This window comes from Cnephaeus nilssonii, assembly GCF_951640355.1.
Source record: "Cnephaeus nilssonii genome assembly, chromosome: 12".
Lineage (NCBI taxonomy): Eukaryota > Metazoa > Chordata > Mammalia > Chiroptera > Vespertilionidae > Cnephaeus > Cnephaeus nilssonii.
In genome coordinates, this window is record NC_137083.1 from 14,552,507 (window position 1) to 14,624,595 (window position 72,089).

The 72,089-nt window shown below is 40.7% G+C and overlaps 1 pseudogene across 1 annotated transcript; it reads left to right on the forward strand.

Annotated features, from left to right (window-relative positions):
- Nucleotides 1–35,478: 35,478 nt before the first annotated feature.
- Nucleotides 35,479–36,115, forward strand: LOC307108223 (glutathione S-transferase Mu 1-like; annotated as a pseudogene). Its single transcript has one exon. The product of its transcript is annotated as a glutathione S-transferase Mu 1-like (transcript).
- Nucleotides 36,116–72,089: the final 35,974 nt, after the last annotated feature.

Here is a 72,089-nt window from a genome sequence, read left to right on the forward strand (position 1 = left end):
ATCAGAGAAAGAAGCACCCCAGACATTCTCAGACATGCTTAGGTTAGCATTGATATAACTGCCTCCCATACCAACCCCATCAAACAAACAAAAACAAACAAACAAACAAACAAACAAACACATGAAATGCCCTTCCTTTCTTAGCTTTCTTGACTCTGTCTTAGATTCTGGGCCAATAGGTCCTTCAGGACATCCTTACAATCAATGCCAGACACTTGAAACCCTATGGACCCATTGATCCTGGTCCCTTCCATAGTCGTGGCATTAGCATATGCAGAAGGCTTGGTGTTCAGGGTTAATATTTGTTCCCTGGGCAGTCCTTCTTACAGCCCAGACCTCATGTTGGCTGGCTTCGAGTACTGGAAATCATATGATGCTTACTTGATAAATGACAGAGAATGATTTTTCTCTTCCAGCCTTCTCTCTCTTTTTTTTAAAGATCATCTTTGAGAAACTTTTATTATTTTTTTTTCTTTATTGATTAAGGGGGATGGGATAAAGGAGAAGCACCATGTTGGTACCTACTAGGTGTTATCAGAGGTAAACAGAAGGGATGGCCAGTCTCATTGGTTCCAGACTCTTCTGTCAGAGGTAACAGGCTTCACTCCCACCACATTTCACTGATCACAGCACATCATAGGCTGCAGCCAACAATAGGGTTCAGCAGCAGAACCTGACATAGTTGATGGGCCCCAGTAGGTCGACCACATGGAGCCTTCTATTTCTGAGCACAGTTCAACCCTGACCTTTTAGAGAAAACTTTACTGCTTGCCTCCTGGTCAGTTTCTCCATTGACTCAACTCCTCATCTCTGACCGGCCATTGTCTGATACTCAAACTGGCAATACATTTGTACTGAGCTCCATTTCTCTGCATTGGTCATAGTTTTTCATTCATAGTCTGACTGTAAATTCTCCCAGTAGCATTGAGCAATGTCTCTGTGACTCTGTTTCTCCAAACCAATTCTGACCTGCCTTTTACCCCACTGTGAGGATAGATCAAATATTTCTGAACAAGCTGCCTGAAAATTACTACTTTTTTAAAAAAACTGTACTTCATTCTCTAAAAATTAAAACATCTAAATATATATATAAATCTAGCAACAACTATAAGTTTGTTTGTATTGTCATATCCCAACACCTGCTTTAAAATAGGAAAGCTCCAGGATAGGATGTAGTTACCAAGAAGATGAGAAAAGTTGGTCTGCCTCGATTTTCCCATTTGTAAATGGGGGTTGTAGTACTGTCTACCTTGTAGGGCTTTACACAGATTGAGGAATTATATTTTATATATCTGATATAGGTCCTTAATATATAGTAATTAAAAATGAATTCAGGATGTTAAACCCAAACAAAGGTGGCTGTGGAAATTAGCTTAGAATGAACACATGAACGAATAGACTTAGCATATTGCACTCTCCTAGCTCTAGTTCCAGTTCCACTTTTGGCTTGTGGTGAGTGTTGCAAATGGTTGTTCACACTGGACTAGACTTGCAGAAAGGTGCGTCCTTTTTCCCCAGGAGACATCCTCCTCTGGCCTGTGGTTTGGCTCAGGAGGCCTCCTAAGTTTGTGCCAACATTTTCAACATATGTCAGTGAGGAGGATGCCATTTTCTACTTGTAAAAATGAGTTTAGATATGTAACTGTCCAAGTCACTTAGGTTTATTTGATTGTTCCTGTAACTGCGAAGAACAATGAATTATTATTATTTGAAGGAATAAAAGCAGGTATTGTATGAAGAGCTTCTTGGTGCTGCTACAGTAAGGCGAGCACAGGGTCTCACAATGCTGAATCCAGCGTCTGCAGTGTGTTGACTGTAAATCAAGACCGAGATGTATATTCCTTCTGCTGAACTCTAATGCCGTCTGTCTTAGGTAAATCCAAGCTATCATGTTCATCGGCTATCTTAAGCATCTATCCTATCTAATAAAGAGGGAATATGCTAATTGACCATCACACCCTCACAAAGATGATGGTGCCCACAGCCAATAAGGAGGGAATATGCTAATTGACTGTCACACCCTCAAAGATGGCGGTGCCCATAGCCACAAGATGGCGGCACCCAGTCACCTCAGCCCCGCCAGGGTGGCAGGCACGTGGCACGGCTGGGCCAGCCCCCAGGCGGGTCTGGCCACCCCACGTGCCTGCCTCTGGAGTCCCCCAGTCCCCTCAGCCCCCCAGCCTCCCAGGGCTGCCTGAGGCTCAGGTAACCAGGGCTGGCCAAGGTTTGCGCTGCTGGCCGTGGCAGCAGCAGAGGTGTGATGAGGGCATCGCCTTCCCCTGATCGCCGGGTCACCTCCCACCCCTGAGGGCTTCCGGACTGTGAGAGGGGGCAGGCCGGGCTGAGGGACCCCTGCTCCAGTGCATGAATTTTCATGCACCGAGACTCTAGTATCTATAGATTAAGCATCTATATGAGATATATAAAATATAATTCATCAGTCTGTGTAAAGTCCTACAAGATAGATAGTACTATAGCCCCCAATTTACAAATTAGGAAATCAGGGCACCAGGAGGTTGAGTCTATTGCCCATGGTCATATAACTGACAGGAACTGAGTTAGAATTTGAACCCAGGCAATCTGGCTTCAGAATTTCTATTCACCTCCATACAATGATGCCTCAACAAGAAAAAAGAAACCGTTATAAATGGCTTATGTTATAATACATTTCAGCATGACTCAGAATTCAGGATAAGGGGAGACTTCGTTGAACGCCATCCAGGGAATTAGGAGTTCCGAGGGGCGGCTCCCCGAAGGTCTGTCTCACAGGCCTGGGACTATCAATGTCCGTGTGGTATGGACATTGAAGTGGTGAAAACAAGGACTGGACTGTGATTTCTGACAGGCTATGAGTCTCAGCAAAGCTCAGGATTAAGTGCATGGGGTCTTGATCAGAATCTCTTGGACTTAAATTCTGACTGAAGATCATGATGCTACAAAATGAACACTTTGGTCAGCAGTGGTGGCTACAGCATTGAAAAGTCTACTAGCCACTGCCACCCCGAATCACCTCTACTCTTCAGCAAACAGAATGCTTGCCTGCAAATGCAGCTTGTAGGTGACTCTCCTGGCTTCCACTAATCCCCAACATCCCTCCCAACCAAATCATCTCACCAAGGCCTTCCCTGTCAATACTCTGCAACCCCATTCATCACTGATGGGGGCAGGTTGTCTGGTCCATCTCACCCTCAGTTTCTACATTTGAAAAGTGGGAATTTTGGCAAGGATGAAATAATGTCATTATGGAAATCACTTGTTATAGTGGTTAACTCACAGTAAGCACTCTGGAAACATTACTGCAACCTGGTTTTCTCTAAGTGTCTTCTCCAGGTTTGCAAACATTCATCAATATTTCAAAAAAGTCACTGGAAATTATAGATTTATTCTTAGGAAGGTTGTATAGATTGAAACATTAACTTTCTTTGCTTTTGATGGTATTATAATATAGTGACATTTGTTACATGTCCCTAATTAAAAATTGAAAAAACAATTAATTTAAAATGCAGTTTGGTATGTAAAAATTATCTAAGCATTCTAATGTATGCAGTCTTAAGTGTTAAATATTATTAATAGTAATACAATTATAGTTCTATAAATTTTTAATTGATTAACCTTTCATTATTAGCCTTGAAGAGCATTTATTAGATATTAAGACTTTAACAAGCCTGGGAACCATATAGAAAAATTTATTAATGTGGCCTGTGGAATATAAAACCTTCTTTTAATTATGTAGTTTTTTTCATCCTCATCAGACTTCAGAATCACCGGATTTAAAAGCCTAGTTCACTAGCTCCTTAAGGCTTAAAGTCATATCTTCTACAGGGGAAGACTAATTTATTGAGATATTGATTTGTGTTTGTTCTGACTCTATTTTTTACGCTCCTCCCCTTAAAGCAGGTTTTGCATACCTTTTTTTGGAGGATGGAAAAAGGACCTGTTTTGGGGAAGGTTATGTCATGGGTAGAGAAAATTGACTGCTACTTGGAGTCAGTCAACAGCACCTCTGTTCTTCCATACAAGCCTAAATGCATGAATGACAATTCTGTAAAAGGAGAGAAAAGGAGAAGAGATGTCCTCCAAGCTGGGAAGAGTGGGGAGGTCCACAGATTATTGTAGGAATAGTATGGACCCTGCGCGAGTTGAAGTAAGCACCCCGGGGGAGGTGGCAGTTCTCTAGGAAATGGCTGTGTGTACCCTTCAGGAAATCAACTCGGGCATTAAAAGGTGGCTTCCATCTTCTGTGAAAATTCCTGTGTCTCACAAAAATATGGCAATAAAGATCCACCAGAATTCAAGGACTGCTTTGATTTTGATATGGGTGGTGGCCTAATGGCTCAAAGGTTCCTGATACTCTAAACGCCATGTAAGTCTTCTGGATTTTTGAGTGATCTAAAGAGAGATGGAGATAAAGCCCCAATGCTTCTATTTTTCCTTTAAAAAATATTTTTCAATTATAGTTGACATAGCATATTACTAATGCTGCATTTTAAAATGGGGAGTTGAGTCGGAATTAAGTTTATTTAGATAACCAAAAGAAAGAGACTTGTCTTGCTTACTCTATAGTTTATAGACTAACAGACCTACTGACATACATGCCTCAGCACAGTACCTGGCACAGGCTAGATGTTTCATGAATTTTTTTGAATTGGTGAAAAATTTCATGTAGAAATTTATAGTAGCAATGTTAATTGAGGTTTATATACTAAAGTAGACACTTGCCCCAATAGAGGTTAGGAATTATCTAGAAAGCCATTGCTTCAGTGATTAACAGTGATGTTGCCACAAGGCAAGTGTGTGCTATAGAATCTGCATAAAAAGGTAAACAAAATTGTGCCAGTTCAGTGTAGCAATCTTTGTGTCACCTGCTAGCTGAAAGGATGAGTTATGCCCTTGTTTAATTTGTCAGCCTTTCAATTAGAACATCACTGGTGACCCTTCCTCCTGACACAGGCTATTTTGTTCTTTCGACAAACTTGGCCATTGGCCACATTTCCCGTTATTGATGATGCAAATTTATGTATTGCAGATATAAATGATTTAATTGTATATATAAATGATTTAATTGCAGATTAGATAAATATGATGTAGACATTCCCAATCACATAATTATTCAAAAGATGATAATAATTTTGTCCCATTTGTCAAATAATGTTACTGCATTTTAATTTACATTTTCAGAAGATTTAATTAACTAAGTTCTAAGGATTTAGACAGGAACAAGCCGTCTTAAATCCTTTCTGGGACAAGGCAGGATATAAATAAATAAATAGACAAGAGCAGATTGTTCCTTTTACTGTCTGATTTCTTTCCTGTAGATTTCTTTTTCTTTTCTTTTCTACCAAAGAAGAATGTGTTATACTTGAGGTTGATAACATTTTAATTAGCTAGTTATTAATAATAGCAAAGGAGCAAAGGCAAAGCCACGCATTATAGGCATGTCATTTGGGCAGTTTCACCAGGAAGCTGCAACTTTGCACTCCCCAGGACATCACTGGCCCATTCCCTGCAAACCACTGGGGAAACGTGTCCATCACAGGAGGGATAGATGCATGCCCAGTGAAGTTGGGGTGACACAGGGAAGGTCAAACCCTGTCAGTCAAACCTGGGGACAGAGATGGTTGTCCAGAATGGGCAGGGCCACTTCAAGCCCACAAAAAATGGGGGATATATAATCCCCCCAAAAGGAACGGTCTCTCTTGTGGCTCTTGGCTGTTGGCCCACTGAGCTCTCTTGTTCCTGCTTCCTTGCATTTGCCTGTGTTTTCCCCACAGCCACACATGCAATGGACTGATGGACTGCAGTGGGGAATACAAGCTAAGCTAGCCTTTTGCTGGACTGAACACTGTTCCAACATGGAACAGAAACTCTGGACACTGACTCCGAGTCTAGCCCTATTGCAACCGAAGCCACACTTCTATGGTGGGACTGAGGGAGAGGGGACCTTGGAAACTCAGGCATAGAATTCCATGGAAATGAAATTCACTCGCTCTCCCATGCAAGTCTCAGAAAAATATTTTTCTTGGGATATCGCAAGAATTCCACTCCCACAAGCAACAGGTGGGAATGAGTTCCGCCACTCCACCGGTAATAAGGTGGTCCATCAAAATTAAAATTAATAATTAGAAAAACACACAGCAAATGTATTCTGATTTAAGATAAGAGTTTAAGATCTACTTCTTTTGAAGTTGTTCTTAGGTCAGTAATACTTAACTAAAATTAGGGTCCTAGGAGTCTTTAAATGTGAGTGGGAAAAGAATTACATCTTTATTTTCCCTGTAACAAAATTAAGCCTATCATTCAATTATAAGTGTAGACAACAGATCACAATAGTATTTGTGATATCACTGATCAAAATCTCCTTAGATCTTGTTAGAAAATGTGTTAGTAAAGAGGCATGTATCTTCTGTATTGCAATTATGTATTTTTAATATTGATTTGCAGTCCTATGTATTTGACTTTATGCACTTAAAAACATTCTGAGAAGGGCCCATAGGCGGCACCAAGTTGTGAAAAGGGTACATAGCAGAGAAAAACTTAAGAACCTTGGCTATATACAAGGTTTCAGGAAGGAAACCTGGTTCAAGGCCTCATCAGTGAGTGGCAGAGACCATCTTTTATGCCTCTGCATTTCCACATTTATAGTAAGTGCTTAGTAATACTTGCTACACACACACACACACACACACACACACACACATATATATATATATATATATATATATATATATATACACTGAGTGGCCAGATTATTATGATCTCTGAATGCATAATAATCTGGCCACTCAGTATACACACACACACACACACACACACACACACACACACACACAAATAAACTTGGGTCAGGATCATCCTTTCTGGGTCTCAAGAGAAAAAATCAGACAGATTAATTAAAATGCACATAATTACAGTGCAGAATTTTTTGTAACTGTCTCCAGTGCAGGGCCCTTTAAAAACTAAAAAACTGAAAAGGACCTGCCCAGCAATATGTTTAAATAGAACACACTTTGTATTAACTGACTTGTATTGTCTGTGCCTTTGATCACCAGTTAAGAGAACATGGCTTCAGGCCAGCTGTAAGAACACCTAAAGACAAACCTTTAAAGACTCAATTGATGTTTTGTCAAGAAAATCAAACACCTAGCCAAAGGGCATCATAAATAAATTTGATCTCTCTCTTCAGGGGGTGCCCCTGAACAGGCCATTAGAAAGCCCCTCTTTAATTCAACCCATTCTGAGAGGAAACTAATTAGAACAGCTCCCAGATAAAGTTGATTGGGCTGGAAGAAGAGCTTGGAGCTCCGAGACAAGGACTGAAACACCGTGCTCTACCAGCCGTCCAGTGGGGAGAAACCTGTGGGAAAGTTCTCATGCTTGGACAGAAAATGATTCAATAAGCTACATCAGAAGATAAGAGGGTGTGGGCTAATAGTGGGGCCACTCCTTTCCTGCACTGCATCCAGTTTATTTGGAGAGCTAAAAATGTAGGGACCGCTTGGTGCAGTGCAATGCCCCTCAAATGAGCTGTAGAGCAGGTGAGCTTCAGTCTGAGCTTTTGTTTTCCAATCTGTCACTTTTGTAAAATACAACCTAAGTGTATAGTATTACTAAAATATGAAACAACAAAGCAGATGTACAATTTATAAGCCTCAATTTATTATTATATTCAACAGATATAAAATTACTCTGTCAAGTGAACTCTAAAAATGTCTAACTCTAAAGATGTCTAAATGCTGACTCCCAATTATATCTTTGGACCACACTGGGTTTTGTAACTAGTGCAGTGGATAGACTTTTGTTTCAGGGAGACTAGTGTTTGGATCCCGTTGTCACTTATTATCTGTGTAACTTGAGAAAGTTGTTAAAGGATGGGGGAGGATAAAATGCAGAATCAGCACACATTTCCTAATCTTACCAGTATCATGTTCAAGGTCCATTGGTAACTGCAAATTCCTTTATTTGTTGCTGCCACCTGAAACTGTTAGCAGAAGACAGACCCTCTCTAGTTTCCCCAATTTCTGTTCAGATATCATTTTAGTTTGTCACAGATGCTAATGAGGCAAGGCTTGCTAACAATGCATCCCAGGAAAGGTCAAAAGGTAGCACTAATGGTTTCTGGTTGGGAGATTGGAAAAAAACAGTCTAACCACCACAGCAACAGGAGCTAAAATGAGCAACTCAAATTCCCAGATGATGTCTCAGGTAAGAATGAGTAGTGGAGAACTCAACAAAGATTTGTAGAATGAATGTTGGGAAGAGTAACCTTCTGAGTTGACCACAGATTTGTCCACTGGGTGGAAACTTAGGTGATATGTTATTTCTTGTGAAATCCCTTTATTATTTTACTATCTCAAGCATGCTATCATCACGTGTACACACTGGCCTACTCACAGCAGTTTCCCAAATATTTTTAGTCATGAAACCTGTCTTCAAATGCAACCTTCAGTGAAAGCCCACTGTATCAAGCAGATAAAATCACTGTTGTGCTGGTTGAAGCAGGAGGTGGAAGAATTAGAGCTTTGTTTATTTTGTCTTCTCAACTCAAAATGTCTAGAACACAAAGAGCACAAAATGAAAATGAAAACCTCTGCACTAAAATTCCACTGAATTCCACAGGAAGTCCAAATGAATAATCAAATTGCTGAGAACAGCCAGGTGTCCTTCTCATCTATAACTGGCAGGTAGGTGTTCCCTTAGCTTTCAGTTCTCCAATGAGACGTCTCCAAGACGATGCCATTCACGATCCTGCCTCGCTGCAGTCCACTACCATTTTGCTCTGCATAAGACCATCTTCTCTAAGTCTCTTTTGTCTCTTCCCCCGTCTCTGTCAATTCTACCCCCAATGTCTACTTTGTCATAAACTAGCACACTTTCTTATTTAAAAACCCATAACAAACTCTACCCAAGAGCTCTGTTGCATTATTGGAGTCTGAAGGATATAGTGGACAAAGAAAGGTTAGACAAGCGGTACAGCCTCTGTCTCTTTCCTGTCTTAGTCTTCACTCTTGTCTGATTAGAGCATCCTGTGTGCCATTCCTCTTACCAACTAGTGCACTTGTGCGTGTCAAGGGAAAAAAACTAACATTAACACATTCTTTTGGGGATAAACTCACCATGAAGTTCTATTTCTGTAAGGTCCACAGAGTATACATTACCACTTTGGATTTAGTTATGAGTAAAGGCAAGGTTTATAGGAACCTCACACATTTAGGAATTTGGCTGTATTTTCCTTTTTCTTTCTGAATTTATGGCTTTTAGTATATTATCATAATCTTATAACACAATTACCTCACTGATTCAATGTTAGTGAAGTCAAAACACAATAGGTGCATGAATATTCCAGAGATATACAGTGACAGCTTCATTGTATGTCTTTAGGATGAATCATATCTTCAAATGAGCACACCATCAATGTCGTCTTTCTAGGAGTCACTCCAACCATGTTCTACAACTTTACAAGAAAGCAGGATCTGAGTCAACCTCATACTCATGTTTCTAATCCAAAATGTTTAACTGTGCCCATTTACAATAGCGTGTTTTAGGAGTACATCTCAAACAAGACTCATTTCCTTTCTTATACATTATCCTTAATAACTTCTGAACTTGCTGACACATAAACAGTATTACTCAGACTCAAAAATACTAATTTTCTTATAGAGAATTTATTTAAATCAAGCTGCATCTACAGAAATCAAATGCCTAATAAAATATTAGGCAAAAAACACACACCAAAAAACAAAAACCCACAACTTAACAGATGCCTTGAAAATCTATTTCTTTCCCTCTATTCAAAATTTGTGAAGACAATAAGTTTTTTTTATCTAATATTACTATACATCGAAACCCTTAATGTTTTCCATGGAATACTAATATGCTATATCAATTCTATAAATTCTATCTTGATAATTAACTAATTATTTTTTAAAAATGTTTGATTACAAACAAATTTAAAACATAAACAAATACCAAACTGTGAAAGACTGGGATTTCTAGAACTGTTCTTCGAATAAGCCTGCTAATAAATATGCATTCCTTATAGGAGATAAGAGAAACAATGTGACACTAAACCACAAAAGGACACCCTTATTGTTGAGCAAGGCCAAAGACTGCTGTGCAGCCTGTAGGTGCTGAATGGAAGAAGCTAATGAGAAAAAGAGTGATTGTGACAAGCAATTATGTCACCTATGCGAACAGCTTAATTTTCTAAATTAGCCACTTTGATAATTATGATATCTCATTTGTCTTTTAATTCCTTGAGCCCTGAAGTTTACCTTTGATTTTTTTCCCTACCAGATAAGAGGCTTTGATAAGCCAAGGGTCTATTATGTGTGTGAAAATTTCAGATTTCAGGCTGATTGACCTTACTGTTTGCTCAAGCTGGAGCGAATGGCTCTCTCCACAAGAGCTCTCCAAGCCTTGCTTCCCGCGTTTGTTTGCAGTAGTGATGGGGAAATCATCGTGTGTGCTGAGGATGCAGGGGGCGGGGGAGTGGATTGCAAAACAAATTAATAGTGTCAATAGGACAGAAGAGAAAACTATTCAGCCTACTTCAGAGGAAAGGCAAACTGTCTTCTGAGTACATTAAAAATCACTTTCAGCAGCATCCGCTGTGCATGCATACCATCAAATTACCCAGCTAATTACAAACTATTCTGATATACTCATTGAAGCATTTTCAAGGTCTTCAGAAGACTACATATTCTTGTTTTGATTGTATTGGCTTTGCAGGTCTACAAAAACATTGGGGCCTGTATAACTAAGTGCATTAGAAAGACAGATGACTTGAAAAGGAATCCCGATGACCACTGCCAGTTGGATTTCTGAAGCTGAGTTATATATGAAATGGAGTCTTGCTTTAATCAATTTGCAGGAACTTCAGTAATAAACTGGACATTGTGGCTTCTCTCACTTGAATGTGTATGTATTTGGCCAAAGGATGCCAAGAAGTACCAACGCAGATGAAAAAGTAATTGTTTTACTCCAGGACAGGGATACATCTCCCTTCCTACGTGAGGGCCTGAGATGAGTGTTCCAATCAGACTGTGATGCCTGCAACACTCAGAGAACTCAGGACATTGCTCTAACCCTTCACATTAAGACAGGGCCATGGACAGTTCATGTTAACAGGTAGGGCAGTGGCTTCAGGAGATGCCTTGACTGTTGATGCACAAACACATACACCCACACACACGCACACACATATATCACTACACATGTGATGGCCTGACCAGACACCATCAATGAGTGGAAGACACCTCTCTGACTTTCCACACTGTAGAGGGCCCCCTGGGAAGGCATATGGGCATTCTTTAAATTATTGTCAGCTGAAACCAAGGCAACAGGCAAAGCCGCGCCCTGGGAACACGCTTTGCCAAAAAGGCAAGAGTGTTATCAGCTTGGCCTTCATTTCAGCCCAGGTGTCGGATAGTGACTTTGATATGTAAATCCAGTCAAGCACCAGGAATGCTCAGGCCTACTCAAGAATGCAAATAAGCTCCTTTGATCCTAAGTTTTTGGTGAAACCCCCTGGTATTTGGAATATAAATAAACACGTTGTGTCAGCTCTGAGTCCCTGTCCCTCCATCAGAGAGGACGGTGGTCCCACCTGGCTCCCAGCTTTTTCCTTCTATCTTCCTGTCTTGTCTCTTTCTTTCTTTTATTTCTCAATCCCCAGCTGCCTCTACTCAGAACCGGTTCATCTCTCTTTCCGTGCTGGATGCGGAAAAGACAGACCCCGCCATACCACACATTCCGAAGGCTTTATGCTATCTGTCTCATTCTTTCCTATCCAGGGGTGCGCTTCTACTTTATTTTAACCTGATCTCACCCAGAAAAAGAAAGTTGTTGTGCATATCCCCAGGGATCCCATATTCTATAAGTATTAAATTAATTGATAAGAACTAGTGGTTCCCAAAACTGAGTAATCAAATTCACTGTCCACCTTCCCTCTTCCTCTCCTGAAAGACACCATGCATAATCAGCCTTAAATGGGGACTCTTGGGCATCCTGGCAGTCTGAATCAGGGTCTTTAATCTATTTTCTCCCCTTTTAATATATTGAAAGTATCTATAAAGCCTCTTTATAAATATGTTTTCAAACTTATCAGCTTATTTATCATGTCATTTTGTTAATGGAGTGGGTTCTTACTAGTTTTTATTAAGATATACTCTACATATAGTAAAATTCCTTTTTTTTTTTTTTTGGTGCCTAGTTCTGCAAGATTTGACAAATGCATACAATTATATAATACCACTACAATCTAGATAGAAACCAGTTCCGTCACCACCAAGCGTTTTCCATGGCCCTTAGTAGTCAACTGCTCCCTCACCCACAGCCACCGGCAGCCACTGATCTGTTTCCTGCCTTTGCAGTTTTGCTTTTTACAGAATGCTGGATAAATGGAATCCTACAGATTATAGCCTTTTGACTTGGCAAACGCATTTGGAATTCACTCATACTGTTGTACGTATCAGTCCATTTCTTTCCATTGATGGTTATTCTTCTGTTGTATCGCTGAACCACATGGACCAAAGGACCTTTATGCACCAAAGGACATTTGGGTTGTTTGCAGTTTTGGGATATTACAAATAAAGCCACTATAAGCATTCACATATTTGAATCAGGATTCATCAGAGAGATTCAGTTTCCAGATTCCAGGATTAGCGCTAAGCAATCTCACGGTGCTCTTCCCACAGAATGAATCATTCCCGCCCCCTGACCTCGACCTTCCTTGGACTCGGGATCCTCCAGGTCTCCAGGAGAGACTTCCTTTATTTCTCGCAAAAAAAGCATTTAAAAATTCACAATGGAGAAAGTCTTGATAGCTTTTGTTTTCTCAGCACTTAGGTCTCTACACAACTCATTAAGAAGGAAATCCAAGCAAGTCTGTAATATTTACTCATTGCCTTACCTACATTTTAATTTATTTTTTAATATGTGTTTTTATTGATTTTTAGAGAGAGGGGACAGGAGAGGGAGAGAGACAGAAACATTAATGAGAGAGAAACATCGATCGGCTGCCCCTCCTAGGGATGGAGCCCTCAACACAGGGAATCAAACTGGGACCTCCTGGTTCATAGGTCCATGCTCAACCACTGAGCTATGCCAGCTGGGCTTAGCTACATTTTTAAAAGAAACCTCTTCCTTAGTTGTGGAGGATCCCTACAGCTTGAGCATGTATGCCTTTCCTCCTTTTGACATTTGGTATAGCGTGAAATTTGCTCTTCACCTTTAAGAGAGAGAGAGAGAGAGAGAGAGAGAGAGAGAGAGAGAGAGAGAGAGAGAGAGAGATTAGTTCTCTCTTTGGATTAGGATACTTTCCATTTCCAGGTAGGATGAAAATTTTCCTGCTTCTGAAAATCACATAACTGACAGCTACGTGAGAGAAAATGTCTACAGAGTGCTCATGGGGAAATTGAGAGATTTTGAAGTCACAGAATATAACAAGCCTTTGTAGAGGTGATCCCAGCATTAAGGGAAGGCAGGATGAAGAAATTCCAATGAATCAACCATGCGTATCAGGTTCTGGGGAGTCCCTGCCATAATCATTTCTTTCAGAACGCATTCACCACGGGTTTCCATTCGGAAAGCAAACTCCCCAGTTCCTCCAGTGAATTTAAAATGTCCCTCTTTCGACAGCATATATATTGCATCAAACAAGATAAGGCATGGTTTTATTTTTGATGCTGGTCTTATTTTATTGCAGGTTACCTCCGTGAATTCAGGTAGGGGGCTCGTAGGGGGCAGGGGAAAACAGTGAGGCCTGTTAATTTTTCCATGAGATCATTTTTCCCTTGACATGCAATTTGATGCTTAACAATTTTTCTGAAAGTCAAAAGGAGTACTACGTTCCCTAATTTCACAGTGCTATAAATAGCCCCTCACAAAGCATAATTGTATAAGAGAGATGACACTTCTTTATGAAAGAATTTCCACTGGAAAGATAAAAGGAGGTCAGAACTCTTATGCGAGACATGTATTTTCAAGTATTCATAAAAATAGAAATCATCAGCAGTGGGAAAATTCTTCACGATAGACAGTCACACAGAAGATATTGGAGCCAAAGCCATTTTCACAGGCGCCAACTGTAGTTTGAATGGAACCCAGCCAAGAAGTGGCTGCTGGGCATTTAGCTCAAGTGCCAATAAAAGGGGAGAGTACACACACACACACACACACACACACACACACACACACACACACTCCAGCTTGTAGAGGTATTTGCCAGAAACATATCCGGGCTGCTGCCATCTGGGTCCTGCAGCCATCAATCAGGGCCTGTGCCGCGTCCAGCTGCTGAGTCCTGCTCTTAGAGGTGGAATAATGTGGGAAAAAATGAGAGAGAGAAAAATTAGGAGAGCTCCGACAACAGCTGGAAGGAGCTGCTGGACCACATTTCGATAATATCAAGACCCCAATTCATCCGTAATGACTTAGATGCTATGTAAACTTCAAGATGTCCGCTTGGCTTGAGAGTCACACCCGCATTTTCATAGTTTTTATTATTTATAAATCACCGGAGATGTGTAGGACAACTTACAGAACATTAAAAAAGACTGGGGTCCCGTCCCACTGGATTCTTAGGCTTGCAAAAAATAAAATGTGGACACCAGATGATAAACTACTCCAAAAATCATCCACGGTCAATGTATCGAGTCCTTGCCACGTGCCAGGCACCAAGTGAGGTCTTTCTTTATATAAATTCCCTATTTTCAACCTTACAACACCCTGTCAGGAAGGTGCTCTCAGACGCCTCATTTTACAAATGAGTGAAAGGTTAAGTGACTTACTCAATATCCCACACTTATCCAGGAGAGAGGTGGGATTTGCATCCAGGGTGTGTCCTGTTTTATAACCTACGCTCCTCGCCTCTGCTGCACTGCCTTCCACGTGATGGTGTTGAGTCAGTCCTCCCCAGCCTACATGTCCCTGGAACCTGCCAATATTCGGAATTGACAACAAGGGGCTGCCCTGACCGGTTTGGCTCAGTGGATAGAGCGTCGGCCTGCGGACTGAAAGGTCCCAGGTTCAATTCCGGTCAAGGGCATGTACTTTGGTTGCGGGCACATCCCCAGTAAGGGGTGTGCAGGAGGCAGCTGATCGATGTTTCTCTCTCATCGATGTTTCTAACTCTCTATCCCTCTCCCTTTCTCTCTGTTGAAAAAAAAAGGGGGGGGGCTGATAGAACAGCGGAGCATAGACAGTCATTCCTCTGGCGTTTCCCATGCAAACGAGCCTCTCCCACCAAGTCCACACATGCTAGTTCTATCATACAGCCTTCCCTACGATGCACCCAAGTCAGGTGCCTCCTCTGGATAATGATGATTACATAGCCCCCGGGCCCCACACCCGCAGGGCCAGGCTTCAGGCCCCTGGGCAGCTCAGTTCACACGGGGAGAGTGGAGCATGGCTGGCCACCTCTCCATTCATCCTTAGGAGGATGCGTGTTAGGGCTGGAATGAAAGCTGAACAGGAAGATTGCTTCCTGGCAGCAAATGTTGTTCTCTCTTGGCTCCACGTACCTGCGCCCTCTCCCTTGATGACTTCCTGCCGCACTCGTGGTTATGACACATAACAAAACGGGGGGTGGGGAGGGAGAAAAAACTAGGTAGGGTCAGAGTCTCGTTCACCTCATCACTTGGTTCATTTCTTCCATGCGCAGAACTCCCTTTGTCATCAGGCAGAAAGGGAACCTGGGGGAAGCGGGGGAAGAGAACTGGGCCTGAAGTAATTTATAACCACAGGCAACCAGATCATTTTATACCAAAATGGTACTTTCTCAAAAGCTCATCATTCATACCAGAAGTGTTTCTTATGGAGTGATATTCCTGTGCTTATGAAAACATTGTGTACAGTTGAACTTGCTTAATCTGTGATCATTTTGTCTCGCTGAAGATTTGAGGCAAGGGTATTATGCCATTACAGTGTTAAAACGCATCAGTGCCTTGATCATCTGAAATGCTTTAATAGGAATGAATTCTGTTAGCTGATTCTGATTATCCAGCGTCAGATTTTATAGGCTTTTAAGACATGTTCCAGTTGTCAGATATTTTTCTGTGAGATGTTTAAATATTTAGATTCCATTCTTTCTGAGTATTCCAAATATAGGAAACAGATATCTTAATAGCAGAAATATTAATAGGATTACTCAGTGGACTGTCTTCCCTAATGGCCTTTGAAAATCAAATCATGTTCCATGATTATGTATCAAACCTTTTTGCTTGAAGTGAGGTAGTGGGTAGAGACCCGAATTCAGTTCTGTGAAGGTGAGGTGTTTCTTAAAGAAATACATTATTACGGCCAATTAGAGAGGGCAGAATGCAGCTCCCCGGGTTCACTCAAGGACTTCTCCAACAGTAGCAACTACTAATAAAGGACACCCTGTGACACTGAAGCCTGCATTTCAATATGTGTTTATCATGCATTCCTTGATGTGTTCAGCAAAGCTTCTCATTTGCATACATGCACATGCATGCCATACATATATACACCCACAGTGATTTTCATGGTAAAGTATTAGGAATCCTGAAAGTGGAAACATTTTTTTTTTAATATATTAAGCAACTTTTGCTTTCCATTATAAGTATTTCCTTTTTAGCCCGGATTTTCCTCCCATTTTACCTCAACAATAAAGAATCCATTTCCTTGGAGCAGGGAGTGCCTTACCACAGTGAAGTGCTTCAAAAAGAAGACTCAGGAGGCCTCTCCCCCAAAGGCAAATGCGTCCATGCACAGAGGGAGTACAGAGAAGAAAAATGAGGGTTTGGGGCAGGATCGGTACAGACAGTACCCCCTGTCTCCCTACCTCGTACTCCCCTCAGGCCAGGGAGGCTGCACGGGCTTGGGACAGGGGCAGTCCCCAGGACTCTGTGCTGAGGCAGGCCCTACACTTGGGGTTTAACACTCTGCTGTTGCTCTCTTAGAATTCTTCTTATCTTTGATGTTGTTTTTTGCCAGTGAAGGCTGGTGGGACCATGGAGCATGTGCTGGTAACTTGGAGCCTTGATGAAGGAGTGATCCCACTTCCTGCTGCCTCCCACCCTCTCTGGGATGTCTGTTCAGACACCTACTCCTTTAGTCCCTGGGGCCCTGGCCTCCCCAACCTCTGCCTTCCAGTTTCCCAGCAACTGCTACTGCCATCTACCAGCAGTGGGGGCCTGGGTGTGGGTGTGGGTGTGGGCAGGGTCAGGGCCAGGTGGTGGATGCCCCATGGAGCCTCTAGGTGGGGCATGGTGGTGACTGTCCCGGCCCCAGCCTGTGGGCATTTGGAAGGTGCTTTGACCAGGTGAGCCTCTTACCCACACCCCATCCAGTGCTGAGCCCATCTGGGCATGGAGGCTGCAGTCCCTGGGTGTGCTGTCCACCATGGGCTGGAGCAGCAGGCCCTTTGGAAGGGGAGATCGAACTCCCCTCTCTGGATGAACAGTCTGTCAGTCTGGCTGGTGGTGAGGGTTACTGGGGGGGGTGGGGGGGGGACCAGCAGCAGAAGGGTTGCATGTGCACGTGTGCACCAAGTCTGGGCAAGGGCCCGGGCGCCTTGGGGCCCAAGCTCTCCTAGGAGTACCCTGAGCCCGAGGAAACATGCCATTGAATAGCAAAGGAAAAGCTCCATGACAGGTTTAGAGAGAGATCATGGAAGAAAGGAAAAAGTTAATGGTACTCTCTTCCTACTTTTGAACACAGGCAGCACTTTCGTTTCCCAATGGGCCCCACACATTGCGTACCCAGCCTTGTCTCTCAGTGCCCCTGACATCTGGGTGCATTAAAGTGAACCCCCAGTGCAAGTGACATTTGTCAGTTCCCTGAGATCCTGTTTGCTCCTCATGGCCTGCCACCCACCAAGACAGCCCAGCAGGGCCCCACATTTTAGATCGAGGTGGGGGGTGATGATGTGGAAAGAAAAAAGCTCTCCTTATACTTATATCCCATCCCATTCTTTGGAGTGATGGAAACTAACAAATCACCATATAGCATGACCCATTCACAGCCAGACATCCCTCCAAGCCGAAACACTGGCAGATGGCTCTCTCATCACACCTGCATCTCAGTATAGCTCTTGATGTTTAATTCCAGAGCAGTAAGTATTGCTGAAAAGTGTTTTATTGTCTGGTAACTTTTTTTCCTTGAAGGATAAGACAAGATATGACTTGTCCCCTACTTACCTAAAACAAATGTGGAGGAAATTAGTGAAATCTCAAAGGCCCAAATCCAATACCTGAAGGACAAAGTTTGAAGGTGATGGATGGATCAATCAAACTATGTTTAATTATTGAGCCTCTATGATGTACTCAGCATCTCTGGAGTGACTAGATGGGGAAGGGTAAGGACATATACACTATACTGGTTTCCTATTGCTGCATAACGAATTATCACAAGTCCACACCTTAACACAACACACATCCATCAGCTCCCAGTTTTTGTGGGCACAGTTTCCTTGGGTTCTCTGCTCAGGGTCTCCCAAGGCCACAGTCAAGGTGATGGCTAAGCTGTGTTCTCATCTGGAGGTCTGACTAGGGGAAGGTCCGTTTCCAAGACCCCTCCAGCGGTGGGCAGAATTCATCCTCTTGTGATTGTAAGGCTGAGGCCCCTGTTTTTGCTGGCTGGCAGTCGCTGGGGCCTGCTCTCAGCAACTGAAGGCAGCTGCGGTTCTCTGCTGATGGTCCCCGGCCTACCTGGTGCGCCACATGGCTGTGAGCTTGCTCAAGGCCCGAAGAAGAATCCCATCCCCTTTGCCACACTGCATTGGTTAGAAGCAAGTCACAGGTCCCACTCAAGTAGAGGGGGTTAGGGTTATACTGGCATGACCGAGGGAGCAGGCCTCCTTAGAACTGTGCTACCACATCTGGAATACAGCTCCTTCCTTCGGGGAGCTTGCATTTTAGGTGGGGAGATAAGACTGATGCCTCTGAACCATGGAGACATAAAACTAAATGATTCTACGGCTTCCAGAAAGAATTCCACCCCCTTCCACACATACTCCACACCCTACCTCTCTTAACAAGTCTGATAAGGATAAACCAAGGAGTGATTGTAAAGCCCTGGGCCAATTTGGAGGTCAAGTGTAAGTAATTTGTGCTATCAGATGATTTTTGACAAATTACCTCCTCTGCTGCAATAAATTATTCTACTTTTATCATTTCTTCTTTCTTATGCCCAGGCCAATGGAACACTCCAAAGGAAGCTGGGTAATGCTCGTCTTCTCTGGTCGGCAGCTGCTCCTCTCCATAGCCACTGTGTGGAGTGCAGGTAGAAAGAGTCCACCTGCTCCCTGCTCCCCAGTAGGTACGGGGAGCCAGCTGTCACTAGAGAGGTTTCATGCAGCACTTGGTAGAGGAGGGTTTGGGACAGGATCACAGTTCCCTGCCAGCTCAGGGGAGATGACAGCATTTCAGAGATGTCAAGCCGAGTGCCTACAACATTTCTGAGTGGTAAAGATGGGCATGACTTGCAAAGTGGACGAGAGGGAGAGGGGACATGCAAGGAAAGAGAAGTTCACAATCAAGTCCTCAGACTTCCCATCACAGTCTAAGCCAGAGCCCTATGAGACTAGACTGATTCCTACAGTGTTGATGTGCTTCTCACATGGAGTAGCTCAACTTCCCTGAACTACAGCTCCCTGTACAGAGAGGACTTTTATGATAGTAAATCCCATGGTATAGAAGCTACTCAACCCAATGATTGCACTGTAATAAAAAATGCATTATCAGTTAGGGAATATATACTAATTAATTCAACTGATGGTTTTGAAAGTCCTTCAAGTCAGAAACTTACGGTTTAAGCAAAAATTGGAGCATCGCTTAGTTTTCCAGAGCACCTTCTATTCTATTGATTAGTCAGGTGACTTGTCCAAGATTCACTTCATGGTTGGTAGCTTGTACACAGAGTATTGGAAAATTTACAGGGAATTTATTTAGCAATACACAATGCAGCTATAATTCATTTCCTGCTGCAGGGGCAAGTGCTAGGCAGACTCTGAAATAATACCCAATGGAAAAGAATGCTATGCATTAGGTAGGTTATGTTATAGCATAAAATGTGTTTAAGCAGATTTCTCCATCTTTTTTTTTTTTACCCATAGGACAGTGAAATGGCACTCACTTATACCAGCAGCCTCTGGAATTCTTAACCTCGCTCTCTGCATCTTTTAGGTGAAATCTTCATTGAGTAGCCCCCTAATAAACTTTTCTTCTAGTACAGATGAGAACTTGTTCTTTATTTTTACTCAATAATTATTGAGTGTTATGTAATGGAAAAAGTAATAAATGATAAATATGAACACAACCAACCCCTTGCAACTTATATTCTAGATAAGAGCAGCTTTCTGCTTGGTAGTCATCTTTGTCTCAAGCCTGATATGATGGAATATTTCAGCCATAAATACACACCTTTTCATTCAGGAATCTGTGTTAATGATTTTTCTGTAGGTCACTTACTAAATCTAAAAACTCACTGATCTTGTTTTATGCCACTGTGGTTTTCCTTATCAGCCCCATCCACTATCTTTCACAGGGCTGAATCAAGCATGATATTGTTTTAATTTGTATTTTTGTTTCATTGTTATCCTCTTAATATAAACCTCTTTGATTGCTATAACTGTAAAAACTGTTCCTGGCTAAATACAATAGATATATCTCTGAAGCATTGCAAATCGAATTTTTGTAAATTGAATCACATTTACACTTAGAGTATAATTTCAGAACTGTGGTACAAAAGAATGTACATTGGTTCAAAAAATGTTCAAACAATTTCTGATGCCTCCTTGGAATTATTAAATGAATAAGCCTGCATCTTTTTACTTTGTATAGAACATATAAGGTAGGATCAATAAATGGGACATAGAACAAATCCACTGTCTAACATTTCACCTGAATATTGAACACATTCCTCCCTGCCCCCTGGAAATCGTACCTGAATTTTAAATTTAGGATGCTGAATTCAACTGGGTACTTCGTCTGAATGTGGTTGATCCCATTATTTAACTCACAGGGATCAGGCTTGGAGCCCAGTTCCCTGCAATTTACCATTTTGTCATTAGGTTATTTTGACAGTTTGGGATTACCATCTGAATGTTTAATCCACTGCTGACCTTGTCTGACACCTTGGAAGTGTTTCCATTTCCTCTTTTCAGTATGAGTCAATATAGTTCAAGATGTAGATCCCACTGAAAAATTCAAAGGGGAGAGGGACAGAGGTGCAGAATGGAACTGACTTTTGATGTGTGCCTTCTGTGTCAAGTCCAAAGCCAGGTACTCTAGATATGCTATTTCTCATTTCACCCTATACCAGTGATAGGAGAATATTAATGTATCCATTTGACAATTGAGGAGACTGGTTTTGAGATCTTAAGTAACTTGCCTGAAGACACACAATATTAAGGGCAGCATGGTATAAGGGAAGAATGGAGATTTGAAAATCAATCAATTGTGCAGGATTTGAATATCTACATGACACTGGGAAAGATGTTTAACTGCTCTAAGCCTCAGCTTCTCCTTCCAGACTCATTGTGAAGGTAAAAATAATATTTGCACAATATCTAGCATATGAAAGGCGCTCAATATATTACAGCGATGGTTATACACTGAACTCAAGCCCAAGTCCAAATTCACAGCCAGTGCTCTTTCCAGGGCCCCACCCATTGAAGATGGTGGCCTAGCCAAGGAAACCTAGAAAATCATATGAATCTCCCACAAAATGGTATTTTTAGAAAAAGTCCATGAAAAACTAGGGAATCTGTCTTCTTTTTTTCTCTCCTAGATTGCCCTAACAACAATCAGCAAAAAAGCCAGCAAAGTAAGAGCCCTGAACAAGCTGAATTCTAATCCCAACTCTAAACGTGAGCTACATGACCTTGGATGAGTCATTTAATCCTCTGAGCATCAGTTCCCTTACAGTAAAATGGCGAAGCTGGATGAGACCACCTCCCAGATGCCTTCTAGCTCTAAGGGTCCGTGATTCTCATTGCACCAGGACCTGGGAGACAAATCCCAAGTCTGCTTTGTGTGACTCTTTTCTTTAATAAGCCTGTCAGGCAGAAATGAAATGTAGAGAAGTGAATGATCAGGTGATCATTTAAAAGCCCATTTCCTCATTCTGTGTTCCCGTTTATCAGGAATCTTGTCATTGAACCACACATGTAAGCTAGAGCCAGGAAAGGTACCTACAATAGAGCTGCTTTCAGCCAAGATGGGTTGAAACCAACCAAAGAGGTTGATGATGAGAGATAACTGCTGGTCTGCATGTATCGTTGACCATGTAACCCTCCATGTCAAATTAAAAATTGAAAAGGCTCTTTGAGTAACAAGAGCAGCTTTTCTGTAGCTTCAGTATCTGCCATCAGCAAACAAAATTAACCATCTGAGGGCCATTCAATAGAGGACTCACCCACTGTTGCATTTTGTCAGGTCCACAAACCTGTGCTGTAATGGATGTAAGGATGCATTAGCCTCAGCCACCATGTAAAGCACGTGGCCCAGTGCTGTCTTCCAAAAAGCCTTTACCGTGGTTATTTACTAAACCAAAGAGCTAAAAGGTATCATTGATTAAAATGATCTGGACTCCAGATTAATCCTCCTGGTTTATATAATTTCAGCCTATATCTTTAAGAAAGCATGATTCAATAACACAAGTCAGTAAATATTAATCAAGTATTTTCCTATTTGCCAGGGTCTGTGGCAGGCATTGTGGAGACAGCAAAGACAAAGCATTTTTAAATGAACTGAACATGATATCTGCCTTAAAAAGCTCATAGTTTAATAATTTCCCTAACTATAGTTTTGAGCCCTAAAACTGAAACAGGGGAACATAGCTAAAATTTTATTTATTTATTTAAAGGTTTGGAATACATTTTCCCTACAACTGCTGGAAGCCTGGCCCATTGGAAGTGATGTTGAGGAGGGATGGACAGCCCCTCAGTCTCTGTCCCCCCTTCCAGTTTGATGATTCTTCCCACATTTCTTTGGGTTTTGTCAGGATATGGAGCACAGCATGGAACAGGTGGGATGGACAAAATTGGCATTTAGTAATGTTGTCTTGTGAAATGCCTTTTCCCTCATTCTAATTTATGTGCATGAAGATAAATAAAAGATCAAGAGTCTCATTCAGCCACCATGTAACTAACAATATAGCTTTTGGCATAATCCGGAGATGGGAGAAGCAAGGACGGTGGGAAATAATTTCTCTCTCCTTAGTTTCTCTCTGTCATGAGAAGAGAATTAGGCTATGACGTTTTATGGTCTGATTTGGGGATGAAAATTTAATTTCAAGGCTGATATCTGTACATTGAGATTTGGGATATGGAAGATTCTACTCCAAGTATGTTGTCTTAGTTTATAATCAGAAAACCTGATTAAGTTTTGGGTATAATTTCTTTATATATTATTATTGATATACACAAATCAGACGCAGGATGTATATTTACTTCATTCTATATGCAATGCACAGAATGGATGCTGGTTTATACTGAATCTAACTCATAAGCTTTTAATACTACTCTTCAAAAGGTTTTTTTTCTTTAATCACAACCTTATCACGTTCTGCATTTTAAACTTGCTAAAGACAGTACTGTAATTTTTTCCCCTATGAAGTGCAATAAAGAAATATGAAACTTTCAATGAGGAAAAACACTTGATTGTCAGCATCTGCTACTCCCCCTCCCCTGTCTTGTTCTCCCCACCACTATCCTGACTTAGGATCCTCTGGCCTCTGCAGTCTTCCTGTGTTCCCCCTTCAATGCCTCCCTCCCACACCTGCCAGACCTATAGTCATAAAATTCCAGATTCCTCATACTTTTCACCTGTGCAGTCTTCAGTGTCTCCTCAGGGTTTGCAAGACACAACGTAAACATTTGAATTACACACTCGAAGCTCAACTGGCTACAGCATACCCGTTCCCTTTGGTCCAGTGAAGCTGGGGATTCACCACGGAACCTTTATCAACACTCTTCTCTGCCTAGAACACCCTTTCTCTCCTTTGTCATTCTTTATACCCTTCCCATTCTTTAAGGTCTTTTCACGACTCCCTCCTTGATCACTCCAGCCAACAGGGGTCTCAAGGTACACATGCCTCACTCATGTAAAAAGCCATCCTCTTCTGCCTCCTTACATCCCTTGGTGTCTATTTCACTTTCTCCATCTGGTTTATGTCTTGCTTCTGATGGAATCAGACCATAAATTATACTCCTTTCTAAGCTTCATGAATCAAGAAAATAGGAGCTTTGTTGAGTCTGTGTTTTTAAAATTATTTACCTTGATAATTTTTGAAAGGAACTAGTTGATCCATTGTTAGGAAAAGACTATAAGGATGTTTAGTCAAGTAGAAGAGGAATAGTAACAATCCTCAGAGGGTCAAAGTTGGCTGTTTTTAGTAGTGCTGGTCATTGGTGTGGATAATCTTGGTCAATTATTTAACTCATAGAGTAGGCATTGGCAAGATTTACATATTATTGCCCTTATTAGAGACACCGCAGAAGTGGAGCTAGCTTCCTATGTTACCACTTTTTCTGAGGCTATCAAAGGAGAATTGACCTGTTGGAGGGAAGTGAGAAAAATTCTGTGAGGTCATCCATGTGGGTGAAGTATAAACAGGACCTAAAGAGTCCCTTAACAATGTAACACTAAGAATTCCAGGGTTGGCAGTGAAGGGGGAAATGGCAAGTAGGGAGGGGCAAATAAACTCTGTGGTCCTAAAACTCAGAGATCTCTCATTCCTTTGGGAAATGTCTTTAATGATTATTGCTTCCACCAATGAATGGCCTCAGGGGTATTGCTCCTCCTTCAAAGCTCCAGCTCAAACAAAGATAAACAACACTTTCCTCCATCAATCAAACCCGTCTTCTGTAAAGCTGAAGGGTGAATCTCCAAGTGGGCAGAAACCACTAACTCACGCCTGTGAATTCTTGCCTCAGAGGTTCTTCTTCTCTTTGATGGTCATTTCTGGTCCCACCACATGTAAAGAAATGCACCAACTTCCTTATAGTCGCTGTCCAGGAATGCTGAGAAGTGTCCAGAGACAGAAACATCTTGAAGGACAGAAGGCGTGGCTCCTGGCATTAAGGGAAATTGGCTCTTCACTTCTGAGATCAGAGTTGTCTTCAATATAATGAATCAGGATAATCATCACAACTCATAATTTTAAAGGGAGAAGGGAGTAGACTTTTCCTCATTCTTCTCATGTGAAGCTATTGATATTCATTTTAAGCTTTAGAATATCTTTTCCCTAATAAGGTAGACTATCAAGTTTGGACTGGAAGGAGACAACAATATGATTTTTCTAAAAAGAAGTCCTGGCTTCTATACCTTTTAGAGATAAGCCACATTTGAGTAAGTTATAATAAGATTGGAAAAGGAAAAGAGTCTTTCAAAACAAAGATTTCAAAAATAGAGGTATGTATAAATCTGGTCACAACACATACATGAATATTTTCCTTATACTGAGGAGCTATAAAAGTGCTATCGAGCATGGTGCCTATGACCATACCTGGCGATGCAGTAGGTGCTCAATAATTATTTATTGACTACATGAGAATGTTGGACAATAGTGATGTTGAGTCTAGATCATCATAATGGCTACCATTTTTGGACTTAGCCCATTCGTTGACTCTATATTATCTGCAATCCTTACAAGATCAGAGATGATTTGATTATAGTTACTATTTTTGCAGGTGAGGAAACAGAGGTTTAGAGAGGCTAAGCAACTTGCTTGAGGTCACACAGCTAATGACTGGAGGAGTTGGTGTTTGATTTTAGTGTTCAGGCATTTCATTGGCAAAACTCTGATTGAAGGGGTTGTTGGTCAGATATTCACAAAGAAAAAAATAACTTTTGTGTAAATTACTGCACATTCAGGTGGATAATGCTATTCACTTTGAACAGTCCAGATAACTTGCACAAAATGATCGCTTTGTTGCTGTTGTTCTATGTAAATCTTGGACAGCATCCCACTTAACATCTCCATGCATTCTACTTAGCAGACAGCTCAACATGATGGACTATAGGGTCGACTTGGGAGGCAGGTGACCTGAGCTGAGCCCTCCACCCTGACATTTAACAGCTAAATAGTCTTGGGTCAGTCATTTAACTTTCTGTGACTCAACTTCCTCCTCTACATGTAAAATGGCAGTGATAAGAAGAGCATTGCTAAGGTCACTCTGAGAATTAAATGAGTTAATAAATATAAAGTGCTTAGATCAGTGACTGGCCCATAAATGCTGTATGTATGATAGATAAAATCAGCACCCCAGTGTTTACAAAGCAATGGTCTACCCTGCCTTTACTCATCCACTGTGAGGTTATCACACATTTTCCTCCATGCCCCTGGCCCTTGAGGGCTTATTCCGTTTAGTGTTCAGGGAGGCTCTCTCCAGGCCTCGATTTTACCCTTTACTCCTGCTTACACCACCTGGTCCAAAATCTGCTAGCATCTGACTTCATAGGTCAGCTTCTCTTATTGCAGAGAAAACCAAATGGAGGATTGGAATTTGCCAGCTGTCTGGTGTTTAATGGGGAGTTTTCCCCCCTCCCTCCCCATGATTTTTTTTTATAGTTCACCTATCATATTCGTGTGCAATTGAATGCCTCTCCTGTATACTACACTTGCCAACTCTATCTCTAGTAATTATTCTGTTTTAGTCCACTGCAATGTACCTGCCAACAATCTGAAATGTGCAGGTGGTGGCTGCTCAGCGCTGCCTGCCTCCCCGCTCTCCCATTTGCATGCACCCTGTGGTGGCAACCTAATGTGATGGCTCTGACACGGCTTACAATGGAGACAATGACAGGAGGCCAGGGCGGCACAAGTGCCTTTTCTATTTACCATCCATGATTATATTTTTTTTCATTCCCGTTTCCTTCTTTTCCTCAAAGAGAGACAAGGTAAGAGCCCGCACACATTATGCTTTAGGCTGGTGTGAAACACTTGTAAAATACAGGAAAATAAAGGTCCTCAGTGCCTCAGGAGGAATACAGCCCCACCTCCCCCACCCCACCGTGCACTTCCCATCTCCTCTGAACAATTAATACAATTCATTGGTGACTCCTTCTGACTCTTGAGAGTGCTTTTTTTTTTTCTTGACCTTTGTCAACAGATACCTTTTAAAAATGTATTCTGTATTCTTTTAGGGAATGGGACAGATAACAGCTAAAAAACGGTGGTTTTTGCTCTAACACGCCATTTTTGCTCATCGATTCCTTTCTCTTTATTTTCTCAAAAAAAAAAATCCTTTGGGGCTCGAATTTTCTAAGATTGGACTGAAGTTAACCATTATCTAAAAAAAATTCATTACTTCAAAATTGTTGAGCTACATTCTTTCAATTATGTTTTGAATTATGGAAGAAGTACAGTTTTCCCACTCTGACAATGGACTCCAACCACTTACAGGTCTGACTCAAAAATAGCGATCAGCTCCCATCTGACAAGACTGGTCTTTCATGAAGAGTGAAAAGGAATCCAAATTTGAAGTAGCATGTTTGGAGCCTTTAACATCATGAATTTCTGAAATTACAAGCCTGAGTGTGCAATTATTACATTTTTGTCTCAATCTTTTTTAAAGTGCTTCTGTTCAAACTCTCATTTTGCAGCAGCTCCAACAAAGTATTACTGACAGAAAGGCCAGACGCTTCAGACAATTTCTGAATTTACTCTCTGGGTAAAAGTATGGACCCAGAGCCTCTCACAGCCTCCTTCCATTTTCAGAGCCAGGGCCTCAACCACAATCCTCCTCTCTTAGACATAACTTAGACCCACTCGTCTTTCCAGTTGCTTCTGACCCTTTTTTCTTCATCCCGGCCCATTTTTATTTCTAAATGCTAGCCTTCTTTCTATCATTAATATGTTTTTCAAGGGTATAGTGAAATGCAAGGATATACAAGCAGCATTGATCTCTCCTGGGAGTCTAAAGGGCTTTGTCCACTTTTTTTCTTTCCCCAGGGCTCACTCTCAGATTAAAGTCACTTAACTACTTAGATGTCTCAATGCTCGAAGACCAAGAAGTTGCTGGTGTGGCTCAGTGGTTGAGCACCGACCTAAGAACCGGGAGGTCACGGTTCAATTCCCGGTCAGGACACATGCCTGGGTTGCGGGTTTGATCCCCAGTAGAGGGTGTGTAGGAGGCAGCCAATCAATGATTCTCTCTCATCATTGATGTTTCTATCTCCCTCTCCCTTCCTCTCTGAAACCAATAAAAATATACTAAAAAAAAAACTTTATTGTTGAAAGTATTACATATGTTCCCCTTTTCCCCCCATTGACCTCTTCTAGCCCACTCCCACCCCCCATCCCAGGCCTTCACCACCCTATTGTCTGTGTCCATGGGTTATGCATCTATGCAAACAAGTTCATTGGTGAGTCTCTTCCCACCCATCCACCCACCCCCGCCTTCCCCCTGAGATTTCAAAGTCTGTTCCATGCTTCTACATCTCTGGATCTAAATGTTTTAAGGACTGATTGTTTTATGGTCTAAAAAGGCCTTTGGTGCCTTGAGTGCAAGAATCAAAGAAGGACATTGGGGATCAGCTGAGTTACTTCCTTTATACTGTAAATGAAAGTGAGGCCAGAAAGAGTAAATAATGGATTTTACTCATGTTTTTATTCAACCTGTTTTTATTGAGCACCAACTATGTGCCAGCTATTGCACCGGGAACACGGAGCCGAGTAAAAAACAGGCACACTCAGGAGAGACTGACTGGTAGGGAGGAGGCACATAAACAAATCATTGTAATTCACGTGGTAAATGCAACGAGAGAGGAGCCGGAAGTGAAGAGAGCTAGAGTTGAGGCATGGAAGCCAGCCTTCACCCTTGGAGGGTGGGGCTCTGCACAGGGAAGGAACTGGCAGGGGCTGTGTGAGCTGCTAAGGGGACCCAGTTCAAACCTCCTGTCCTGGTGACTACCACGCCTCTTCTGAAACCAGTTTAAAAAGTCAATAGCGTGCTTTCTTTCTGGACCTATTTCCCCTCTGGCCACCACCTAAACTTGGGAACCAGATTCCAAACTGTCCTAGACCATACTGGATCAGCACAGGGCATGCCCACCAACTAAAAGTTCCTACGTTTCCTATGGCAACCCTAACAGGGCTATGCTCCATATTTTGGTTTTCAGATTATTGTTTTTAATACCAGTAATTCTGAAAGAAAGGAAATAAATAGGAATACAATTTTCTGTCTTGCCATCTTTTTGTTTCTAAGCATCATAACAATGTCTGAAATTATTTCTATTTTATTGGTTTATTTATTTGTAGACTGACTCATTTCTAGAAGGATTTCTGGTGACACACAGGAATCCACACAATGTAATAAGGTTAAATAAATAAAGCAATCATAAAAGTGGGAAAACAGGATAATAAGACCTAAGCACACGCATTTAAACGATAGATGCTCTGAGAACATACTGTGCAAACAACAGCCAAGCAAAGGAAAAGGAACTTCAGCCTTAGTTCAGCCGATGCAGTGAAAATAGCAATCACACGTTAGAGGCCAGGAGTTGTGGCCTTGCCTATTCCAGCCCCGAATGCCCCTTAATGCACTGCTTCTGAGATGGCAGGTTGAGTTCCTTATACTGGTTTGTTTTTGTTGCTTTCCATTGTCAAAATATTTTTTCCCCAGATTAAAAATTCCCCTGGGTAACTATGGAATTGATTTTAATAAATGCAAATCTGATCCAGCCAATCCCATGAATGAAACGCTTTAGTGGTTGTCCTCGAGATAAAGTCCATGTTCTGAACCACTTACCCTCCAGTCTCTTCTTTGGCATTCTCTCATAACTTTTCTTTGGCATTCACTCTATAAGTCCAAATCTCCTGGTAAACTGTGCAAGCTTCCACTTCCAGGATTTGGCACATGCTATTCCCTTTGCCTAGAGCATGTCTCCCAGTTCTCTTCGCTAACTCCTCATCGTTCAAATCTTAGTTTAATATTCATCTCTTTAATGAGACTTTTCTTGAACCTTTGCTCTATGCTTCTCTACATCTTGAGCTTAGTGCTTATCACCCATACTTGGATTAAATCTTACTCCAAATAGTGTATACAATTGTGGATAAGCCAATTCTAATGAGCTTATATTTTTACACATCTAAAAATTGATGGATAAAAAATTTTTTTGCATTTAATACACTTTTCACTACAAAATAAAAAAAGAAAAGAGGAAGAAGATAAATAGCCCATAGATTTCTGAAATAGTGGCTCAAAGCCATCATGATATTAATATTGATGTCCTCATTAAATTCTACAGAAATGGAAATAAAGATACCCACAGTATTTCTTAAAAGATTAAAAGTCTCATTTGTTTTTCTTATAACTGGGTAAATTAAAAAGCCCAATGTCTGTTCTATATATTATAATGCTTTCCAACTTAGTTTGTACTGAAAGGCTACTTTTTCTCTTTTAATAACAGCTTTTAAAGTAAAGGATTTTGTAATAACAAGTTTAAAAAATCAACCCTGTATTTTCTTCAATTATAATTATGTGGTAAACTTAATGAAATTACTTTGAAAGTACCTACTACTAGTAAAGAAGTCAACTTTTTACTTAAAGTTTCTTTATCCCGAGTCAGTAGAACAATTGGGCCAACTAGCCCTTGAAGGTTTTGGGGTAATTTAGTTCCTTCTGGGATGCTACAAGAAAATGTGAACGACCATTTTTTCTTTCTTATCTCAAGGATGATACATATCTAGTAAATTCTGAGTGGTAAAAAAGAAAGTTAATTCATCATATACATTGGCTATCTGAGGGACTTTCACTAGACTTTAGGGACACTTTTAATGTAAAGTTATATGGTATTATGGTAGTTTACTTCTTTTCTTATAGTTGTTATTTCATGATAATGATTTAAAATATTTCCAATTAAAAGATTCATCTCAGAACAAGCACTGGCCCTCAAGCCAGTTCACCAGTATAGGTGCTACTTAAATGTTTTAAAACAAAGATCTGCTTTGCCATCGAATAGCTTCCCTTTAATTTAAACCCCATAAAGCAAAATCATGAGAAAACAATGGAGCTTTGTTACAGAGTAAAGAAGGCCTTACGTCTCCTTTTGTAGTAGGTGGGGGGAGTGTCCAAATTACTTTCTTCTCTGCATTTATGTTATAATTGTTTAGAAAAGGATCATGGTTTTGTTTTAAAAGTGTGATTTCCCATGAACTCTTGACATTTGGTTTATTTTAGAGATTGTGTTCCCTCTGTCTTGCAAAGCTTCACACCTCACTTACTAGCACCCATTAGACTTGTTTTCTAGGAGACCATTTTCCAGGCGACCAGCCCATCTTCTTCCAGGGAAGGTTGGGACACTTTCCACGCGTCAGAAAAGTCACAAGCTCTACCAAGGGAGTTGAAGCAGGCAGGTCACCTGTCTCACAATGACAGAAGGCAATTCTAGAGTGCATGATTTGGTTTGTGCCAAAGCTATGCCTTCCATGTCTGCATTTAGACGATCCCTGGTGCCAGTATTCTACTTAGTGCTTCTTATTATGCCAATGGCAGTGATGCCACAAAAGTCTACCTCATTGCCACTGACATTATTTTTTTATTTCTGTCTTCATTTGATATGGTTTAGTGGAAGAGATATAACCCTATTAAAAGTAAGCCCTCATTACCCTTGTGCCTACTAGGAATACCATGGTTGGGAATCACTCATCACAACATCTATAAATAAACCTTTTCCCCTGCATTGTGTGTTTTAATTTTATCATAAAAAGGTTTTTTTTATTGGATATGATACATACCAGCTTTGGAGCACTTTTATTTTTTTGCATAAAAAGTGAATCCACTGGGCAATTTCTAACGAATGTAATAAATGAAAACTTCACCTGTGCTATTCTCTCCCACTTCACTGCTGTCTTTGGTAACATAAATACCAAATTTTCAATGCCTCAGAAACCAATAATTAAAAGTAATTTACTTTTACTACTCATGCCACAAAGTGGCCAACATCAAGTCACACAGAGGCACATTTGGGTCCATCCGGGAAAAAGAGTTCTAGTAAGTTCCATACTCTGCAGTCTCCAGAGGTAAGTCTGTGTCTCCAATGACTCTTCAGACCCTTGGACACCATACCTTTAGTACACAATGATTGCACTGGGAATTCTACTATTAATACAAAACTATCAATGGAAAGAATATTCTGGTCTAGTTCATCGAGGAGAAGGATCAACCTGCATGCATCGGCAAAGTTCATTTTAAGCGTGGGAATAAATAAGGGCTCTGGAAGTTTCCATGTTTAGGCCTTCCAACCACAAGCTCACCACAGCAACCAATAAAATTTCTGGTACATCTTAAAAGCATTTCTGATCTGCTCCTGGGACTATGCCTAGACCTGGAATGCTTCTTAGCACCCTGAGGACCTGCCAGGTTGTTTGAGATCTTGCTTCAAACTCACCACCAAGATTCCTAACTTTCAGCATGGCCGCTGCTTCAAACCTCCTGTACCTGTCTCCTATCCACCAATCAGGCCTCAAAAATGAAGAGACTGATCCAGAGCAAAATCTATGAGTGGGATTGTTGGGCACAGACCTAAACTGCCAAGACAACCCCAAGTTACCAAGATACCACTGCAGAGGTCCCCGGAGACTTTCTGCCAAAATTTCCCCAGATACAACAAAGAGATATCACGCAGGGATTTGGGACAAGTCAGGCTGTGGTGTGACTGGCTCTGGTGGTATGCATCCCAGGAGGCCCTATACTGTTTGGGGATGCAGACATCATCTATGGCCCATCTCAAATGGCCCTGTCCTCTGTAGACTTTCTCCAGGCACTCTGGCTAGTCACACTCATTGTCCTTGACTTCTCAGAATTCTGAGGCTCTTATGGACAGTGATCATACAATCATAATAGTAATTTATAGTATACCCTGACCCCTCCGGTGAGTCCCAGATGGGCAGGGGCTGTTCCTGTTTACCATCATATGTCCAGTGTCTGGCATGAAGTAGAAGCTAACTAGATGTTGGGTCAATGAATAAATGAGTTAAGTGGCTACTTAGAAATTGGCTTAAATGAAACAGGATGCCTAAATACAAATTATTTTGTTCTAGATTAGGTTTAACAGTGTAAGAGAGGCAATTGTGTCACCTCATTGAAATATTGACTTATTCTGCAATACTGCTGATTGGTTAGGAATAAAGAGCTGAAAATCAGGCAAACCTGATGACAATCTGTTTGACATTTGGCAAATTACCAACTCTAAGTCCATTTCCTCACTTGTAAAATGTTTAACAATTTTTTAAAAAAAAATTCTCCAGTGTACTTACATGGACGTTTTCCATAGCGACCTTCAAAAATGAACCCAGTTATACACTCTTCCTCCCAACTTTAGAAAGAGATCAGAAAGAGAAGAGAGACAAGTACCATGGGCACTAGCATTGTTTCTAAGCGCCTTCCCAGCAAGGAGCTGGTCCCTTGCCCTCGCCACTCCATCAAGCCCATGAAGTATAGCTCAATGAATAACTAACAGATGATTACATTTATGAGGAAAGAGTACTCACAGCAGACAGCTACTTCCTACAGGTGACAAGCAATCTTCCGCAGGGGCTTCACCTGACGAGTCATTTTGGGACGTGATCACAAGGGTTGGAGACTGATGAAATTATCCTGTCCAACATCAAACACAAAGTGGTTGTAAATCAGCAGAGGCTGTGGCAGAAGGAGAGAAGCTCATTCTTTATGCTTTGCAGACAGTCTTCCACCTGGGGGCTGCAGCAAGCATCCTAACAACCATTAAGTGACCCTATAAAGGGATTTAATTAAAACACACACACATTAGAGTAGCCATTGACTCGAATCCTTCAGCTGTCTTGAGGAAGTTGATTTGAAAGCAAGTTGTATGATTTAAAAACTTGAATGTGTTGAGCCTCACTCAGCATAGCACAGCAACATGTATAAATAAAGAGACGCCTGTCTGTGATAACTCTCCGTTTGACCTTGCCAGATCACTTCGGGAAAGGCAAACCAAAATAAAAAAGGCAGCCAGCTAGAGTTTAACCTGGTCAAGGGGGTTCCTCAGAATCAGAAATTGGTCTTGCAAATGCATTCTACAAAAAGAGAAGGAATAAAATCTGGAAGATTTATTCGTGGTATCTGCTGAACAGCCCTTGATTTACACGCGATCTAAAGAAACGTGGAGAAACCATTCTGAACTTGCCCTGTGGACGGAATCATATTTTAAGAGTAAAAAATTGGCAGGTTTCATTGAATAGGGAAGGAGCTTCCTAAGGATCCCATTTCCCCATCACCGAGAAAGGGATTTATAAGCATTGTTCCCTTTCGTGGTGTTGGAAGTTCCAATGTAAATCCTTTAGGTTTCACTGTAGGAACCAGCTACTCAAGAGGTTCCCAATGCTTGATGATTGCCACAAAATTGTGTGTGTGTGTGTGTGTGTGTGTGTGTGTGTGTGTGTGTTTAAATGAATGGAAAAACTATTTTTTAAATGGTTATTCTAGAAAGGTAAGCGAGCTTACCCGGGGTCCTGTGCAGCCCTATACAATCCCAACTCCTTCCTGCTTTACTTGCAGAACCTGCTATGCGAGGGCATTTGAGCGGCTCTGCGTGAGAGGCCTGTGCATATTTAAATAGGCTGCTTGAATAGGAATTGTGACTGATGTAAAAATACCCCCTGCATTTTATTTAGTTCTTAGCTCTCCATTTGTAATTGAAATGAAGCTTCTGAAATGCCTCGCTTCCCTAACATTTTGTGAAATCACATACGTTTGATCTCCTAACAGTGTTCTTCAGGTAATTTCGCATAGCTGATTGGGGGGGGGGGGGGGGGGAGTATTAGTTTAATATTTTAAAAAAATAATTTAGAACTTCTCACAAAATAGGCAATAGGCGGGGGAAAAGAAAAGACCTCTGATGAACTATATTTGAAAAGAAAAGGGAAGTGAAAGTAGCAACGAGCTCCTGAGGTTCCCAAGGAGCACTTTACGGATGGCTATTTTTGTGCGCGCTCTGCGGTGCTCTCTCCGTGGCTGCACTTTAATTATCCTGCACTTTGTTCCGGGAAGGTATGTACTGGCTCCCTGCCAGTGTGGGCTAGGGCTCTTCTTGTCACTAGTGTCTAACAGCATGTACAGAACAATGTCCCAATTAGATCTGTAAGTGTTAGAAACATGATACACCAGTGCGTTTTTCTCGGAGGCTGATCAGTGGGAAGTTTCAAAAACACACAGAAGGTTATATAAGCTTCATTCGAATCCTTTCCACAATTAGCCCAAGAAGGCAGGCAAAGAAGCTGAAAATAGAACACGACAGGTCAATATCTCGTCGGCTTATCGTTTTGTTCACCTTAGAAACAATTCATAGGTCAGAATGACCGAACTATTATTTTCAAACAACATTCCTTTTGTTATTGGCACCTCCTAGGACACAACTTCATTTCTTTGGTAACAAAGGGAACTTTCTGGATCTCTTGATGCACAATGTTTTATTGCCAACTGGAGATTTCTGGATAAATTAACGTTAGGCGCCCTCCACGCAGAGCGCGAAAACCAGCACCTTGGCCATGACTCTGTGTTACTGGGACACCCGGGGGCTGGCTCATGCCATCCGTCTGCTCCTGGAATACACAGACTCCAACTGCGAGAAGAAGTACACGATGGGGGACACTCCCGACTATGACAGAAGCCAGTGGTTGAGTGAAAAATTCAAGCTGGGCCTGGACTTCCCAATCTGCCCTTCTTGATTGCCGGGGCTCACAGAGCAACGCCACCCTTCGCTGCCTTGCTCGCAAGCACAACCTCTGCGGGGAGACGGAAGAGGAGAAGATCCGAGGGGGCGTGTTGGAGCATGAGATGATGGACCTCGGGATATACAGCATCAGGACCGGCTACAGCCCTGACTTTGAGAAACAGAAGCCCGAGGTTTTGAAGATGCTCCCTGAAAAGACAAAGCTCTTCTCAGAGTTTCTGGGGAAGAAGTCTTGGTTTGCAGGGGACAAGCTCACCTATGTGGACTTCCTGGCCTGGGATTTACCGGATGTGCTGCGCATGTTTGAGCCCAGGTGCCTGGACACCTTCCCGAACCTGAAAGACTTCTCGGGCCGCTTTGAGGGCCTGAACAAGATCTCTGCCTCCCTGAAGACCAGCCGCTTCCTCCCCACACCCGGGTTCTCCAAGTCTGCGGTGTGGGGCAGCAAGTAGTGCCTGTAAGTGCAGGACACGGGAGTGAGGAGCACCCGGGGCCTTGAGAGCAGCTGAGCGTTCTGCATTCTTTCTGCTTCTTTTCACCCCCCCTCCCCCACATGCCCATTGGCCCCTTGTCTGCCTCCCAACCCCCTTTCACCAGGCTTCCAAGCTGTAGCCCCAGCCTTCCTCAGCCATGTTCCTACCCTCCCTCATGAACCCTCTTGCTGTAATGCCAACCAGACAGACCTTCTCCTCACCAGTTGCTCTGCTTCGAGGGCCCACCTGGACCCCTGGCCTGTGGAACTCAGCTCTGAGCTCCCACCTCTGTTCTGCAGACCAGGATTGCCTGGTGTGCAGGCCCTGCTCCCCCGCGTGGGCCCTGCCCTGCCTGCCTGAGCCCCAGCAAAGCCTGGACACACCTACTTGCCTTGTCATTTCCTCCTGGCCACTGGACTCAGGACTGACTGTGCTGATGTTTGGGGGGTATCCATTTCCCCTTTGTTGTCCGCAATGGCTGGGTTGCAGGGCTGTATGTGTGGGGTGATGGCAGGAGGGGACAGGAAGGATTGTCAGGTTTCTTGCTCATTTCTATCTTCATGTTCCATGTGCCTCAGCCCGGGAGCTCTAAGAAGAGGGAGACCCGGGGCCTGGGGCCTCCTTCATTTTTGCATTTGTGGAATGCCTCCTACAAGCCCGCAGGACTCTGTGTCATGGCTGGAGGGGCCCTCGGGGTGGGTTGAGCCGTCCCCTGCTGGTGTGGGATCCTAGTGGCCTGCCTTCTGTCACCTTTCCCGGAAGTGTTCCTTGCCCTACATACCCTCCTCTGTGCTCTTACAACATATCACAACAAAACGCACCCCACCGCAAAACAAAAAACAAACAAAAAAAAAACAAAACGTTAAGTAAGCAACCATATTACCTACATTCATAAGTTAATTTTCCAAACCAATAAAGTAAAATGTATCTCTCTCTCTCTCTCTCTCTCTCTCTCTCTCTCTCTCTCTCTCTCTTGCTCCCTCCACATATGTCAGAGATGGTATGAAAAAATATGTGCCAAAGGAAGCAAGCTCCTTTTCTTCTTCTACCCTGTTGAGAAAATAATTGTGTAAAATGTCTGGACTAAGTTAAAACAGCCAAAAGACAGCCTTTAATTTACACCCTGCAATGGGTTAAGAGTTCAGTCAGTCTTCTCCTCTGTTTCTATCAGTCACTCTCTTTACAACAATTGAACTAAATTATTTTAAATGGCAAAGTAGTTAAATTCTTCCCATTGGCCCTACAATCAAACACCACATGGATTATCAGCTCCATGGATTATTAACTCAGTTTTAAGAATGAGCATATAAAGGGTTCAGATGCACCTGTGCTGATAAGGCTTAGAGGAGAGCAGACGGGTCCGGGGGTCATATCCAAAGGACAACAGACACAGTTCTAGGGTCACTGAAGAAGGGAAAAGTAGGTTCAGATTTTCACACACCCATGTATGGTCATGGTCTCTCTCTCTCTCTCTCTCTCTCTCTCTCTCTCTCTCTCTCTCTCTCTCTCACACACACACACACACACAATTGGACTTTCTTCCATGATGATATTGTTACAATAGATGCCTTAAGTGTGATTATTCAGGCCGATATTTTACTTCTCAAAAAAAAAACAAACAAACAATATTTCTTCTTTCTATTGTTTATCACTCATAATTATGTACTCCTTTCAAAAAATACCCAATTGATGCAAAAAAAATTGGGCATACTCCTTTATTTAAGATATTGGCTAACATTTGAAGAAAAATGAGTGGCAAGATTCTACAAGTGGCCCTGCCAGCATAGCTCAGTGATTAAGTGTCGATTCATAAACCAGGAGGTCATGGTTTGACTCCCAGTCAGGGCACATGCCCGGGTTGCGGGCTCAGTCCCCAGTGTGGGACATGCAGGAGGCAGATTCTCTCTCATCATTGATGTTTCTATCTCTCTTTCCCATCCTCTCTGAAATCAATAAAAAATATATTTTAAAAATAAAAAGAGAAAAAATGATTCTATAAGTGAATTACCATAGTATGCTGGGGGGGGGGGGAAGCATGGGATAATTACTGGGTAAAGGATTTAAATGAAATTACAAGTTACCAATACCAGGTAAAACTTGATTAACAATGCCAATTAGAGAAGTCTGAGATGGATATGTGATATAGAACTGCTGTCTTCATGAATCTTCTTTTTTCATGGTCTTTACTCCAAAATTGACGGGCAATGACTGGTGTCTTTGATCCCTTTCCCCAGTTTTAGTTCTACCAGGATCCACACAGGAAGCAACTATTTAATTGGAACAGAATGAGTCCTCTAGTATCACATCATATTTTAAGAACCAAAACAAGCACAATGCTTATTCAAGGCAGAGAATCAATACATTTGGAAATCTTTTTTGGATCTTCAAAACAGATAAAAATCATAGTGGGGGTGGAACAAAATTTACTGCTGGCCCTCAGTTGATTCTAGGACCTCTCAGGTGTCCAGACTAAAGGATTAGAAAGCTGATCTAATACAATGTTTTCATTAGAAGAATAAACAAAATAATAATTCAGATTAACCTCAAATAAATTCATTTCAATAAACATGTCACCCCTTTTAATATAGATGTCTTTCATTGATATGGTAGGTTCCAGATAAATCACAAAACCTTTATTTTTCTCCAACATCCTTTTTAGATAGTTAATTGCCATGAGGAAAGTCAAGTGACTCACTCAAAATCACACAGTTGATGACTGGTACATCACAACTAGAGCCTGTGAATCAACTCCTCCATAAACTTCTCTGTTATGCTCCCAGGCACAACCTTCACAGCATTGACATGTGATAAATTCCTGCTTCCAGAACATGTCCAGCTTGTCAAAGTGGAACCATTGCAGTTACAAAGACAATAATCAGCCAGTGATGTCACCAAGATGGTGACATAGGTTGTTCCTGCCTTCACTCCTTGGCATAAGAACAGCAACTAACAATTATTCAAGAACAAGACACAATTGAGAAAATCCTAGAACATGGGGGTGAAGCTGAAGTACCCCCTGCGCAACAGAGACCAAGGTAGACACGGTAGAAGGGTAAGAGAAGTGCTAACACTTTGGCCTCACTGCCCCTTCACCAGGCCAGTGCACCAACATGCAGAGAAAAGGAAGAATTGTAAAAGAAAAAAAGAGAAGAAGTCACATGTAAGGGAATCCCCATAAGACCACTGATAGACTTCTCAACAGAAACATTTCAGACCAGGGGGAAATGGGATGACATAGTCAAAATATTTTTTTTAAAAGCCTGTCAATCAAAAATACTACATACCCAGTAAAGCTGCCCTTCAGAAATGAAGGAGAGATAAAGACTTTCTCAAACAAACAAAAGCTGAGCGAGTTCAGTACCTCTAGTCCTGCCTTACAAGAAATGTGAAATGGAATTCTTTGAACAGAAGTGAAAGGACTCTAACATCATAAAAACATAAAAAGGTAGCATAAAACTCACTGGTAATGGTAAATATATGCAAAATTAGATTTTGTAAATCAGTAATAGTGGTGCATAACTTATTTACAATTCTAGCATAAAAGTTAAAAAATGACCACATTGGAGCAAAAGAAAATCAATAATACTGAGTTTGTCTTTATTTAAAATATTGATATTTTACTCATCAGGAATTTTTGCAATGACTTTAATTCTATATATATATATATATATATATATATATATATATATATATATTGATTTTTATTTACTGATTTTAAAGAGGAGGAGGAAGAGAGAGAGAGAAACATTGATTTGTTGTTCCACTTATTTATGTGTTGACTCTTATTCCACTTATTTATGTGTTGACTCTTATATGTGTCCTGACTGGGGATCAAACCCTCAACCTTGGCATATCAGGACGATGCTCTAACTAACTGAGCTACATGGCCAAGGCCAAAATGATTTTAATTCTTAGAAATGTCCTTAAAATATTATTTATTTTGATGACTGAACTCACCCCCCCACCCCACCCGTTAAATTTTGCACGCCAGGCAATCACTTTACTGGCCTCATCTAATCCCCGGTAGTTAACATGTGACTAAACAATTCTATCTAATTTCTCCCAATCAAGTACTGCAGAGAGGCAGATTGTATTTGAGAAAGTAGAGGAAGGAAGCAGTCACCTCCGTTTTGCTATTGACTCCTTTCTGTGAGTTTTAGGGTTGTGTGCGGGGGTATGTGCCCCAGTGGAGGGCTTGTCCTCACCTGCCCAGGAAGAAGGGGGTGGGAGGGGAGCCCTGGTTGCACTGAATTCCTAATAGAAGGAACCTAGTCTGGCCCCTACACTGGAAAAGCTATCATGCACCTATATTTTCTCTATTAATCATCTATATTATGCATAAAGCTGGAGTCCATTTGGGAGGGACTCTCTAGGGTGTCATGTAATGTGACATCCCAGAGAAAGTGGATGTGGAGATACAGCATTCATTCAATGCACACTTACTAGTGTTTCTTTTTAAGAGGCTAGAAATACATTTTGCAGCTTAGACAACCTGATGGGGTAAAGACAGTGCAAAAGTAAATATGTAAAAAAAAAAAAAGAAACCTTAAATACTATATTTTATTGAATCCTTGCAATCAAATGTAAATTCAACTGTAGTTGTGGCGATAACCTCATGATGATCATTCTCCTGTTTAGCATGTATTTCTTCATGTACCTGGTCTTGTTCCAAATTAGAGTGTCCTGATGACAAATTCAATAAGATAGGGTTTGTCAAAAAAAGGCAGAACACTCACCCAGGGGGTGCTTGACACCTACTCAACGACTATTCGATAGCCCTCTGCTTTTCTGTTAAAAGAACATTCTGGGGCAGAATTCTAGTCTTCAACAGAATCTGCTTTTCCATTGAACTGCACTACTATCTGAATGGAGCAGTCACTTTAAACATTAAAATATTTACATTTTAAAAAGACATTTCAAGAGAAAGTTGCAGCTACCTGGGAGGAGAGAAAATTGATATTCTTTGTGTCTTGTGATCTTTAAGTTATGTCTGTCTTCATAGATTTTGATAGCTTACGTTTTACCAGGTTTTCATTTTATCTTAGCTAACACCCCCAACAGAAAACACAGCGAGTAGGTAAAAAAATCATCTGTGAACCATAATAAATAGATTTCTGCCAATGACAGGTCATGATACAGGAAAAAAAAATCTGTGATGACCCTCTTTCCTCTGCACTCATTTATCTCTTCCTGGTGTCCACTGATAGATTCTTGCTCTATGATTTATTGCAGAAAAACACCACCTAGAAATGGGCTTTTGATAAAATTGTTCAAGGATTCCTGGACAATAAATCCTAATCTTAACATGCAATGCTGCAGAATGTTTCACCTTTCTTATGCTATAAATAAAATATGCCAAATGTGATAATAAATCCATACATTTAAGCACTATCCATGTAGTTTAGGAAATAAAGTCATAGTATGTATGCCTAATAGCAGCTCTAAGCCTGAGGTTGTTGATGGCAGTTTTTGTGCATTTGCCATCCAAATTTTTAGCACTTTACAGTACTTATGAAATTTCATGTCTTTCATCTGCCTGGGAAGGCCTGCTCTGCAAAGAGCATATGTGGGTTACGCATAACCAGTTTCTGGTAGCTCAAATCAAAAGAGATGTTTCCTGAACACGGACAACTTGCTCTGCAGACAGCTGAAATGTTGAGTTCATGCGGAGACCTTTCTTCATCATTAATCATCTCTTGGAAGAAATGATGAGAGGCTCAGTCACCTGACTGTGGCCCCACTAGTAGTGCAGGGTGCTAAGCGAACAGAGGCCTAGAAGTAAGCTCAAGGACGTGTATCTGGCCTCCACACATGGTAGAAGGTTGGGAGAGCCAATCCCTACTCATCTACCTTGAGCTTATTTGCTCATCACTATATGGGAGCCTAAAATAAAAACTGGTATTAATTACTGAGTGTTTCTAAAGCTTATAAACTCTTGCAAACACCCACCTATTTAAAAAAAGATGGGGGCAGGATCTTAATGTGGCTCAGGGTTTCTTGTACTTGGCACTATTAACTTTTAGGGGGAGATCATTCTTTGTTGTAGGTGGCTGTCCTGTGCATTGTAGGGTGTTTAGCAGCATTCCTGGTCTCTACCCCCTAGATATCAGTTCCCCCCTCCCCACTCTCCTAGGTTCTGATAACAAAAAGTGTCTGAAGACATTGCCAAGTGTCTCCTGTAGGGCAAAATCATCACTGGTTGAAAACTGCTGATCAAGCCTAAAGAAATATGTCAATAAACCATGGCATTAAAGAGGATGAAAGAGGTATTTTTAATTTCAGTAAAAAGAGGCAATTCAAAAGTCAGAGATGCTGAGTTTGGGAATGTGCGTTGGCTTTTATCTTAGAGCGGGTTGAAAATATTTGTGGGATCATCTCCCTGTGCCATGCACAGAGAAAAGCAAAAGTCCCACGAAATGCTAATAGTTTGGCCAGTTGCTAAGGAATCATGTGTTAAATACCACATTTACGCTGAACTTGACAGAATTAGGATAGAGATATAAAAATAGTGTGTACTTGAAAAGGGTAACCTCACTAAAAATAAACAAATGGAAATAAGAATTTAAAAAATCCTAAAGCAAGTTTTTTTCTCCAACATATTGGAAGTGGAGAAACCGTTATAACATGTGTAGCTTTCTTTGTGTCCTGATATTTTTTGAAGGTCAAAGACAGAGATGCCTAATGGGTTATGATTATGTGAAATGAAGTGAAAAACAATGTTTTGTAACAGCAAACACTTTTTATACTGACAGTGTATTATGGTCACTAAAATGTCTTACACCTGCCTTTTCCTTGGTATCCATGGCTCAAAGCAGGAAAATAATATGTTGTTCAAGAAATACATAGAAATTGGGGGTGCGACTTGTTCAGAACGAAAGCTCTTGACTCAAGACCCAGGAAAATGTCCCACTATGCTTCGTCCCACTTGAATAACTATTTACTGCAAAAAAGTTACATTGCTTCATTCACATCATTTTCCTATCTCAGTTCTGAAAAAAAAAATGTTATATTTTAATGACAAGGGATTTACAATGCCAAAATAATTTCAAGGTCTTCCAAATGATAAGAGTTATGTCTCTCAAATTCCTAGTCACTAAAATAATACAAAAAGCTGTTATTAATTCAAAAGCACTTTTTAAATGGACTTGCACTTTATCAACTGCAATAGCATCTACATAAACATTTAAAAGAAAAGAACATGTTCAGGAATATCATTTATGTAGGACAAAGCTTATTGGCTGTAGACCCTTTGCAACAATTCTCCAACTCCTAACGCCCAGGTTGGAAACACAGAACATTTTCTATATGTGCTTCTTGTATTGACATATTTAACATTTAGAGGGGAAAAGTTATGCTACTATAGCAGATAGTCTCAGGCTCTGCCCACATGCCCTCTGGTCCCTTCACCATTTAGAGCGCGCCAGCTCCCCACAGCCATGTCTGAGGACTGTTCTCACTTCCTGTCTGGTAGCAAACCAGAGGTTTCTGACATTTTATGACCTCTTGGGACTGCTTAGTGGGGAAGTATAAATGCCCAGCTCCCTGACCCCAGAGAAGAACAATTCTGATCTCGCTGCCTCCAGATATCCTCTGTAGGACGGAGTCAAAGTTACCCTCTCCGGGATTATATTTGATCTTATTTGGCTTCCTTCTCTTTCACTTTCTCCTGCTGTTTTTTGTTTGTTTGTTTTTGTTCTTTCCTGGACACATTCCTAATAAATTACTCTCACTTGAATCATTGTCTCGGGATCTGCTTCTGTGGAACTCACCTTAAGGTAGATGCCATATGGACAATAATATTCTCATTCATTGATTGATTCCTTCACTTATTCAAACAATATTTAATGAGTGCCTCTTAAGTGCTAGGCCCCAGGAACATTGGGATGAGAAAACAGAAAGAATCCCTGCCCTCTGGAGCATGCGGTGTCTAATGGGAAATATACAGTGTGTTTACTGCTACATCTTAGGACTTAACACAGGGCCCGGCCTAATGTACATGTTCCACAAGTGTTTAGAGAAGCTTAATGCATGCAGACATGTAGGATAAAATCTGAACTTATGTTGGCTTGTGGGGCCTGCAACATCTGGCTCATGCCTTTCTGACCTTACTTTGTAGCATCCTTCCCCTCACTCACTTTGTCTAGCCATACAGGCTTCTCTCTGCTTCCTTGGTTATGCCAAACTCCACCCTCTCCAATCCCACTCCACAGGCCCCATGGACTTTTCTCCTTGGATGAAAAATCTCTTCTTCCAAATCTTTACCTGGCTGTCTCCTTACAGTTTAGTGTTCAGCTCAACTGTCACCTCTAACACTGAGGCCTCCCTGGTCTGTCTCTCATAGGCCTGTTTCATTTTCTTGATAGTACTAAGCACTACTTTGATATTTTCTTGTTCTTGTTCCTAAAAGAATGTCGGCCCCATGCAGATAGAACCTCATCAACTAGGCTTGTCAATTTAACCATTTCTAGAACACACAGCTGGATCACAGTAGACACTCAAATATTGATGACGTGCTGAAGAACACAAGTACATATGTTAATTATAAGATGCAAGGATCTATTAAAGAAATAGAGAATTGCATGGGGAGCTCTATAACGTACAGTTAGTGAAGAATCAGTTAGGAAGGGACATTTAGGCTAAGAAAAATGCTATTAGGAATAGGATGTGCCCAGGCCCCAAGGGAAAACCAAGTTTTTAATCTTGGAGGGGCTGAGAAGCAGCTGCATGATTAGAGCTTAGTAGGCAGGCGAGAGGGGAGAATGAAGTAACAGGAAGCATGTCATGTATGCCTGTGGGCTAAACTGGCCTGCCACATGTTTTGGTAAATAAAATTTGATTGAAGCTGACATGCCCATTTGTTTATATATCGCCTATGGTTGTTTTCTCTCTACAACAACAGAGTTGAGTAGCTGCAACAGAGGTTGTCATTTCACCCACCTAAGCTAAAATATATACTATCTGATTTTTACAGAAAGGTTACCAATCCCTTAAAGCCTGGGGGCTGAGGGAAGGGCCGTGGGTTTCATTTTAATGCAATGGTGTGGCAGTTTTCAAACATGTCTGCAAATTCCTTGGCATTCCTTCCTTCTAGAGGTGGAGTCCATCTTCTTCCACCTTGAATCAAGCTCTGTGACTCCTTAAAAATAGAATACAGGAGAAGTGACATTGCGAGTTTCTGAGCTCAGGCTTTAGGAAACTGACTTCTAGATTGTGTCTCTTGAAACCCAGACGCCATGTTGTGAGGAAGAGCAAGCAGCCCTTATGGAACTCTGTAGGGTGAGGCCCATATGGACACCAATGGCTAGCACAAACATGCCAGCCTTGTGAGGGAGCAGTCTGGAAAGTTGATCCTCCAGCTCCTAGTAGAGCCACCTACTTTAAACCATGTTGAGCAGAGGGGAGCTCACCCAAATTTCAGATTTGTGAGCAAAATAAATGATGACTGTTGTTTTTAGCCACTATGTTTTAGGATATTTTATTATGCAACAATGGGAAGGCATTATTGTTATTTTTTTAAAAATATATTTTATTGATTTTTTTACAGAGAGGAAGGGAGAGGGATAGAGAGTTAGAAACATCGATAAGAGAGAAACATCGATCAGCTGCCTCCTGCACACCTCTTACTGAGGATGTGCCCGCAACCAAGGTACATGCCCTTGACTGGAATCGAACCTGGGACCTTTCAATCCGCAGGCCGATGCTCTATCCACTGAGCCAAACCGGTTAGGGCATTATTGTTATCTTTGATAAGTAGTTTCATATTTCCCATAAAATAGATAATGTAAAACCACCCCCTTGATGTTTACCCAATTTCTCTGTGTCGCTTTCAAAGTATCTTCCAACTTGTCACCCAATTTTATCACCCAATTTTATTCATTCAATAAATAATTGAGTGCCTATTGTGTACAGGAGTCTATAGCATAAATACTCATTGCTTGGTAGTTTGATATTTGAACAGGATATTCAGTTAGAGTGAAGGCAAATTCCAGTACTTCTGTCAATACAGAGGAATATGTATTTAAACAATTATTTATGCAAAGGCATTTTTCCACTCTTGAATTTTAATTTTGAAATTTAGTAACCCCACTTTTTTGCCATTTTCTAAAATTTCAAAGAACAGTTCAGTGATAATTGGCAGAATTTTCCTATTAATAGATAAAGCTGGCACTTATAAATGTCAAATTATTATCCTACTTATGATTTAATCATTTTCCTTTAAACACATACATTTAGTACCAGTTTTTCTCTTCATGTATAAAAATACATCATTACAAATAGAATTGGATGTTAACATTAGAAAAATAAGTATCTAAACATGAGGGAAAGGATTCAGAATCTGAACATGAGGGAAAAGGTCCAGAAAAACTGAAAAATGTGGTTGTTTCACATATTATCCTTTTTGATAATATGGAAATCTGACCCGGTGCTCTGAACACTGGTACAGAAAAATGCTGACAGAAAATTTTCTTTAGCGTTATTGCAAATATTCAATTTATGAAGAAAGCTATATTGTCTGCCTGCCTATGAAGAATAAAAAGCACGGGGCTTTTAAAAAAATCTTTTCATTTTACAGGCCACAATAATAGGGCAAGTTGCAAAAAAAAAATTGTTTTCTGCCAACTTTACAGTTCAAACTCTGAGTAAGACTGAGATAATTTGTGGTGGAGAAAATGACCTGCATCTGGAATCTCAGGTTGAACCTGCCACATGACTGAGCTAGTTTTTATAAAGAAGCTGGAAATCTGGCGCCACACAAATAAAGAAAACGAGTTTCAATCACTTAACAAGCTTGCTGCCTTGGATCCTGATGGCTGGGACGGAATGAAACATCGTAAGGAAAGAGTAGCAGGCAGAACCATTGACCATCTATGGACCACTGATGGCTGGGCATGTCAAACAAGCCCAAACAAGCCAATTTCCAATGATAGGCAGGAAAGTAAAATACAGGATTATGGGATTCTGAATGCAAGAGGGAAATTCTGGTTATCTACATGAGACTAGTTGATCAGGTAGCAGCAGAGGGGCTATGACACTTTGGGGCATTCCAAAGTGTCATGGAATCAATGCTTCAGCCCAATGGAGACCTTGTTTTCAGGACTCAATCACTGTGACATTTCCTGCCAAATGGCCGTCCTGGGTCGGGGAGAGAATGGAGTGTGGGGACCAAAATATGGAAACTCAGAGCAAAGGAGAAAGACAGAGCTGCAGGCCCAAGCAAACACTGCCAGAAAAAGCTTCAATAAATTAATAACCATACAATGGCGGGCATTTTACAGAGGCATTGGATATAACAAAACTCTGGAAATGGATTAAAAACTTTCCTTAAAGAGAAGCTGAACAAGTCCTAGACGAATGGTTTAAGAACACTGACCTTTTGATCAGCATCCTCAGTGTTTAGCACCTAGGTTGAACAATGATTTTACAATGTTCAATTTATTATTAAGCTTATATATTACATTTATTCTTTTGTATATATTAAATACACATATAATATGTTATATTATATATTAAATACCTTTATATATTATATTACATATTTTAAATATATATTTATACATTATATATTTAATACATATTTAATATATACAATACTGCATAACAGAATAGGGTTTGAATTGTAGCTCAGTTGCTATGTTACTTTGAGCAAATTACTTAAATGTTTGGTACCTCAGCATTTATAAAATGTATAAAAGTATAACATGTAGCATTGAACCCACAGAAGAAACTCAGTATGATTTGGAAGATTCTGGGCTGAACTGGATCTAGAACCAAGGCTATTTATTCATATTGTTTAGGGGTTTCTATTAAATTTTTAGCACTGATACAGGAAAGTCCACCAAATAGCTTTTACAGCTCATTGAAAAAAATTACAGTTTTGTTAACAGTACAGAAGATGAATATAATCCTTATTCCATACTGTGGGTTCGGTCATTCTCAACAATTCTGAGAAAATATCCCTCTACAAATTTACTCACCTTTATCAAAGGGTTAGAGTAAGGATGTTAGAGGTCACTGCCTCAAGGTCGCTGCAGCTCAAAACATCCCTGACCTTTAAAATACAGTAGCAGAGCAAAATGGGAAAGGAGACTCATGCAAACCCCTCCTGCATGAGTAGCAGGCCACAGCCACATCCTTTTAAACTACAGATACCTCTGGATAGAGCCATGCATTCAACATGAGCAAATATCATCTTCGGTTAAAACCTTATCAAGAGAACTTGGGGGTCAACAGAGGTGGGGCACAGACCTTCACCCCCCCCCCCAAGTTTGCAGGGGCCTGAACCCTCACCCCTGCTGAAGGAGATCTCCTGCCCCCATGGCTGCTCAGCTTCACATGCCCAGCTCAAATCGGGACCCAGGTAACAGAGACTTGGCCGACAGCAGTTGCCCTCTTACTGCAACAAGACTTGATGGAGTTATCTTGCACCCATGATCCGGGGAACTGGGGTCTAGGATATCTAAATCCAGCCTAGCACCAGGAATGCTCAGGGCCTACTCAAGAAGGCAAATAATCCTCTCCACTAATAATTACAGGGTAAAACAAGATGGTTGTTAGAGTATTAAATTTGACAGTAAAATAGTAGTCAAGTTTTCAGACTAATTTAAATTGGCCAATCAAAATAAGCAAATACTCTAGAAAAATCAATTGTACTGGACAAAAAAGCTGTTACTAAAGTGTTAACTAAATTTTTTATTGGTAGTTCATCCCATGGTAAAATTGCGTAACATATAATGAACCTTTAGGAGTCACATTTTAGTGCAAAAAAGTAAAATTTAAAAGCTATCAAGATTACAGCATAAAATTTCCAAAAGCCTCCCAATATTTAAACCAAAAAAGGGGGGATAGTAGAAGAATATCATGCAAGGAAAAATATCCTGCAAATAAATTACATCTAGAAAATTTTTACTTTAGAAAATTAACTTTCATTTGTAATGCTAACAGCAAGTCACCCAGGTAAAACATACATGGTGTCAAAACAAGCCAAAGGAAAATCATTTGGGCAAAAAAATGAAAAAGGATCACAAGTCAAATTTATAGAAAATATTCCTTTATTAACTTTTGGTCGAGAATATGTTTGTATATTTTCAGAAAACAACTCCAAGACATGTGGATTCCTGCAACAGAGAGGAATTGACAGGAGTGCTCCAGCCATGAAGTCAGAAGAGAAACAGTCCAGAGATGGAAGACACTGATGATGCCTTGCCATACTAGCAGTCAGCAGATATGCGTCACTGCAGATTGCCCAGGACCAAACCAGAGAGGGTCGGAGCTACAATACCACCATTTGTCCACCATCCAGAACTGAAATATCATTGCTGTTATGAACACATAAACAACTGTTGGACATAGAAACCGGGACTCAAAAGAACTGTTGGCCCAGAAAGAAACTCACTATAGACTGATTCATTTGCCTCTCGGCATAACTATTATTGCTTGTCTCATTTTCAGTTCCTATAAGTGTATTCCTAGTATCACATGAGCTCACTCATCTAGGGGAAAAGATGAACAACATAGACTGAAGAACAAGAACAGCATTGATCAGACTGTCAGACCTCAGAGGGAAGGTAGGGGAGGGTGGGGACAAGGGAGATAGATCAACCAAAGGACTTGTGTGCTTGCATATGAGCCTAACCAGTGATCACGGACAACAGGGGGAGGGGGGCATGCGTGTGGGAGGATTTGGGAAGGGAACGGGGGGAGGAGGTTGATGACAAATATGTGATACCTTAATCAATAAAGTAATTAAAAAAATAAAACCTTATCAAGATTTAGTTGGCAGGCAGCTGAAAGCCCAAATGGCATAAATATTGGGCTTGTAAAAGCAAAAGAAGAAGGAACAGAAAACTCCCAAAGAAAGAGGAAGGAAGAGTAGGTGATGAAATATAATTGCTCAGTACAAGCCTCTGAGTCATCGCCCCACTTCCAATAACAGGTACTCTAGGTCATGGCCTCTTTCCACTGGCATGAGGTCATTATCCAAATAGCCATGTTCCAAATCAAATAACCCATAGTTCCAACTTAAGAGTCCTTTACAATTACTCAACTAACATTTAAAAGGATTCAAACCCTAACCTGCTAGAGTAACCTGTAAAATTAATGTAGACTCGAATTAGAATATATTTTTTCACTGATGAGACATGCACATTAGGTCATGAAAATGCAGGTGTTTAATGATTGCAATGTAAACTAATGAATTACAAAGACTCACCCAGAAGTCCACACCTTATGGTAAAAGTGAGGAAAGAACCATAGGGAAGGGTGACAGGGCAAGTGTTCCTCGGGAGCAATAACTGCACGAAGTGGGCACACACCCAGTCTCACAAGAGCCACAAGTCTCCTCCTGAGGAAGTACATTGAAGTCCAAATCAAATCTTAACACATGCATTCCAGGAGGACTTCATACCTACCAGGAGGACTTCAGCATCCTCCAGCCCAGGAGTTCCCAAACTTGACTGCTCATCAGTATCCACTCAGGACACTTTTTAGACTCAAGATTTAGAGTAAATAAATGAGGCATTAACAAAAAGACCTCTCATAGTAATCGACAGTTGTGGTTATTCTTGTAATCTTTGTTCTTTTGCTCCCACTGTAACCGAGTCCAAGCCATTATCCTCTCATCCTTGGACACCAGTGATGTCTCTTCCAGCTCAGTTTAGAGATTTTGAAAACATAGATCTGATCCCATCACACACCTTTTTGGAGACATCAATGGACCCACCATTCTCTTAAAACACAGGATCCGAGTACGAAGAGCCTCTGCCAGGACAGGGGGTGGGTTGAAGGGCTTCTGATAAACTTCATTTCGACAGGACCCATCATTCTTTGATAAAGAAAATGGGTGTGTGTTTTTTTCACCTTTATGGAAAATGTTATGTGACTGCTACTTCAAGCCCTCCACCCATCTTCCAGGCAGATTGCTGCCACAATCCCCTTTATATAGAAGTTTGGGGGGGCACTACTGTCAACAGAGAAGGTTTTACTGTCACCCCACTCTCCTACCCTGTAACTCAGTGCCCCTCCATCATCACAGAATTTCAGAAGCAGCTCTATAGAAAAAATTCTTGAGGACAGAAGAGGTCAAAACTAGTTCAGCATAAGCTGATCACACTTGAAGCAGGGTAGCTCTGGTAGATTTTTTTTCTTTCTATTCATACACATCTCTAATAACAGCTGCCTCCATGGTTGGTGTGACAGGCAGAAGCAGGGCAAATGTCAAACCACCAATGATAGTGACAATTCAGTGGGTCCTCCATTCACTAAGTACTTAAAATTCTTTTGCATAATTATGCACATCTCTCTTTAAAAATATGTACATATTAGTTTTAGCACAACTAATGATAGCTTTTCTGACACAGGATGTCTTTAGTTTTTCTCAATAAATTGCTATTTTTTATTTTTTTATTATGGGTTTTGGAATGAAGATTGATTTTTGAACCGTTTTGGGGGAATAATAGCTGACTTTTGTGCTACTGTGCCATTGCTCGGTTCACATTTCAATAATTAAATATAAACACGCTCCCTCAGAGAACAGAGTCACTTAAAATATGGCAGTGCTTCATTAATAATCGATTTACAGCATCTCTCACGGTGGAAAGGACAGCCTCTTGAAGCTGTCATGGCTGTCAGTCGTGCTAAGCAGGTGAGAATTACTGCCTGAGCTCCAGATAGAGGCACAAATAGCAGTGGTTTCCTTGGAGACTCGCAGCAAAGCTAAAGCCCTGCACCTACAGGACTGGGGTTTCCAAATCGCAGGAGAGTTTCTCTCCAGAGATTAATCAGGCTTTCCAAATGGAGTAACTTTTGGCCCAGTCTTAGGGAAGGACCTATAAGTGAACACTAGTGAGGATCAGAAGGCAGGGATGGGAGACACCGGATGTGCCGGCCTGGGGGTTGGTTCACCGTCAGAGCCCACAGACACTCGCAGCCCCGTCTGCAACGCCAAGGAGGCTGAGAGTTGCAGGACCAGCTCTCATTTGTAATGAAAAGCCCCCTGTCTGTGCTTCTGGACAGATCATTGCCAAGTCACAAGGCAGAGGGATACCCTGGGTAAAGTCAACAAGCACAACGCAAGTCATGGTTTTTAAAGGGGGCATGTAGGGATTCCGGTCCTTCATTCTCCTTTCTATGTTATTTTATTTGTAAAACCAAAAAGTTGGTGCTCTTTTGATGATTTTAGAATTCTGGATGCTCTTCTTGGGACACCATGAATGGAATTGGACATTTTCTCTCCTCCCATGTTCTTTTAGCATTTTTTTTTCCAGTGGAGGTACAGATTTATAGGAGATTTTTTTTTTCAATTACAGTTGGCATTCAGTATTATATCAGTACAGGATAGTGGCTAGATGCTCATATAACGTACAAAGTGATTCCCCCATAAGCCTAGTACCCGCCCCCCACCCCCGACACCATACATAGTTATTACAATATTATTGACTATTTCCCCTATGCTGTACTTTACATTCTGTAGGGGAGATTTGACAGACTTTGGTGCAAGATTCTTATCTTCTTTCTCCCTGTTTCTCCCCCACCTCTTGCCTGAAGGAGGGAGTCAGGGTCCCAGGGTTGAAAGGGGAGACAGAAAATTCAGATTTGATGCAGAGTCCGAGGGGGCAAGAAGCAATATGACTTACATGCATAAAGTAACTGCATATAGTAATGTGCCAATATGAGAAGATAGAGCCACTTTAAAAACCTGCAGGTCCTTTTAAAAAAATGCATTTGCCTAAAAGGCATAGCAGCTACTAAATTGCTAGCCTGCATTTTTCACTAAATGCACCTTTTAATGTTACCTACTTATAACTGCAAGCACTGAGTAACAAAACACGAGAAATATGGACTTTTAATGCCCTGTATTTATATAAACTAGTTTATATAATATGCTGCATCTGGAAATTGTTACCACACAGAGCTCTTTACCAGGAGAATTCATCTTCAGTCACTACCCGTGAAACCTTATTTTGTGTAGTAAATGAGGCATACTATGTGCTTGATTTTCTCTAGCTTATGCTCATTTCTTTATGAAAGATGATTCAATTATACTTCATCATATCAACTCCCTTGAACAAATAAAAGCAGCGCACTCTTAGGGGTCCCTGTCTCCATGGTTTCTATTTGCTGGTGTTTATTTCACACTCTTTGAGGTCATGGTGGTTCAGATCATGAGCCTTGGGAGCCAGGTAGATGTGGAGTTCAAAACACAGCTTCCGTTGTATGGTTAGAGGCAGGTGTCTAAGACTCAGTTTTCTTATCTGGAAATGGGGATATTGGTTCCTACGTCAAAGGATTGTAGGAATTGAATGAAATGTCACTGGTTGAAAACTCATACAGCATATTTGAGGAGAGGAATCAACTACCAAGATTCCAAAATCAAAGGTGATAAATACGGCTTTTCACAAGTGTTCTGATCTTGGTGAAAATCTACCATCCACATTCTCTGCCTGCCTGTTCTGTCTCCTATTCCTCTAATAAAAGCTCTGAGCTACATCTCTGTCATTTATCTTCTTCTACATCTCTCCCTTGAAAAACTCATAGTTTGACAATGATCAGCCAATAATCAGCTTCGTACAGGTGACTTGCAAACCTGTGTCATTACTTGGACCTTTCTCAATCCCAGTTTCATATTTTCAACAATGTCTGGCAATTTCCAGGTATCCTTGACCCCTTAAAATGTAATATATCTAACCTCAAATATTATCTTTTCTCTCCAAATAAGCTTTTCCTCCCACTTTACCCATTTCTGATAATGACTCATTCATGCATTTGTTCAACTAATATTTTTTTGAATGCCTATTACATGGATCTAAATTGGATGCTGTGGATACAAGGCAAACAATTCCGTTCCAATCCTTGCTCTCAGGGCAGAGGGGGATAGAAGCTAAAAGCAGCAGTTACATCACATTGAATAGACACCAAACTAAGGCAAGAGCAGGTGATGAGAAAGCACCTTTTCTCCCTGATAATCGGGCTTAAGATCTTTTAGCGATCTTAGTCCCTACCTTCTATAAGTCCTCCCCTACACTTAATGAGCAAGTACTTCCAGGTATTGTCTGTTTCCCATTTTCACACTTACTGTGGCAAGTTAAATATGGCCAAAAATTCTTTAACAATCCTCCCATGGAGAAATGAGGTCTAATTCCCCTCTCCTTGAATATGGGCAGGTTTCCCCCACTTCCTGACCCTCAGCCACTCCTCTTTACAAACTGAGCTCCAGTCCAACTTCCAATTCTAATTGGACTAGTACTTGCTCCCCTGTTCCATGCTTTGTCTTATATCATTCCCACCAAACAGAGCTGCCTTTATTCCTACCTAACTTTTTTAATCCTATCCCCTTAACATTCCTATCCAAATGCTACTTCTTGGGCTGATCACCCAGCCAAAGGTGCTTTGCTGTTCTCTCGAATGTTTAAGATGTATTTGGATTTGGTGATACCTGCCTTACAAGAGCATCTAATGTGAAATATAAACTGTACACTGTCAAATAATCTATACAGATGTTATTTACTCTTATTCATGTTGTTGTTGCTGCTGTTGTTTGCTTAGCTAAATCTCTCTCCTGGCCGGCTTCTCATGTGTCTTCTCACTTCCTTACAATAAGAATACAAACTCCTAAAGAACAGCATTCAGGCCATAAATACCTATATAGTTCCTTCCCCACCCCACCACCCGACAGTGCCATGCCTAGAATATTCTTCAATGAGATTTGTTGAATGAGTCAAAGAATAATGAATGAGCACTGTAGCTTAGCTTTGATGTTTCATCTCAACTCAATGATTGATTAAATGTATTAGAAAATACTACTACTAGGCTATAGACCATAACCATAGGTCTAGTGTGACCAGCTGCAGAGACAAAATTAAAGCTCTTGTCTTTACAGTACATTAATTAACACATGGAAGAAAAGACCCAACATGCTCCAAGCCTGGCAGAAGATTAGTGTTTAGTACTAAAGAAAGTCTCCCCAGTAAGGCAGTCTATTGGGAACATTGCAGTAGAAAAGTTAATATGGCAACAAATGTCATCAGGACAATGCCAATATCCTGACAAGGATGACCTGCTAAACATGGTGAAAAATCAAGTTGTGATAGAGAAAAGTACTGGATCTGCTGAGAAGAAAGCTGGCTTGAGAATCTTTGCAAATTACTGAGTATTACTATTTGGGAATTGTGGTTTAATAGACAAATCCAGTTGTATGGTCATTTTAACAAATATCATTGAATATTATAGCAAAATTTACTTAATTTTTTATTTTTGGATAATTAAGTTATTTCTAAATTTTATAGTATTATTAAATTTTTATACATATACCATTGAGAACTCTTCTCAGTTAAATTCCAAGATGTGAAATTATTGAGTCAAAGGAAATGTACATTTTTAAGACTTTTAAAAAGTATGGCAAAACCAGGATTGGCATGACTGGTGATAGAATTCAGCTTGGGAAGAGAGAGGAGCAAAACCCAGAGTCCTAGTCAGTCTGTGCCTTGGTTCAGACCCTCAACATCTCCCGTTTGATGAGTACAAATGTTGTCCTTGCCACAAATCTTGATGCCAGAGTGTTCTTTCTAACTGTGATTTGACCTAACAAATCAGATCTATATCTTCTTGGTAGAGCACCAAGCACCTCCATTATCTGAGTCCTGATTACCTTCCTAGGTGCAGATTGCCTTCTTTCTTCAAGCTTCTCCCACCTGCACCTGATGCTGACGCTGAATCTGTCAATCTGGAGTTTCCTCAAGCATTCCAAACCCTTCTAGGTCTCCATGTCAGCACTCTACTGCTCCTTCACTCTTACATCCTTTCTCTGCATCTACAAATGGCCAACCTTCTTTGTCTTTTAAGATCCAAGCATCGCAAAGTCACTAATCATCTGAGAGATGCAAATCAAAATGACAATGCGGTACCATCTCACACCTGTCAGAATGGCTATCATCAACAAATCAACAAATGACAAGTGCTGGAACCCTCCTGCACTGCTGGTGGGAATGCAGACTGGTGCAGCCACTGTGGAGAACAATATGGAGTTTCCTCAAAAAGCTAAAAATGGAACTCCCATTTGACCCAGTGATCCCACTTCTAGGAATATATCCCAAGAAACTAGAAACACCAATTAGAAAGGATATATGCACCCCTATGTTCGTAGCAGCACAATTCACCATAGCTAAGATTTGGAAACAGCCTAAGTGCCCATCAGTAGATGAGTGGATTAAAAAATGTGATACGTCTACACAATGGAATACTACACTGCGGTAAAAAAGGAGGAGCTCTTACCATTTGCAACAGCATGGATGGAACTGGAGAGCATTATGCTAAGCGAAATAAGCCAGTCAGAGAAAGATAAATATCACATGATCTCACTCGTTTATGGAATATAATGAACAACACAAACTGATGAACAAAAACAGATCCAGAGACAGAGAAACATCTATCAGACCGTCAAACCTCAGAGGGAAGGTAGGGTAGGGTGGGGGGTAAGGGTGAGAGATCAACCAAAGGACTTGTATGCATGCATATAAGCCCCTAACCAATGAACACAGACAACAGGGGGATGAGGGCATGAGTGGGGGGGATGGAGGGGGGTTAATGAGGGGATGAGGACATGTATGTAATAACTTAATCAATAAAGAAATAATTTTTAAAAAGAACTAACATCCTATTAAAAAAAAAAAAAAGATCCAAGCATCACACTTTTAGGGAAACTATCTATTCATCTATGTTTCTGCAGTAGCTGGTACATACCTCCAGTATGGCCCTGCCCACGTCATCTCATCTTTGCTGAGTTAATAGACTATCTTTCTGTTCTATGTGACACTCAATTAAAAAAGCATCGGATACATTAACCAATGTGAGGGTCTTGGGGCTCTAGCCTCAGGGAGGCAAATGCTTCTACTTTTCTTTCTTTTCTGATTAGTAACATCTGAGGGTATCTGGCATAGAGAAAGACCTGCTTACAAACATGTTTATGTGTAGTCAACAATGATCCCTCATGTTCACATAGCACTTTAAAGTTCACAAAGCCCTTACCCATCAATCATTTCTTTGACCCTCAGAAGCCTTCTGTGAAGTATAAGATAACCTTATTATCACTGGTTTATAAAAATGGATACAACTATGAAATGGAATCAATGCCTACATTCCTGGGTGGGTGTGAAAATTAAGCAAAATAATATTTTTTCCCTTATCCATCTTTTAAGATCCCCTCTTCTATACTTTTATAATTTTATACAAATTCATATTACTAAAAATACACCTTGGTATTTCATGAATAAATGGGAAATGAAATCTCTGTGGACATTTTCCTATACCTTGGTGAGGTAAGTATGAGAGACTGTGAAAATTGTCTCAAATCTTTCAATTCTATTATGGGTTAATTTCCCCCCCGGGGATTGCCAAGAAAAATCTATATGTTATTTATTCATTAAAATTCCTTTCAATGATACCTAAATGCCTAATTCTCCACCTAGCTACCAGGAAAACAGAATCTCCAAATTTGATCAAAATTAATCAAAACAGAGGTGTGTGGCTCATTTAAAAAAATGCATATTTTAAATGTTCCAAGAGAAGATACATGGATGAAGCTGCTGGAGGCCACTCTAACTTGTGTTATGATCATTTGAAAGGGATTTTAAATGACTATTTACATTAGTATTCAATCAAAGATAGCTTCCATGACAGCCTCTGAATTACATGGAATATTTATCTGGTGCCTCAAATCAGAGCTCCTACACACTTCCCAGCCTGTACTGCACTTGACCTTTCATTTAATGGCAAGTCTATAATCATATTTTGTCACTTTTTTTCAAACTATCTATAAAAATAAATAGGATGCAAGCCATAGATTAATAAATAAGAACTATTCCAAGGTAAGGACAACTGGGTTATATTTGGTTTGGGCCTCTTGATTGTGTCACATTTATTTGTTAATTTTCAATGAGGCAAAATTATGCCTAGTAACTTTGTAACCCTTAATTCCTACTTTAAATGTATAACTTTTTTTTTATACTAATGAGGTCACACACTAAATATAGCTAATATTTTAAAATTTAGTTTTAAAAAATTTGCATTTATATAGCTATGTTCTTACCCCTAAAGATCTAGTTCAACTTAAAGTAATTCCTCATAAGTGACAATCACAAAACTATCAGAATATATAGGAAAGGGGTACTTTCTTTAAATGCCCTAAAGTGGTCTCAAAAAACAACAAGTTTGATCAGTTTTGGCTGAAGTATTACGGGAGAAAGGAATTAATTCAACTTTTATCTGTGGCCTTTAAATATAGCAGTGTTAAGTGACTATTCTATACAGCAAAGCAAATTATTTTTAAAGGTTCTCTGTGCCCATGGGATTACTGATTATAATTTTTCCTGTAGCCATTCTTTGTTTTTAATTTTTTTAATTTTTCAATTACAGTTGACATACAATATTATATTATTTTAGGTGTACAACACAGTGATTAGACATTAAACCTACAAAGCGATCACCCTGATAAGTCTAGCATCCATCTTGTCAATGATTCTTAATGCTTACTTTCAACTTGCTGTACAACATTCCTTGCTAGGTAGATGTTTTGTTTATCAGCCATGTCTGATTTGGTCTGAAAATGGTGAACTTCTTGTTATATAAGTCGGAAAAGATTTTTGAAGAGAAAATAAAAAGGCCCAAACTAGTATATTTTGGGAGATACTTGTAGAATAAAGCCTTTTATATTAAATCTAGTTTCTCCTCCCCATGTTCTGTTCACATTTACTTTGTATTTTCAGGGCCAGAGATACCCAGCAAAGCTAACCTCGGTTATAGGGATTACAAGATTCCAGTTTCTAAAGTCATTGTGTAGCACTGATATTCCCATTATCATCTATTTACAAGATTTAGTTTTCCACATGAACTGTGTTGAGGAAACTCTGCGTAAGTTTTACCAGTTACTCCCTTTTCCATTTTATAGTCAATTAGGCCAAAAACCTGAGAGGATGGCCGTCCAGCATTTAGTATAGAAGGTGGGATGGGAATAGAAGGCCCAAATTAAATTATGGTTTGCTGGGGGCCACTGGAGTTCCCACCTGGTTTGTCAAGCTGCCCATTAGTCAGTCAACACTGATCACCTGTGTAGAAGAAGCACTTCATCCATGAGCACACACATACACAATCCCACCCTGTGGAAAACACGTTAAAACAACTGGATGGTAGGACACAGCCTTCCGAGCACCTGTTTGGTGTGGTCCAAGAATAATAGCTATGAAAACATGAACATGCACTTTGAATATCTTCATGCGGGAAGACCTGAAGCCACGTTAATTTAATCTCCTTTCCGAAATGTTACCAGCAATGTAGAAATGGACGCTCTCATCCCTGTAATCAGTTGCACAGTGCACAGGGGCAGCGGTCTCCGGTGCCTCATCTGTGAGCTAATCTTTCATTTCATAGCAGATCTTTCCATATCAAACAACACAAATGACTTAATTTGCATGACAGGATTTGTAACGGGGCAAATCTAGTGTCAAAGTCGATTAAAGATTACACCAGAGAACTATCATAATCAGTTCTCTAATGAGCCTAAATAGTACATGTAAAGTCTCCCCTTTTTGCCATTCCAGTCATGTATAAAAGGGAGTGTGTTTCTTTTCTTCGATGAGCCAGTCCTTTGGTTTGCACATTTCGCCCTACGTTGAGCTAAAGTCATGTCAGTCTGGTTTCAGAGGGAGAGAAAGGGAAATAATAAAGCAAACATCACTTCACAAATGACATTGCTTGGTATAAGCCAACGTTTGAAGCCCTTAATTCTTCTAATCTGCAAAATAGTCAATGCTAATGGGTTTTTGCCTTTGTGAAAGCTGATGCATAGAAAGAAAAACTTTAATGAGCTGCCTGGGCCGTATGCTTACAGATACCTGTCAAATGTCTGTCATCTTAGCTATCGCTGAGGCATTATAAAGAAAGTAAGAAGGAAGGAACGACAGTATTTGTACAAGCATTTTCATGCTAAAATGGCACAATTTTCTTCCTGTCATAATTTCATTGTATCTGAAAGTCAGGAAAGCTTAACCCTTTCCCTAGCACGTCCTGTAGTTGTATCACACGATCCTGGAGCCAGTGGTTTAAACACAGCACTATGGTTTTTTTAAACAGCATCTTCTGTTAGATTTGTTTTTGAAAATGGAATTACCTACATTTAAAAAAAAATGTGACAACAAACTATTTGAATCCATTGCTTCACCCAGGGAGATCAGGAGTTTATTAAATGCAAAACCTCCTTAATGTGAGAGGCTGTCATTTGAACCAATTCTTTCCGAGTTCTTAATTTAATATTTCATTGTATCTTTGTATGCTTAATACATATACCAGGGCAATAAGGCCAACAAACTCCCCTGGTCTCACCTTCTCTTTTATTTAAAAACAAAAACAACAGAAGGCAAATGTGTCTTATTACACCAGCACCTACCAGCTCTGCTACAAGAAGGCTGAGTTAGCCTTATTTTCTGGGATTTGTAACAACACAGTCATAAAAATGCAACGTGAGTTGAAAGTTAGCAAGACAGAAAAGTCTCTGTCCAGATGTGAATTGTTTTCTTTCTTTCAAAGTTAAAAAGAATTGTAAGTGTAAACACACACACACACACACACACACACACACACACACACACACGTAAGAACTTCCAAGTTTTGGGTCAAACCACATAGTTTTAAAGAAAAAGCATGGGCTTTATCTCAGGATTCCTAGGTGCTTGGGTGAGAATAGAAGTGAGCCATCCTCTGACTGCTTTTGTTTGCCACACCCTTCACCCCCACCCAAAAAAAAAGATGGAAAGAGAAAAAAATGAAGTGCTTTCCAGAGAGGGAGGAGCTTTCTCTAGCGGACCATGCACCGGTCAGGGGTGCAGTTTCGGCCTTCCCTCTGACTTACTGAGCACACTAGGAAAGCTTCTGCATTTTCACTTCTGTATATTTGGAAAATCATATGCTAGAATAATCCTCAACACTTATAATGAAATAATGCGGGTAAATGAATATTTGTAAATCAAACAATACCTGGTATTTTACCCCTGTGAAGTTTGTAAATCACACCGACCTATCATATTGTCTCCTCACTGACACACCCTTTGGCATATTAAAATAGTTGTGTTACTTCAGGCTGTCCATTGAACACCAACGACCCCAAATTAGCACAGATTCTCTAGCAGGTTCCAGGCGTCAATGATGATGCTTGTAATAGGTGGTCACTTCCGGCTGATGGTCTGGGACTAGGAGTCCCTAGGGGGTTTGTGTAATCTGAATGCCAATCCCTTCTAAGAAGACACATCAAGACTCAGCAAAGCAGAACCTCTTCCATTTGCCTCAAAAAGCTGTTGTAACGCTCAGGGCTTTGACTCATTTGCTCTCCCTCCCCTGTTACAACTTAAAGAGACCCACTTGAATGAGCTCATTGGGCTGTATTGTTTCCCAAAATACTATTGTGACTTGAAGGAGGACGTATATGAAATGTTGATGCTGCAGGTAAAATCTGCGAGCCCTAATGGGGTCTCCAGCCCCCTTGAATCCTTTTCCCAGAGAACAATAAGTCAAAACAAACTCAAGCAGAGGGCAAATTTTAGTCAAGTGAAATTAAAATTTCAAATGAGATAAACCGAGCCAAAAGCATTAGAATAAGGATGCCTCCAGCATTCAGTGCCTAGATGGAGCCAAAACCCGGGTCTCCAATTAGACAGCTCTAAAGGCCAGGTTTATTGAAAAGAAATTAGGCCAACATTAATTTGGAAGTGCACTGTTTTAACATCCTTTGGTAGAGATGTTCAGCTCTTTGGAAAAGAAACAAACTCCCTCTCCCAATATAAAAAGCACCCTCCTTGCGCCTTGTTCTGATTTACAAACAAGTAGACCTTCTCCAGCTAAAATGAGCAGCAGAGCCAATTTCTGGGGCCCTGAGGTCCTGCCTTATTTAACAAATATTTATCACAGACACTCAGCCCACCAGGCCCCGAGCCATAGGATCATGCTTTGTGACAAGACCCACCTCTGTGGCACTCACAGATAAGTGTTCCTCAAAGTTGTAAGTTCTCTTTCTGCAATAAATCTGGCCTCTCGGTAAAGGACACGTTTTGCCTGCAAAGCCTCCTCTATCAAGTTAAATATAAAAATCTACCCAAGAGATCAGGCGTCTAGAATTGTTTCGACGTTGCCATGGTTGTTACTGCTTTTTCTTGCTCTTCATTCCAAAGATACACTAGAAGCCTGGGTCTATTTCCATGCCACGCCCCAGTCTGTGGTACATGTTCAAGCCCACCTACTTTATCTGGACATGCACACGTATCAATCACTCTCTCCTAAATTCCAAAGGCTATTTAACAAGGGGCCCCCAGCTTTTGCTCCTGACCATTGTGTGAGCTCTCAGGCCTTTATGCCAGGTGGAAAATAGGGTCTCCCAGACATGAACACACAAACTTTCGTAACAGACTGTTAGCCATACGTGCACGGTTTTGACTCAAATTTCCACCACTTTCCAATATGAATAATTCAACGCCCTTGCCCAATTGTTCCTGGAAGGATAGGATATGAATTAAAAGGCTATAAGGCGTGTTACTAAACAATGGTTTGCATTTCCCGCTGCAGCGGCTGTGTGCAGAGAGAGAGAGACACAGCCATTTGTATTTCCCAGTTCATTTTCCCTGCAGTCCTACACTCTCCTTCCCCTGGAACACTGCTTCTGTGACCCAGTTGCTATACCTCCCAGCCGCTGCACCCCGGAGGCTGTCACAAGTCTCCCTCCTTCCCAGGAGGTGAACACACAATAGAGAAAAGGCCCTGGCTGGGAGGTTCAGCCGCCATTAACCCTTACCAGCTGTGCCTGTGGGGAGCCTTCTGGCCTGAATGTCCTTTCTCTGCGGCCGCCTTCATGCCACTAATCTAACCATTGTTAAGGAGGAATGCTGACAGGAGAAAAGAAATTTTTCTTGTGTCCATGCAAGTGTGTGTATCCATGTGTAAGTGAAGGAAGAGTGAAGGCTAATTTCTATAGTTGGCATGAATGGAGGGCTTGGGGGAAAAAAACTAGTTAAAATGTGTTTACTTGCTTAAAAGGCTCCGTCAATTTAAATAATTTCAGTAGTGTGCTCTATTTTTTTTTTTTTTAAGGGAAGGGGAGAAACTAGTTACTATTATAATTTTCTTTAAATCCTCTGAGATGTTTGGGCATGTTGAAGACTTTTAAAATTCACTGCCAGCAGGAAAAAAAAAATGAATTGAATTTCTTCAAAATCCTGGCATAAAGTTACAGGCACACAAAATTGCTCACTTCTAATGGACCTTAAAAAAATTAGAGAAAGAGAACTGGTTATACGGGTCACATTTCCTTCAGAAAAACCATTCACATTTAATGCTCAGGAAAGTTTTAAAAAATCTTTTAGAATTGAAATGGGAAAGGATTTAACTTTATTGACCACTTTTAGACTAATTAATAGACAGAGAGTCAGAATGTTTTTTAAAAAACAAATTTTGCTTTCAATGAACCTTAAAGTTCAATAAAGGAACATGATTTTCTCTTTAATTTTAAAGAATACATATTCAGACATAGCAAAAGTGACTACATGAGATAGTCACTTTGCAAGCTTAGCCAGGAAGGTGACAATGATGACCACAATTCTAATAAGGTGGCCAAGCAAATATCCTGCCTGTTTGAAAAGTTTACATAATTTTGATCTTTGAGGATTTCATTTGCCTTTTCAAAAGCACTGGCATCAAAAAGAAACTATTCTTAAATAGAATACTCCATGTTATCATTTGATAAAGTTCTGTAAAATACAACAGTTGGCCTATCTCAAATCAAATTAAGAATAATTCATGTAGAAATGTATTTTCTGGACAATTAGACTGTATCATAGTAGGGCAAATGTCTGATATAATAAAGGCTCTCCTTTGCATCTGTTCCGATGTCTAGACTGCTGCAATTACTGGTCCCTATAACAGCAGCAGCAAGATAATGCTCTGCTCACAGGTTGCAGCCATTAAAACTGAGCATTATTTTCCTTTGCTCCTTTATTACCTCCATCATTTGATTGTGATAAAATAGATTTAAGTTAATGAAGTTATACTTTTCTAAATTTGTATGCATACATTTACATAAATGGTGAGAGCAGTGTCAGGTACACTGTTTTTCAAAACATTAAAAGTAAATACCCTGGCGTTCTTCTCCTGAAGGGGTAGTATAATTGGCAAACCAAAACAACAGCCACAGCAGCAACCGCACAGAAAGGCCCATCTTCAAACCCTGTACCTGTCTCTTAGCCACTTCTTAGACTCGTCCATTCCCCAAGACGGGAAGTATCCCAGAGAGGAAATGAATGTGACAGCATATGGATTAAAGACATAGATGAGCACAATAATGTAGTTTTGATCCCATTCATTGGCTTCATCAGTCAATCATCCATTCAACAAATATTTTGGGGGTTTCTCCAATATGCAAGACACAGTGCCAGGTTGTTTGGGAGGCACAAAATCGAATCCTACACTTATCCTACACTCAAGAAGTATCATATCTAATAGGAGAATTGCTATTATATATATACTAGAGGCCCAGTGCACGAAATTTGTGCACGGGGGGAGTGTCCCTCAGCCCAGCCTGCACCCTCTCCAATTTGGGACATCCCCTCACAATCCAGGACTGCTGGCTCCCAACTGCTTGCCTGCCTGCCTGCCTGATTTCCCCTAACCGCTTCTGCCTGCCAGCCTGATCACCCCCTAACCACTCCCCTGACAGCCTGATCGACACCTAACTGCTCCCCTGCTGGCCCGATTGCCCCTAACTGTCCTCCCCTGCAGGTCTGGTTGCCCCCAACTGCCCTCCCCTGCAGGCCTGGTCACCCCTAACTGTCTTCCCCTGCAGGTCTGGTCGCCCCCAACTGCCCTCCCCTGCTGGCCTGGTCACCCCTTACTGCTCTCCCCTGCTGGCCTGGTCCCCCCCAACTGCCCTCCCCTGCAGGCCTGGTTGCCCCCAACTGCCCTCCCCTGCAGGCCTGGTTGCCCCCAACTGCCCTCCCCTGCAGGCCTGGTCTCCCCCATTGCCCTCCTCTGCTGGCCCGGTCACCCCTAACTGCCCTTCCCTGCAGGCCTGATCGCCCCCAACTGTCCTCCCTTGCAGGCCTGGTTCCTCCCAACTGCCCTCCCCTGCTGGCCTGATCGCCCACAACTGCTCTCCCCTGCCGGCCATCTCGTGTCCACAGAAGGGCAGCCATCTTTGACCACATGGGGGTGGCCATCTTGTGTGTTGAAGTGATGGTCAATTGCATATTACTCTTTTATTCTTTTATTAGATAGGATATGTGTGTGTGTGTGTGTGTGTGTGTGTGTGTGTGTGTGTGTGTATACATATACATATATATATATATATATATATATATATATATATATATATATTAGTACATATAACTATATCATTAAATAGAAACATAATAGTGCTGTCTGTTAGGGTTCAGTTAAGTCATTGCAAAAAGTCAAATCCTACCCTCCCACTGACTCATAGTTATTAAAGTGATAATTTTCCAGCTCTACCCCACCCCTGTTTACATCAAAAGTTCACAGAGGCAAAAGAACATAACTGTAGTCAAGTGTGACTTAAACAAAGTATTCTTAGGATTTCTCCAATTTACCTCAGCTATCTGGATATAAACTTTGTTTCCAGACATTCTTATTTTTTGAAGTGTTTGGAGAAAGACTATTGATACTTGGGAGACTTGATAGCAGAGAAATCACTGAAGGGTCTCAGTATGCCTACTGTCCAGCAAATGCCAAAGGACTTGCATAGTGAGGATGCTAAGAACAAGCAAGTGATTTCAACATCTAGGGTATTTATTTCAATCCAATTCACTTCACTATGTAAAAATACACTCACGTGATCCTGAACATAGTAAGAATATTAAGGCATTATTTCAGAAATTCTCTTTGCCTCCATAAATAAATAAATAGCCACAGGATAAATCCATATTCTTTAGAAACATGTAATATAACAAAACAAAGAAGTAAAGTTGTTTTAACTTTTGCTGAAACAAAAGAGCACATTAGTACTATACTTTCTAGGTAATAATAAAAAAAAAATCCCAAGTTTCGTTTTGGATGGCTAGCAGAAATTTAAAATGGAGCAAAAGAGCAACATTTCAAAAACAATATGATGCTTATAGTCAGCAGAAAAGTGATTAATGCCCTTAATATTTTTGTGCTTCTTAAATAAAAGCAGATTTAGTCTAATCATAAGACTAGCTACAACAGAAAAAGCCTTAATGTTTTCCCATACTCATCAGTTAAGCATGCTTTCCAGCTTCATCTCCTTCTACAGCTCCCTACACCCTACCTCCTAGTCAACTCTCCTAACCCCTTTATAAGAGCAGCTGTAGGCTTTGCTGTCTCTATTCCTTCCCTTCATGCTGTTCCTACACCCGCCCTTCTCTTTCCTAACTCTGCCCATCAAAATCCCACTCATCCCTCATGGCCTATATCAAATCAAATTTCCTTAGATTCCTCCCAACCAGATGTACTCATTCTGTAAATTTTCATGACCTTTTGTGGAAGGCAGTTTGTCAGTCTCTAGAAAAACCCTTTTAATCACTATTACACAGCAATTTCACTTCAAAAATCTATCCCATGAAAATACACTTATACATAAAGGAATGTCCGTGGATGCTAGTATTTGCAAAAATAGAAATCACATAAATTCTCATCAATAAAGAAATGTTCAAAAATTATATTGCCCTATATATTAGAATATTTTACAGCCAATATTTTACTTTAGAACATTATATACTACCAAGGAAAAAAAGTCAACATATAAATATGGCAAAAGTAAAAAGTAAATTGCAGAATATTGAGTATAGTATAATCTCATTTTCGTGGAAGGAAGAAAGGAAGAAATGATGGAAAGAAGGAAGGGATGATGGAAGGAATGTAGATAAAGAAAGAAAGGTTGTTAAGCTGTATGTGAACATGTTTGAAAATACATTTTAAAAAATTCTGGAAGGATAGATACTATACTAGATAATGGTATTTATCATTAAAGTTGATAATGGATAGGATAAATAGGGTATTTAATTTTTGTTTTTTAAATTTATTTTAAAATATATTTTTATTGATTTCAGAGAAAGGGAAAGGAGAGAGAGATAGAAACATCAATGATGATTGAGTGTCATTAATCGGCTGCCTCCTGCATGTCTCCTATCGGGGATGGAGCCTGCAACCTGGGCATGTGCCCTGACAGGGAATTGAACTGTGACCTTCTGGTTCATGAATCGATGCTCAAACACTGAACCACACCAGTCAGGTGGTATTTAATTTTTAAATATTTTGGATTTTTGAATGTTTACAACACATTTTCATTGCCTTTTTAATTAAACAAGTACAATTTCCTTCCCGTGAACCCTACCATCTTTCACGCTCATTGTAGTGCAGATGTGAATATTTCTGCTTCTTCTACATTGTAAGGCTCTTGAAAGAAGGAACCATTTCTGCTCATCTTTACATGATCTGCTGTATCCATCACAGTTGTTCTTTGTAGAGGTCTGTCGAGTTATTGATTGAGTTGAAACAAGGCCCATAGTATCTTGTGGTTGGAAATTCCTCTGGGTGTCATCTACATCAAGGACAAGGCCAGGAGCAATAGGAGCAGTGGGAAAGGAGGAATGACAAGCACTAATCCAATTTCCCTCTCTGCCCAGGCAGTTGACATTCCCACACCACGTTTCTCAAACCTGAATGAATGTATAAGAAATAAATATGTGAGAGAATGAAAAATAAATGGAAAAATTGTCTTTAAAAAGTGTACCCCAGAGGCTATTGTAAAAAAAGACAAGTGATAACAAGTGTTGGTGAGAGTGTGGAGAAAACAGAACATGCATATTCTGTTGGCGGGAATGGAAATTGTTTTCCACTATGAAAAACAGTATGGAGTTTCCTCAAAAAATTAAAAATAAAACTGTCATATGATCCATTAATTCCACTCTGGGCATGTACTCAAAGGAAATGAAATCAGTATCTCAGAGATACCTGCATTCCCATATTCATTGCAACATTATGCACAATAGTCAAGATATGGACACACATGAGCATCTGTCAATGGATGAACAGGCTTTTAAAATGTGGTGCATATGTATACAATGGAATGTTATCCAGCCATAAAAAAGGAGATCCTGCCATTAGCAACTACATGGACGAACCTGTAGGACATTGTGCTAAGTGAAATAAACCAGACACAGAAAGACAAATACTGTACGATCTCACTGATCTGTGGAATCTAAAAAGAAGAACTCACAGAAGCAGAGAGTACAGTGGTGGTTACCCAGGACTGAGAGGTGAGGGACTTGGGGAAATGCTGATCTAAAGGTACAAACCTTCAGTTATAAGATGAAGAACTCCTGGGGATGTAATGTATAGCATGATGACTATAGTTAAGAATATGGTCTTGTATACTTGAAATTTGCTGAGAGACAATAAATCTTACGCAAATTCATTCATTCATTTCAAATATCGAGTATGCGCTATATGCCAGACACATTTCAGAAACTGGGGATAGAGAAGGGAGGTCTGCCCTCATGAAGCTTCTAGTCTACTTGGGCAAACGAGACAAGTCATTGCCTGGAAGAGCAGTTCGGAGAAGACAATGATCAGAACCTGGGAATGGCGAGAAAGAGCTACCTTGGGGAGTGTTCTGGGAAGGCATCATCAAGGAGGTGACATTTGAAGTACGACCTGAATGGTAAAAGCCATAGGAAGATCGGGGAAATGTGTGCTCTGGGCAGAAGAGTTAGGCCCACAAAGAAGAACAAGCCAGATATGCCCAAGCCATATGATAACCAATTATTTTAAGAATCAAAACTTTTAGTTAATTGCTTTCTTGCTAAAAGTGTTATTCTGTGTTTCCCCTTGTCAACAGATATTATTTCTATGACTGAGATCTCCAGAGAGAGAGCAAGGAAGAGACCAAACAAGGAGATGGTAGCAATCAATGTTTATGTTTTTCTCTCTGAAAAAGTATGGTAACTTCCTAAACAGGTGACACACACACACAAAACATGCTCACTGGTTTATTGAGAAAATAACTAGAGCTAATAATATGGAACTTTTCTAATATTTGTATCCAGATCCAAAATGTCTAGCTAGAGCACTATGACTGATAAGAATTTGAGAATATTTAATGTTTTTTATGCCACTGTAGATAACAAAAAATATAAACTCATAATCTAGCTTTAATGTATACTTCTAGTTTTAACTTTAGCTTATACTGATTAATAATTCTAATCAACACTACCCCCACTCTGTCCACCAAAGAAGAGTATGGACTGAAAATGGCAAACCATAGACTCCCATATGAGACAACTATAGAGGCAGGTGGTGTGGCGATGCCTCTCCTTTATGCTGGTGTAGTGCTTATTTCACAGCTGTCTGAGGGCTTTCCCGATCTCAACGTACTCAAGGGTGAAAGATGGAAGGACGTGAAATCAAAGATGGGTTCGGGCCTTGCCTTGGGCACTATTTGCCAGAACTCAGGTATGCCCTTGGCTTCTCAGCCCTTCCCTGGCCTCATGTGCAAAACAAGACAACATATGTATTTAGTCTTTCATTCAACTTGGTAGTTGATCTTGAGAAGTAGTTTTCAGGCCTCTTCTTTTTTAATACTGGAAGGTTTTTTTCCTGGTGAAATCTTACATGGAGCTCCAGTAGATAAAACTAGAGATCCTCTATGGCAGGTTCCCTTTCCTCCCCTGAGAGCATCCAGGACACACGGCTACAGAGCCCAGACCAGTATTTGCAAAGCACAGTTTGTGACCTTTAATAGGCCACAACCAGTATTTTTTTTAATGAAATAAAACAGGTTGGGAAACATCAGAGTCCTCTACACATAGTAAGCATAAGTACTTAAATGTCCTGTCCTCCGAAAGACCCTTCTGGGCCCAAATAAAATAGTAGCCCCACCACTAGCTATCAACTTACCCGGCTTTATGCTCCCCAATACCATTTATTACTACCTGGCCCATGTTTAGTAATATCTGCTTCTACTTTCACATCTCCTTCCAAATGTACTTCCCACGAGGAAAGGGACTTGTTGTATCCCTGTGCCTTGAACAGTGCCTGGAACATTGTAGGACACATCTATGGAATGAATAACCCTGTATGCCTCTGAATCATTGCAATTCTATTTTCTCTTGTTCCAACATTTGGCATTTGAAACAGTTAATAATCACTAAGACATATCCCATTACACTTCCCTACATGAGTTTACGTATATCTGAAGAGAAAAGCATAATAACGCACAAAGTGGGCATTATCTCCTATCTCTGCATCACAGGTGAATTGCTATTCTCTGAGTACCTTTTTCTCAAATATTTTACATGATAGCTTGGGAAAGAAGACATCTGTGTGTCATTCAAATGTCCTCTTTGCAAGTATTAGTACAGGAATGGAAGAATCCTAACCTCTAAACACACCCCTTGATAGTACACCCCACCCTTCAGCTTTGAAAGGATGCTGGCTCTTATCAGAACCTCATGCAAGGAAAGCCAGGTGGTGAAAAAGAATGCCAAGAGAATTTCAATTCTTTTTCTGAAATGTTTTACCTTATATTTATCTGTGTGGTGAACATATCCAATCCCTTTAAGGCGAAATATCAAGGACTCAATGACTAACTTCTTAGAAAAATGTTGACATGATGGCTACATTTTGAGAAATCAAGAGCCTATTTCTAAAGAGCATATCAAGGAGCAGATTTGAAAGCATGTTCAGTGAAATGACCAACTTCTTCACCCTCCCCTGGAGACCTTTCAGAGCAACTCAGCTTATCAGTGAGTTGAGCTGCCAGGAACACAGATACAGAGGGCACAACAGACAACTCATTTTCATGCTAACGTGGTGATAGTGCAGAAGTGACTCTCACACTCACTCAACTCGTTCTGTCATCTTTAACTTGAGAAAATAACGTATTTCTCCCTCCAAGATAATACTCTCGGTGTGACATGTTACAGCGAGGCAGGCTTCCAAAGTGCTTCAGAAAGATAGTATTCTGAGCATTCAATGTACAGAGTCCTTACACAGCTTAATATACGTATAGATTACAGAAGATTTAGCACGTTGCTTATGATACACCATTCATTTGGGACAAGACACATGGAGAAGTCTGTGTTTTGCCGCAATGACATATAAATTCCCAGGTATGTTCTTCTAGACAAAGGATAGATAAATGTATAATTAAACAAAGTAAGTGTTTTTAGAAGTTCCTTTAGAAAGGAGAGAAGGCATACGTCAACCAAGTAGCATGGGTTTGTATGACATGCGAACCGTCAGCAAGAACCCAGGGGAAAGGAATGCTCGCCCATCACATTCCGGGTTGAACCCCTTGACATGCCAGCACACAGACTGAATGTCCTCTGAAATCTACACTTTGATACTTTAAAGTCCATTCTGGATGGTACCATCAGATAGAAGATAGCCTCATGCCAGAGCATTGCCACGGTAGAATTTCCAAGAACACTTTGCTCCCCGCCTCCTTCCCTACCCCATATCTTCTTTGGAAAAGTTCTAATTATAAGAATGTTTCCAGAAATGAAACCATGAGAAATTTGAACATTTAGGAAATGATTCTAGTTGCTTATGATGAACATGGAGTTACTGCCTCACTTATTATTTCTCCAGGATGACAGCATGAACTCTGGGAACCCTGGGATAGACACGATGACCTAAATGTTCACCTGATATAAAAATATTTGGGGTCTTCTTCTGCTTGGTTTCTGTCCAGTCGCATGCACTTACGAGATGAGGCATTTTCAATTATGCACACATGTCCACGCCAGGAACTGGGCACAGAGATACAACGTCTTTTAAAGGAAGCTTAGCTGCCGGTGTTCCAAGGAAAGATTTGAAAACCTTCCGCTTGAGATAAGAGTGTAAACCTTTGGAAGGTTGGTATCTTTTAGAAACCATGAAGTCTAAGAAAGAG